We start from the raw sequence: 66,127 nt of genomic DNA, 5'->3' as shown, positions 1-66,127 counted from the left end.
TTGCTGAAGATTAAAACTAGTCAGTTTATAGAAAATACCAGAAAAATCAGTGGCTGATTCCGTAAATGGTAAAAGTGAAAATTATAAATTATTAAGGTGGATTTTACCAATTTACAACCAAAAGGCACAAGAATAATCGTCAATAAAGTGACTAAAGGTGCTATGACATAGTGATGGTAATTCTCCAGGGCAAGTATTGGCCAACACTATCATGCCAGGTTTTATATTTTGTAGGAGCAATGACTGAGCAACCGGGAACAATGTGATCAATTCTCTCAAGTTTGTCATTGCAGAGTCTACACCTTTTGTCTACCTCATTGTGTGTATTATTATTATCATCATTGTTATGCAGCGAGTTGGTAGAGTCGCCTGCACGCTGGACGAAATGCTTAGCAGTATTTCACCCGTCGCTACGATAATTATTAACTGGTAACTGAACGGTAAATGTGTAAAATAAGATCTTAGTGTTATCACATTAGAATTAAAAGTGATAGAATAAAAACGAAACTATTATACCACATTACAATATAGATGTTATTGTTTCACTTTTGACACGTAGTGCCGAACCAGTGTTTAAAAGGTTGGCCGAGTCCGCATTACGCAAGAAGTTGAAAATTATTTTGGCCCATGACACTCAATGGAAACTAAGTAATGCATGTGTAAAATTTGAATTAAATCGGTTGGATAGTTCTCGAGTTTTACTGATAGTGATTCACACATACAGACAGACAGACACACATTCTCAGTTTAATATACTTGGTGGCCCAAAAGAAGGCTTACAGTTATTCAACTATCGCTTTCGCATTCATATATTAACAGTTTAGATCTTAATTATAAAAAAATATGAAACCATTATTCTATGCTAATTTAGTTAACTTTGTCAAGCTCACTCTTTTAGTTGGAACTTTTTTTAAAGATACTTTAAAGTGTGAGCCATAGCAAGCAATTTATATCAAGAGCAAAGAAAGTGGATACTAAAGCAGTATTGGAATTTGAAAATGCCGAGCAGGTGCGTACAGCATAGCAAGAAGCCTTTCATAATCCTCCACCTTCACACCAAACAATTTATCGGATAATAAATAAATTTAATACCACAGGTTCAGTGAGAAATGCACCAAAGTTTGGACGCCCTAAGATTTCTGTGACTGTAAAATATGAGATGCTTGTGGCTATGACATTTGTGAACTGTCCAACGAAGTCCACACGATGTGCTTCTCTAGAACTATCCATACCATGAACATCATTGCAGCACCTAATGCATAAGCTGGAATTAAAACCTTTCCGTCCACGACTGGTACAAGGTTTTGGTGGGGACGACCCAGATCGCCGGCTGGAATTCTGCGAAATAATGCGTGACCAAATTGCTAATGAGCAACCATACTATCTGAATAAAATCATCAGGTCAGATGAGGCTTGCTTCAAATTATCCGATCATGTAAATAGGCATAATTGCGTGTGCTGGGCTGATGGCAATCCCATTTGACCATAGACTCTCAACCTAACCAGTTTAACATTACAGCTTGGGGTGCACTTTCAACAGAAGGTATTATGGACCCGTTTTCTTTGATAGAACTAAATGGAGAGAACTACATGTAAATGCTTCGTGACGTTGTAGTACCACAACTCAGAACAAAGCTAACTTTCAGCAAGATGGAGCACCTCCACATTATGCGTTGACATTAAGCCTTTCCACAGCGCTGGTTTTGAAGACGGGGCAGCATCGAATGGCCACCACGTTCACATGACCTGATATTAATGGATTTCTTTTTTTTTTTGAGATGTTATAAAGAGCAAGATTTATGAGAAGAATCCCAAAACAGTAAATGAATTAAAGGATTACATTTCTGCCGAATTCACTGAAATTGATGGAGATCGGTATTTGTGCCGCATTGTGTGTCAGAGTGTTCTGAAGAGGTTTGAAGAATGTTGCAATATTGAAGGAGGACATTTTGAACATCTGAGAGGTTAAACATTGTCTGTTTAAGATGTGTATGAACAATATGATTGTAAGATATAAATTTAAATGTAATAAAATGTTTTAAATGAAATTGAATGTAACTGCGTGATAACTGTAAACCTACTTTTGAGCCACTCTGTATATAGATTATTCAGCAGCAAATTTCTATCACTGACTTTCTACGCTAATATACGACTAACCAATCGCCCTTTTCATCTACTATTACCTGGAAGTTAAGATTGTCACTCCTTTAAAAATTATGACAAAATTGTTATCTTATATCGACATTTAACGATGGAGGATGACAAGGTTGAGCGATTTTATGTGGTATTTAAAAAATTCAAGGTTTTCTTTTCCTACAATTATCTTTTATAATTGAGAAGTTAATAATCTGCTTTGGTAAGAAACATTTAAACAAAGGAAATGAGATGTCTTTTCTAGTCTATAAATTTTTGACATTTTAAAAAAATATAAATTTATTTACGAATGATATATGTATACACTAAAGTTTTTAAAACAAGCAGATAATTTTCCATATTACCTCCGTAACTTATTGAAGCTATTTAACCAAATGTGAAGAACCCACTTTATTACATAGAAAAGAAAAGGAAATTGTATTTAATATGTATTATTTTTACTTGCTGTGTCTACAGGAACGGGCAGTTTCTATGGTATTCACATTGTGTTTATATCATTTATGCCATTAATGTTCCTCATGAACCTATACACGATAAACACTTGCAGAAAAGATATAAACAGAGAGAAAATTCCAGAGAACCGATGTTATGAGAAGCAAAGACTGGACATGATAATTAGTGAAATGTCTAGGAAGTTAGATTCAACAAAAGTAACGAGAACAAGAGAGATGACTAAGTAGGGAATGCCTCCTGAGTGGCAGTGGTATGACCCCAGTTAGATCTAAAGATCAAAGTCTATTTGTGTAGCGATAAAAAAAAAACAGAGAAATGAAACTGAACGCCTGTGATACAGAGGCTGGAGCACGTCTGTGAACGACTTTACGCGAATCAATTGTGTGACTCTTTTCTGAATACGGTCTCGGCCGTCTTTGTTTTATATAAATATATTTTCATTGTGCTTATATCATTTTCTTACTTATTTTTTAATGTTTCTTGTTTTCACATCATGTCTCAAATATATCTTCAATATAATTAGATACTTATAAGAGTAGCATGTAAACAAATAGTATCACGTATTCTTAACTTGTCATAAAATATCATTTTACACGAGACCTAATATATATGAGACATCGAATAGCATCAATTACATTACTTGCTCACAAGATAAAGGACTATACCAACTCTTGGAATTCTAAATTAGATACCCTGATACCGAACACGATATCGCCAACTCATTATTCTTAAAATCTTGATTTAGAAATTAGCGCCACTCGAAGTATATACATATTGTATTCAGTCCAAGCATTAAAGTAAACTGCATTTGTAAGCAATACTGGAAATAATTTTTCTATAAGTACGTTGAAGCACACACATCTTATTCGGAAGAAAGAAGGCATCATCCAGTATTTGTATTGGCTCTCGCAAATCGGTGACATCGATGTGGTTACTTTTCTGTCTGAAAGAGTGTAGGACATTCGTGGAGAAATTGAGTGGGGAAGGAATTCAAGAATGCTGCATGCTCTGGGAAATTATTTGTGGAAACTGTTTAGTGAGGACTCTTGTACTTTTGTAAGGAAGAAAAGAAGAGCGACGTATACATTAGGTTAGTTGGAGAAAAGTATATCCAGATTGATAGTTTAGAAGAGTAGAGGCTATGCTAGTATCGGTAGAAACGGCAGAAATGAGCAATACTCCAGCAAATAGTTATAGCTTCTCTAAGTATTTGTTGAGTCACAATAAGTAGCATCAGTAAGTATTTACTAATTAGTCGTACGTTTCCTCTTAGAGGTCGTATGGGTTGTCTGGATGTATAGCACGCGTAGTAAGACACACTGAATAAAGTTAAACAATCTGGAAATGGTTTTGTTGAATATAGTTTGTATAGAAATGACTAAGAGAAGAGCAGCAAATACAATTACTTTAACTGCAGGAGTTTTATAATCCACCTTCATTGAAGCGTACTGGATATAAAGATTCTACAAGCGGAGTTGAGATTCTCTTGCCAGAAGGTTTAACATGAATTTTCCAGTTGATTTCAGAAGTGATACTTTCCGTTCCTGATCATCGTCTTACAGCTGTTGAAGTAAAGTAAGGGCTAATGATTTTCTTTTCATGACAGGGTCTTTTTAGTGGTTTTGCTTATGTCAAAACAACGGAGGATAGCATATTCAGGAGAATTTTATGAGCTATCTTACTAATTTGTACAAGATGATGTGTTCGTGGGGGCTCTGGAACAAGAGTTGTTGAACGATAAGAAAGTGTGATGTAGGTTGGTTTTCTTAGGTAGTGAAGAGATGATTGGGTAGCGAAAGACGAAAATTCTGAGTAACAATATTCAGAGGGTCTGTATGTTGGCTAAGTATAATGGTATAGGAGAATGCTAACTGATATTGACACTTTAAAATGGTTAATCATTTGCTTTCTTCTGCACCATCAGTTTCACTTCAGTATAAAATAGAAGAAAAGTCGTGAACATTAAATGTATCGAGAATAAAGACTTCGGAGTGATGTGAGTTAAGACAGATATACAATGCAATATTGCATTATATCAAATAAGAAACGAAAATGAAATTGTTAAACTTCAGTACATCGAGGATATCATACCTCAATATCTTACATATGTTTGATGAACCGACTTCAAGAAAATCAGCTAGGAAAAATTGTAGTAACTTGAGTTATGGGGCCATATCTACAGTTATGCATCAACTGCATTTTATTAGTAATAGCTGTAGACAATTATTTTATCCTCGGGTCATGCTTGATCGAATAGATTTTATTTTTTATCATTTAGCCTGAAGAAATCAGTGCCCATGACGCTTTGTAGGGGTACTGCGACTAGTAGAAAGAAATTATCTTCAAACGCCAGACGAAATGCTTAGCGGTATTTCGTCTGCTGCTAGTTCTGAGTTCAAATTCCGCCGAGGTTGACTTTGCCTTTCATCCTTTCGAGGTCGATTAAATAAGTACCAGTTACGCACTGGGGTCGATGTAATCGACTTAATCCCTTTGTCTGTCCTTGTTTGTCCCCTCTGTGTTTAGCCCATTGTGGGTAGTAAAGAAATAGGTATTTCGTCTGTCTTTACATTCTGAGTTCAAATTTGTCTGTCCTTGTTTGTCCCCTCTATGTTTAGCCCCTTGTGGGTAATAAAGAAATAAGAAATTATCTTCAAATTAGAGACAAACCCGACTTCTCTAAAGATACCTAACGGCCACAGGCTAACTGTAAACTGAGCGACGGATGTAAGCCATGTCTAAATTTGAACTCAGAACTTAGAGGCATATCCTACGATGTTTTAACCTCTTTGTCGGTCAACTACCCCAGACAGGTGCTTTGTTTATCAACCCCAAAAGAGGAAAGGCAAAGCTGACATCGATAGGATTCGAATACAGAGCGCAAAGCACTGGAATAACTATCATAAGGCATGTTGTCCGATGCTGTAACGACGCTGCCAAATTTGTCACCACTTCGAAGTTCGCTACTTCTTGAGTTATGATCTCTGATCAAAGGCATTACAACTTTGACCATTTCATGCTTTGTGTATCTTTGAAAAAAATATCCAACATGTCCTCCCTTTTTACTGTTTTAGTATGTTATTTGAGAGAAGTTTTGACTATTATTTCTAACAGGTCGAGCGACTACATAGAAGTTTCTTTGTTGGTTTGCAGTGTAGCAGCAGTATATGTATTAATAACAACAGGAATAGAGAATATGGCAGCAGAGCAACAAAATATAGCAGTAGTAGTTGTAATCGCGATACAAATGTGTCAGCAGCAGTTACAGAAGATGCAGCAGATTTTGTGACAGCGAAATTTGTAGCAGAATTAGCAGTAGTCGCAGCTGTCGAAACATTAACATTTCTAGTAGTAGCAACAGGCTTTTGTTGTTTTAATTCTCATCAAGTAGACATGCGACCAAAGGCATTCCTGCCGTGACCTTCCTTTCTTCCATAGCTATGTACGACTGCATAAACTAATGTGACTTCGTTTAATAAAGCTTGTGATTGAGCGAGAAGTGGCTACTGTTTTTAACAGGACAAGTTACGACATAAAATCGTTCTTTTTTGACTCATAATATTTCATGTTGATGGTTATAGTTATCAGTGATATTTAGCGCTAAGGCAGCCCTTAACAAGCAGATCTATGAATAAAGGGACTCCAGCCATGGTCATGCATCCTATTTGTAGATATAATGTATATAGGATAATTTGATTAAATATATTCCTTTGTAAGACAGTAGGGTATGAGTTGACGGAGATTTGGCTGTTATTTCTAACCACTCGAGTGTGACTACATTGGGGCTCTCTCATTGGCTGAAACTATAATGGCTGTTGTTTAGCCATAGGTTAGCTGGGATCTAGTAGGCCTATGGTCAATTACATTTCAGCTATGAGTATCTCGTCTTTATTATAACTAAAACTAAATTGCCCATCATAATTTTTCTAGCAGTTCAAAGCCGCTTGGAGGCTTCTTTGTTATTTCACAGTACTGGTTATTGTTTTAGTTGCTGATGTTTGCATCAGGTAAACTCTAACCGAGTAGACATATACCGTTTTCTCTGAAGTAACTAGCGCTGCACTATCTAATGAGTCTTTTCCTTTCTTAAAGAACATACGTTGAGAGTTATGAGAGAAATGTGGTTGCTATTTTTAGGAAGTAAAGAAGCCACGTTGAAATTCGTGCATTGATGTAGTTGCAGGAGGAGAACCAATTGCAACAAATCACATGGTAGCAGTAGCAGTGGAGCGTAAAATAGAACACATTAATAAAATCAATAACAAAATATTGCTTTAACGCCCATCATTTATTTCTTAAAATACTCATGGAAAGTTCGATCTCTGTTCCTTACATTAACGATATTTCCATTAATTTCGATTTAGTTTGATACTATAGAATCATTTCATATTTTCGTATCCCTTTTTTTTTATATGTTTTCCCTTCCGTTAAGTACGTGTAGCTTGTATTCTGTAACTCTTTCATTAAGACACGCTAGTTATTATTCTAATCAGACCTCCTGATCTCTTCTCGGCCACAGTTCTCCTTTAGCTGTCAAGGCTGAGTAGTCACGGTACCAAACTCTTCATTAAGGCGGCGAGCTGGCAGAAACGTTAGCACGCCGGGCGAAATGCGTAGCCGTATTTCGTCTGTCGTTACGTTGTGAGTTCAAATTCCGCCGAGGTCGACTTTGCCTTTCATCCTTTCGGGGTCGATAAATTAACTACCAGATACGCACTAGGGTTGATGTAATCGACTTAATACCTATGTCTGTCCTTGTTTGTCGCCTCTAGGTTTAGCCCCTTGTGGGTAATAAAGAAATAGGTACCAAACGCTTCATTCAGCAAGGGCTTGCAATGTTATACAAACATTTCCTCCATTGAATTGCCCCGTTAAAATTTAAAAAAAAACAGAAAAGAGGTAATCCCATAATTAAAATGGCTTTCAAATTTTCGCACAAGACCAGCTATTTTGGGAATGGGGTAAGTCAATTACATCGACCCCGTGACTCAACTGGCACTTATTTTATCCCGAAAGGATGAAAGGCAGTTAACTGTGGTGGAATTTGAACTCAGAACGTAAAGACAGCCGAAATGACGCTATGTATTTTGTCTGGTATGCTAACGATTCTGCCAGCTTGCCGCCTGACTCCATAGGTAAAATGAAAATGTGTAAATCTTTTACTGCTAAAGTAACATGCTAAAAACTTCGATCATCTTGTAACTCATGAAATTCTTATACAAGATTAGGAAGATCCGGATAAGAAATGTTAACACACACACACACATATACGTGTATGTGTGTTTGAGTGAGAGAGTATATGCTTGCATGAGTGCGTGGGAGTAGATTAGTTTGAGGCCAATACCGACTGTGAAACTCTAAGCAGTAAGTTATTTAGCTTGTGCCTAAATCTGATGCTGATATGCCGGTATGCGTGCGTATACGTGAGCAGTTCTATGTGTGAACATTCATAGATACAAAAGAATATAGCGATAGGCAATTTAAAAAGTCAGCTAAATATTAAAATGATATAACAAATAAATACATATATTATCGGAGAAGTTTTATTATAATATGGATATTGATTAAAAAATGTGTTCGATCAAAGCTGAGAGGTCTCTAGTGTTAACACGTGTTTCGAAAGTTATATAGAATGTCTCAAGTGTTGTATTGGGTATATTAACGATAAAATTCAGAAAAATTATATAAAACATATTGACATCAATAGGTTCAAAGAGAAATAAAATATTACAGAAATAAAAAAAAAACATCGTATAACTGATCTGATTAAACTGAACAGAGAAACCAACTTGAATATGTGTGTGTGTATATATATATATATTATATATATATATATATATATATATATAATATATATATATATATATATATATATGTATATATATATATATATGTATTTATGTATGTAAGTATGTATGTATGTATGTATGTATGTATGTATGTATGTGTGTATGTATGTATATATATGTTTGTATGTGTGCGTGAATGTGTGCGTGTGCGCGTGCATGCGTTGTATGCTTGGGTGTATGTCTATCTAGCAATCTATGTATTACATGCATACTTGCATACACACACGCATGCACACACACGCACATATGTATAATGAACTATCGATTTAACTGTCTAATAAGGTGGGAGGTGTAACCGTTAATGTTCAAGGTTTGTAAAATTCGAAGTTCATCTACTGACCGTTTTACTGTTTTTATAGTAAAAAAAAAAGACTTTAATACAATAAATATTAAAGCACCATATCTACCATATTTCGTTCTAAATACAACCTACAATATTACAGAACTGGACGGAAGATTGCATAAAATATCAAATGGATACGGCTAGAATGTGTTCGATCATACTTCTGCTTCATCGGAACTAACACGTGAGTAAATAGAGGCATGAACAACTCTGTATAATTTCTTCGTGTGCTCTTTCAGTTCCACGAGATCTCGATATTTTTACGTACTTTTCATTATCCTTCTTCCTTTGATTTACAGTCTCTTGCCATCTCACGTATTTTCATTCAGGAACATACAGGAAGTCTCAGAAAGATTTACCCATTGATATTTCTTAATTACTCAAACTAAAATTAAGGTAGGATAATGAAATTTGGCAAACACGTTTTAATGTAAACTGTAAATCTATTGCAGTAGTTACATTTGAAAACGGCCAACTTTCGCCTTGATCATAGCCTGAAAATGAGCGGTCAGTGAGTTGCATCATCGCCGTATCACCTCTTCATTCAACTTGACCCATGAAGACAGAAGGGCTTCCTTCAGATCTGGCACATTTGAATAGGAGCGAGCAGAAACAATATTCTCTAAGATGGACCAGATAGCAAAGTCCATGGGACTGATGTCTGGACTTAAGTGAGGTCATATCGTTTTGTCCCAAAAACCGCTAAAGTGCACTATGCACCACCTCTGTGTATGAGCGGGAGCCCCGTCTTGAGTGAAGATGCAACGGTAACCAAAAGTTTCTATAACCCAAGGTAACATTTTCTCATCCCACTTTTCCAAATAAACTTCACTGTTGATTTTCACGCCAGCATCGATGAAGATCAAGCTAGACTTAGACCAATCAGATGCAATTACCGCCTGCACAATAAGTGAAGCTGGCTTCTGACAGTGTAAATGACTCCTGCTACCTTCGGACAAGTCTCCTACATTACGTATATAAAGCTTGTCATTCTGGCTGTTGGGCTGTTGTAACTGCCTCCATGATGCAGATCTTCTCCTCGGACCAGATCAACACTTTGTTAGCGACGCGTTTCATCCCAGCTAACCCCTGCCGAACCGTTTCTTCCTGGAAGCTGCTGAAATTAGCTGCCGGGATTGTTTTTTACATGCAGGTAGCTTTAAATCCTCCTTAAAAATAATGTGCATTGATGATTTCGAAATATCAAGAGTTTTTACACTTTTTCTTGCACTCCTGCGGGGATTTCGACTCATTCGCTTCTTCACAGCTTAAACAGTTTGTTTGGTACGAATTTATCGTTTCTACCAGGAATTGACTTGCTAGAGAATATAGCAGGCTCCATATATCGATTCTATGTATAGAACACTGTTTCACAGCGCACGCATACACACACACACACCACACACACACACAACTGTTTTGTTTTGTTCTTATTGCTCACACCAACTGTTTTCAAAGCGACAATCTGGTCAGGTTTTGCTTTCGACGCCATGTTTGTTTGAAAACTTGTTATAGACGAACAAAACAGTAGATACATGAACAAAAGACATACGTAAATCATTATGTAAAATGTAGATATATTACCTGAGTGAACCCTTTTGGGACATCCTGTAAAGGATTTTCTTTTATCTTATTGATAACTCTTTATCTTATTTGCCAACCACTACAAAATCACTTATCGTTTTCTTAATATATCTTTGTTGCTGTTACAGTCGCACATGCCCTCCAATAACACAGAATATTTTTAGCAGGCCGAGCCACACTTCAATGGGGTGAAAATCATTGTCTTTGTCTTACAGGAAATTTCTTAAGCTAGATACGGTATCTCTTAACAGGATATATCTAATTGTTACGATGGGTAGCTATACCACCTGGAAACTTTTCAAAGTTACCTAGACAACTGACTGTCACAACCCATAAATCAACTTAAGCAAAAAAAAAAAAAAGAAAATAGAAAGAAAGAAAAGAAAAGAAAAGATTCATCTAATCTCAATCAGCCTCGATGAGTAATCGCCCTTGAAGGCGACAAACCTGAGCTGCTGCTTTGGCTCTTAGTGAAAAGAAACACCATTGTCTAAATTACTAAATCTGATCAAAATTGAAAGGGAGAGAATCATACAATTTTCATTAAGATTAAATAAGATTAAGATTAAATGCAATTGGGAGTAAATCTTATCACTAAAGGTGTAATTATAATTCATCAGTATCCTTGGGTCCTCTTTACCATATTTTCTTAAATCATCAATAGTTCACGAATACAGTTAATTGTTTTATCAAACATCAAAAGGCAAAAGGCAAAGTTGCTTTCGATGTTATTTCTATTCAGGACACTAAAGAACATAATTATCTCCGCCGCACACACAGGCGCGCAACGAATTTAGTATTGCAATTTTTAGTTATTGCTACAGTCTCTGATTTGTATATCAACACTGTTTTCAAACGCTGACATAAGGTTACGCATCTTGTGGAAGGGATTAAATCGAGAAACGATATTCGATTGGTACTTAATTTATCTGATGCTTGGCAGAATTTGAAGATACAACATAAGGAGCTATGATTAAATACTTTAAAGTGTCAACAGTCCAGAGGCTGATAAAACCGGGGCTTATCTCGGTTCCTATGGGGTATAAGTGACTAAGAGTATAAGACTCCTTTCATTGAAATAAATTCCAATGACCTCAGTCGTAACCCCCAGATGTTACTGAGGCTACTCATTTGTAGCTAAGTAGATTGGAGTGACGCAAAGTGAAATATTTTGCTCAGGGACACAACGAACCACCATGTTTCAGAATTCCAGCACACGACTTTACGATTGTCAGCTCAATACCCTAGCCACTACATCACACTCCTTCACCCATAATTAAGTACTGCAAAACATTTCGCCCGACTCTTTACTGATTTTAAAAATCTAAAGTTTTTTTTTCTGATATTTTTCAAAAGTGGAATTCGAATCCATATTCACGTCCAAAATCGTGGGTGAGAAGGTTGTACGTTCTTTGTATGTTACACCCTGCAGCTGAAACCGTAAACCGCTCAACCGGTCTGACAACTGAATCAAGTGTGTATTAGTAGCGACTTCTAATATTGGGTTCAAAGCCACACTTTATGGTGTTCAGCACAGTCGGTTAACCCGAAGTCAAATACACTGAACCGTAACAGAAACGCGATTTTTTCAAATGTCATTTTTATGTGATAACTTCTGAAAATTTTTTTCGGGGATGTAAGTGTAACCATTCCAAGACACGCAGGTTTATGACAGAGACCCAAATTGCAGGTGACCTTTCAACTTTCCCTGAAACGAGACGCCAAATTGCAGCTGCTGTTTTGAATGCCGTGGGAGGCAGTCGCAAACAATCGTCATGAAAACCGAAATGCACGTGCATCTCGTGGAGGTTATGGGTATAAAAATCAACTTGAACCGCGTTCCAGGAATTTGCAATATAACTTTGTATTGGTAATTAACGGTCAGTATCGCTTATTGCCTGTTTATCTGTTATATCACGTTGTTAATATTGCCGAATATATTGTTATGCGTATTTTCTGACCACTCTTGTTAACTGCTTTGAGGCGGACTTATCGTTATCCTCTTTAGTTGAAGGGAGAAACGTTGTTATTTTGACATGTATTATGAAAATATACGTTCGTCTGACGTGGAGACATCGGAGGGAGAGTTGATGAAATAAGTGAACAGCATGGAGGAGGAGCTGGCGAAAAGTGGAGGATTGGATTTGAAAAAATGTCAAAAGTTTTGCGGCGGTAACCGGGATTGAGAAAGAAAAAAAGTGTTATAAAGTGTAGGACTTAAAAAAAAAAGTACAAGGACTTTATGATGAAGAATGGGGTACGAGGTTATACTACCCCCCCCCCACCACCAGTGAAGTCGCGCAAGAAATTGGAAAAGAAGACGGTAACCTTTAAATAATTTATTAAGAAAGATAAAGGTAGAAATAAAAGATAAGGAGATCGAGAAGTGCTTGGAACTCAACTGGCCGGAAATAACATACCTGGCCAGGGGTGCCAAATATACTACTGTGGAAGTGCGGTTCTCCCCAGAGGAAAAGGCCAGGCAACATTCTGTGGCTTCCTTGTCTTCGGATAATATAATCCTCCCACCATCTTACTTTGGATGACGTGCTTCCAGAATGAGGGTGGAGGAGATACCACCTGAGGCTAAAGCATCTTTGGCTCTAGCTGGATGGTGAAAGGGTGTGGTCTCCGTTCGTCAAACTGATGCTTCCTCGATACACTAGTTTTAGTGAATTGGAACTGTGGATCCAGCTTAGACCTAAGTTGGGAGCGTGACAGGTTGAATGTCGGCAGGTATTCGCTCTTCTCTGCCGGACGGGTAATGCTGGCATTAGATTTTTATAGATTTTTAACTGCTCATTTTAATGTTTTATCATTCGATCCCCAACCCCACTTCATTTTGTACCGTCACCTCTGTATTTAGCCTTTATGGATGGAATAAAATCATTTCGTTATTTGGAGGCATCAGTTATAATTCTATTGTCAGTAGCACACAGAGAACAAGCTATCTGTTGATTGTAAGCAGGGCAGCATGCCCTGGTTGTTGCGAAAGCTTAAAATGTCCATGTCAGCACCATCAATCGCCTGCAACAGCGAAACAACACCAACAGCACTGCAGATCGTGCCCGCAGAGGGCACTCACGGGTGATGACACCAGGCAGGAGCACTTCATCCAGCTGCAACACCACCGTGATCGCTTCAGACCGACCAGCGTGACAGCTCGCGAGACCACTAGTACTGGACAGCGACCCATCAGCGAAGACACGGTACGACGTCGACTGGCCACCAACAACCTGCGTTGCCGTCGTTCTGCTTGCGGGCTTGTCCTCACCGCCTGCCACCGTCAGGCACGACTACAGTGGGCTATAAAGCATCGACATTGGCGGCATCAACAATGAAGGTCAATAGTCTTCTTTGACAAGAACTGATACTGCGTTTCGGCCTCGGATGGCAGAGTGAGAGTGTGACGTAGGAGGGGTTAACGCTACAGAGACACGTGTCACGGAGAGAGACACGTTGGGTGACCAAAGCATCATGGTTTGAGGTGCTATAGGCCTGAATCAGAGAAATGCGCCCCGTGTGCCCCAAAATGTTGGTGCAGGCAGAAGGAAAGGCATCACGGCGCAGCGTTATGTTGATCAGATCCTAAGACTTCACATCGTGCCTTTCTTTGCGCGTCACCATGGCCACGTGTTCCAGGAGGACAACGCCCTCTCCCACACAGCCAAGGTCACCATGGACTTCCTGCATCAGCACAACATCAGAACCACGCCGTTGCCGGCTCTCAGCCCGGATTTGAACCCAATTGAACACCAGTAGGATGAAATCAAGAGACGGCTGAACCAGGTAGTCCCAAAGCTGACAACCCGTATGGATCTGGAAGCAGCTTTCCTCAGGTAGTGGGCGCAGGTGCTAATGGCTTTTGTGAACCGCTTCATGCAATCCATCCTTGTACCGACGGTGTATGGCTGTTTTGAACACCTAGGGAGGGCATACACGGTATTGAACACGTCACGCCTGACAATCTCGATGTGTTGGATCCACTCACTACCAGAATACATGACAGCAACCCACAGACTGTGGTCAAAGTGCATCCAAGAAATTGACTTTATCAGATTTATCAACATTTGCCTGTGACAAAATGAAATTATGTCACACATCTCGCGCTTGTTTTGCAGTTCAGTGTATAACAAATATTTTATTAAATCTCCCACTGAATGTATAAAAGACAAAGTCAACATTGGTAAGTTTCGAATTCAGAACGAAATTATCAGTAAAGAAGTTTCGCAATACATTTTCCAATGTCTCACCGTTTGTAATGAACTACTACTCAATAATAATACAAGAAATAAAAAAGAAAACAATTAGTTGGAATATACTCATTTCTATCAATTATTCTCATAACACATTTTATACAGCATGTCAGACAATCAGACTAAATATTCAAAATTCGAAGGGTGTATTGTAGTTTAAATATAGGGCGCGTAAAATAGATAGACGCACGGTAAAAATATTTACTAAGTAGCGATTACTTGGCTAACACAACTTCAGAAAAACACGTAAGAATTGAGAGATAAATGGAGTAATCGACTGCTTAGCGTGTTTACAATAAATATCTGTAAGTTAGGCGGTGAATTGATGTTTGCTTTCATTTTATTTCTTGCATTTAGCAGCCCAGTGAATATATTATACAAGAGGTATGTATGTATGTATGTATGTATGTATTTATGTATGTGTGAGTGTTTACACGCATATAAATACGTGTGCAAATACCATGCACACATACATAGGTCTATATATATATATATATATATATATATGTATATGTATATGTATATATATATACATATATATATATACATATATATATATATATATATATATATATATATGAGTATAACTGTAGATATATGACGCTAAGTCATGTGCAGACATAAATGAACTAACACATATACATGCGCGCGCATATATTCATATTTGTATGCGTGTTTGCTATGTTCACCTAAATGTCTAAGTGTGAGTTAGTACTATTCTCAACGCTTATTTACACCGTATGTAAATATCAATGAACTCTTACCTTTGAAGGATATCAACTATCGCCAGTTGGGATGAATTTCCTTTCTTGTTATCGATTTTACATTAAACGTTAGTTCTGTCTCTTCAAAGCGGTTCTGTGTCTACTTGTTGGCGTGCTAATTTCTGTCATATTATACTTCCTATTAAGATTGCACGATAAGACTTTCCTAATCCACGTTTTCTTTTCTTTTACGTCTTATTTTTCTTTCTTATTTACCATTTATTTATTCAGCATAACACCTGACTTGATTCAACTATGGAATCTTTATCGTTTTATTTGTTGTTGTTTTTCGTGATGGGTGGGGGGGTACTATGCAATTATCTCTAACTTTTTCTTTTTAAATTCATAATTAAATCTTCCTTTAATAGTGTGTCGTTTCTTGAAACATCCTTGAATATCACTTTGAGGATGAGAGGAGATAAGCTAAGATTGTATCATATGTCTGGGGAAAAAAGAATTTCATTTACTTTCTTTAATGTTCTTTTGTCTTCCTTTCCATTTCTTTTCTTTTCTTTTCTTTCCAAACATCAATAGTCTTTCTACTTGGCAGGAATGAGAAACAACAATTCAGATAGTAAACTTCTTGAAATGTTTGAGCATTGTTAAATGGATTTCAAAATTAATAAGCTTTCAACCCATTTATAAAAATATCTTTGCGCATTAGAAATAATACAATATATATATATTACATGGTATTCTATCTTATAGACAGAATATATGGTCACGATCGACAGCAAAAATATATATTTTAAATTGAATAGTTTTGAAATGATATTTTATATAGCTTCAACTTTTCATGTATGGAAAATTTTAAATGTTATGTTGACTTTCAAAGAAGGATGATGTATATCTCGTCTAGGGCATAGACGAAGACTACTGCTTTTAGGAGGCTAGTCAGTTTATAACGAATTATTATCATTTTTCAAAGTAAACGGTAATATATCACCTTCAGTTTATCTTTATAACTCTCTTAGACACTGAATATTTCAAATTACAATTGTATAAAATTAATAAAGCCGAATGTATACATTTCCACATGCACATACATATATCTGTTTCTTTATTGCACACAAGGGGCTAAACATAGAGGGGATAAAGAAGAACAGACAAACGGATTAAGTCGATTACATCGACCCCAGTGCGTAACTGGTACTTAATTTACCGACCCCGAAATGATGAAAGGCAAAGTCGACCTCGGCGGAATTTGAACTCAGAACGTAACGGCAGACGAAATACCTATTTCTTTACTACCCACAAGGGGCTAAACATAGAGGGGATAAAGAAGAACAGACAAACGGATTAAGTCGATTACATCGACCCCAGTGCGTAACTGGTACTTAATTTATCGACCCCGAAATGATGAAAGGCAAAGTCGACCTCGGCGGAATTTGAACTCAGAACGTAACGGCAGACGAAATACCTATTTCTTTACTACCCACAAGGGGCTAAACACAGAGAGGACAAACAAGGACATACAAACGGATTAAGTCGATTATATTGACCGCAGTGCGTAACTGGTATTTATTTAATCGACCTCGAAAGGATGAAAGGCAAAATCGACCTCGGCGGAATTTGAACTCAGAACGTAACGGCAGACGAAATACAGCTACGCATTTCGCCCGGCATGCTAACGTTTCTGTCAGCTCGCCGCCTTGCATATACATATATCACCTTAACATAAGTGTATGATATGTTCCCAATTTTGTCTGACGGTGCACGAGAAATTCATGGGCAATATGGCGTTGAAAACAATCTGTCAAATGTACCTTGTAATCAAGGACACAATTAACCAAGACTCTTGAGTAATCAGGAGCTAACTTAGATATTGGAACAAAGGCACAGTAGGGAAATGCATCATGTATATATACGATACATATGTCTCAGCTTTGGCTTCGAAGATACATGTACTGTATATATGTATGGATGTGTATGTGAGTGGTGTGTGTGTGTGCTTGCAACCGTGTGTCTGTATAATTATTCTTTGTGTTTAATTTCTTGAGAGTTCCCGGTGTTTGTAAATACGCGGCTCTTTGACTTCGAACATATATATATATATCGTGAAGTATATTTGCCACTTAAATGTGGCTGACCCTTAAGGGTGGATGCTACTGTAGCTTGTAGCCCCAGAAGGCACCTCCTCCAGCTGGCTATTGACACACTTTCTGAAATTCGGGTCCGTGTGTATTACGTCAGGTTGGAGATGGGAAGGATGGCTACCCTTTGCAAATACTGATTGGGCACAGAAACTCTGTCAATAGCCAGCTGGAGGAGGTGTCTTCCAGGGTCTACAAGCTACAGTAGCATCCACCCTTAAGGGTTAGCCACATTTAAGTGCCGTGTATACTTCACGATCTCGTGCAGCTACTGTTTATACCTCACTCAGAGATTTATTATTGCTTATATATATATGTGTGTGTGTGTGTGCGTGTGTGTGTGTATGTGCGCGCGAGCGTGTGTGCGATTTTTCTTTGTGTTTTAAGTTCTTCTTGAAAGAGTTCCCAGTGTTTGTAAATTGGTTAACTGCAGTTGCATACACTCAAGTGTGTGCATCTCTTCACTTAAGAATCTCAGATGGAGAATTTGGGGGATCTCTTACACATCTTCACTGCTAAGGATAGCATTATTAATAGTCTTTGCACCTCAACTATATCATGCCTCAGGAGCAGATAGTATCTCGTATGTATCTGTCGCAGTGGAAAAAAAGAATGAAGGATGGTACTTCTGAATAACAATGTACTTTTTTTCTCTCATATTAAAATATTCCTATTTCTCTTTCCATCAGAAATGCAGTGAGAGTTACCACTGAGAGTTATGAACATACGAGTTGTAATGAAATATGTGGAAAGCTTACATACATACTTGCTCAATATAAGTATGTATGTGAAGATGTATGAGCATAGATCTTTCCCTCTTTTTATCTTTTGGTATGTGTATTTACACACACACATATGCACACACACATATCCATATCTCTGCTCCTATCTACGTCTATTTCTTTATCTCTCTGCATATTTATATATATATATATATATATAATATATATATACATGCATACAAACACACATACTATACACATACACAGACACACAGACACACTGACACAAACACACACACATACACTCACACATAACAACAGATGGGTTCACTACAGCTGTTTCAGACGAGGTTTTATTGCTGAATAGAAGTGTAACATCATGCAAGAAAAATTGTTTTCATCAGGTGAATACAGGTAAGAATTAACAATTAGAATTTCTCAAGAGTAACTATATATATTTACTCAAGAGTAAATATATATATATATATATATATATATGCTTATATTTCTGTGTGTCTATGTATGTGTGTGCATGTATGATTGTGGACGTGCTTAAATGTTATGTGTGTGTTTATGGAATGATAAATTACGTTTATATATATATATATATATATATATCTATATACCCTTCTCAAGCCGTTCCTCAAACACATTAAAAGCTACATAAGGGACGATCTAGATATGCTCAACCACCTCCCCAATACACTTCTTGCTGAACAAACCCTGCTAGTAACATTCGATGTAGTCAATCTTTACTCCAACATCCCCCACAACCTAGGAATAGAAGCTATCCAATTCTGGCTGGATAATTACTCCAACGAACTCCCACACCGCATCAAAAAGGAATTTATTTTAGAAGGACTCAAATTCATCTTAGAGAATAATTTCTTCACCTTCAACAACAAATTCTACAGACAGAAATCAGGGACGGCAATGGGAACGAAAACAGCTCCCACTTACGCCAACTTAGTCATGGGATACCTGGAAATCACCCTCTATAATAACGTTCTTAACCAATTTGGCACCACTCTCCACACACACATAGAGAAGAACTGGAAGAGATATCTTGATGACTGCTTCATCCTTTGGCCCGAAACCGTCGAGAAGCTTAACGAATTTCACACTCTTATAAATGGGCTCAACACAAACATTATTTTCACAATGGAATACAGCCCTCAACAAATTCCCTTCCTCGACATCCTCATTAAAATTCACAACAAAAAAATAGAAACAGACATATACTACAAGCCCACAGACTCCAAGCAATACCTCCCTTTCAATTCATGCCACCCTAGACACGTTAAAATTAACATTCCCTACAACTTAGCCAAGAGAATTTGCACTATAGTCTCCAATAAAAACACCCGTCTCTTACGTCTACAAGAACTCAAGGGCACATTAACAAGCAGGGATTACCCCACGTCACTAATTGACAATGGGATCCAACGCGCCCTAAAACTCAGCACGCAGGAACTTAGACGCCCTAAACCTGTTACATCGAAACCCCATACTCTACCATACATCTCTACACACAACCCCCTCAACAATGAAGCTTTTGACACCATCCTCCAGAACATCCTGTATTACAAAAAGACCATAGAATGAACCAAATCCTCCTAACACACGAAATCATAAAGAGCAAAAGGCAACCCAAATCATTGAAAACCATCCTAACAAATGCCAAAGTACTGCCAACCACAACAACTAAACCCACAGTAAACAAATGCAATAGACCCAACTGTGGTATATGCATCAACCTAATAGAAGGTCCGGAATTCCTTTTTAAACAAGGACAACGTTTCACAGTAAAACACAACTTCACATGCGCATCAGAAAACCTAGTATATGTCTTAACTTGCTCGGGCTGTAATGAACACTACATAGGCCAAACAAAAAATAGCCTCCGCCAACGCATGACTGTCCACAGATCCCAAATAAAAATACAGGAATATAGAAAAATAGCATTTAGTGCACATATTGATACCTGTGCCGCACAACTCCATCCCAATTTTAGAATCTTTCCCCTCTACAAATTTAAAGACAATGCCACTCATACCCAGCGAATAACCATGGAATCCCACCTTATTAATAAATACAGACCACTTCTAAACACATGCCCCTAACACGAACCCACAACAAACACACTTACACCTGCACACACCCTACACACACCTTTACCCAGATATTAACACCATGACACACACAAATATATGGTTCCACACATACACATAATTGAATACGGGTGCAAAACATCCAACACTATTTTTTGGAAATGGCTGTAAATATTGACTTCACACAAATACGTTGCTTTCCGATACAGGCACAAGGCCAGCAGAACTATAAATATTGAAAATTGTACCCACACACATACACATATATACACGCGCGCGCGCCCCAACATACATATAAACACACACACGCGCGCGCGCGCACACACATACATACATACGGCTCTCCCTGTTCTAAACGAACTTACTTATCCAGTCAAGCGGAAAATACACTCCCTAACTACGCGCTAAAAAGCTATTTAAAATATCCACATGACGTCTACTGACCAGCCTGAACAATAAGAATTTTCAACAACACTATTTTCGAAAATTCTAAACATTCACGTGACCTCTTTATTATGGCCAATAAGAAATTTTAGGCGGGACACTAGCCAAATTTTAACTTCTCTGGAGCCTTTTTTCTTACCCCAACACCAACTTCCATTCAAACATTCACGTGACCCCTTCATAATGACCAATCAAAATTTTAGGCGCGAAACCAAGCAAATCCAAAACAACTCTGGAGCCTCTTTTTTCACATATAAGAGACAGACTCTAATCTCTCTTTTATATTTTGATAAGCATAACAATGCGCAACCGGTAAAAAGAACTTTCACCTAATTAAATTACTTAAATTACTTCAATTATTTGTCAGCATTTTCTTCATTTCCTTTTTTATATATATATATATATATATATATATATATATTAACCACTACACACATTTTTTTTCTCTCCTTGTTTTTTCTGTGTCCCTTTCTGTAGCAGAGCGTAGGCTCGAAACGTAAAATACTTTTTCTATTCTTGCGCGTTATACTAATACATCTGTTTGTTTTGTACACCACCTGTCTTCGACTTTTGTTTTTTCATAAACTCTCCATATATATATATATATATAATATATATATATATATATATATCAAAACTGAGTTTTATTTCACAAAATATAACGTATCTGCATATAACTATATCGTCCGTGTGTTCACTTTCAGTATCAATATATAGCATATTTGTACATACATATATAGGTACATCAGTGAATATATGCACACATATGAATGCGTATAACACCTAAATTCATTCTACATATATACATGAGTTAGTGTGAGTATGTGTGTCCATATATTACGCACATATGAATGCAATATATACATATACATATATATGCTGTGTATGTGTATGTATGTACGTAAGTATACATGTATACATTTATCTGCACGTATGTGTGCGCGTCAGGTGCGTGTCTACATTTGTGTGTGTATACACGCAACAGAAAAGCTTGATAGAAAAGCTGAGTTTAATACAAGATTACAAAGCAACATATCAATATTTCAGTCTAATACGACGATGATTACAGCTTATATCAATATTAAAAAATAAATGTTCCTGATTTTTTTCTTAATCCCAAAGATTGCATTTTTATATTTAACATTGTAATCCGCAGATATACAAGGTCATGTGTGTTTCTCAGGATATATATGTTTCTTTTTTTTCTGTAGATTATGCTTATTATACTCTTAAGCGTATTTAATATAAGACAGATTATCATTCTCCTTATTCGTTTGTTATGTGTCTCTACCATATTTCTCATTCTTTCTATTGTTGTTATAGACATACTCTATCATTCAATGTGTCGTTCCTTTTCTAGTTAGTACAGTGTAATATGAGGCAAATTTGACTATTATTCCTAGCACTTCAAACGACTTCAGAGAGGCTTCCTCGTTGGCTTGGTATGCCACTTATTTTTGTCTCCTCCATTTCTCTTTCTCTTCATAATTCCCTCTTAAAATAATTTAGACTCTATTCAGCAATCGAATCACATAATTTTTTTAATAACGAGTTAATCTAAACACATTGCCTTCAGAAAGTATGTATTTTGCTGAAAATGGTCATATCATCTCTCTATCAAGCACATACGATTACACTCTCTTAATCTCTCATTCCTTTTAAACAGTTGCATAAGTTGTTTTTTTTATTTTCTGTGTTATCCTCTATGTTTATGTTGGACAGATATTTGGAAGCAAAATAGGCATCAGCACTAATTACCATTTCTTAAGTATTGCTGAAAGCGTACCATGATTGATACTACGATTCCCCATTGGAATGTTGATTTTTTTGTATTTGTATTTTGAGTAATGGTTTATTAAAACCATAGAAAACGGTTTCATCGAGGTTTCAAATGAGCATAGTAATGAATATTACGCTATTAATATCAATGTTGTTGAAAAGTGGCGTTACTGTTAAGGATATCCCTGTGTAATGCCCATTCAGAAAGTACATGTGCTATTTGACGTTCTAAGTTAATTTTGTGGCAATGTGGTTTCAGATTCTCTCCTTTGACGACACTTTGGGCAAGCGCCTTCTAGTAGAGCTCGGGGTTGATCAATACCTTGTAAGTGAATTTGTTAAATTCAAACTGTGTGGAAGCCCGTTGTACATGGGTAAGTTTATTATGGAGCATTAGGTCTTGCATTGAATTTTTGGATAAATTTAGGGATGTAAAGCTAATTAAGACGATGTATGCATTTGATTCTTGTACTCTACTCATTTAGGTTTAAGAATGATAGAAGGGAAATGTTTAAATGAATAGATTCGGTGTATAGCGGCAAATAGGAATATATTTCGATGAAGAATGGAGAAGGTTTTATATCTGATACATGGTACTCTGAATTTACTTGTATTAAAAAATAAATTTAAAGAGTTAAGCTTTAGATAATGCATACGTTTTATTTGCGAGTAAAGTACTTAGGACACGTTAGAAACATTCCCGTGGGGGTAATCGTTATCCTTTGTTAGCTGAGTTATACTTAACGTTTTGTCAATTAAACTTTCTTAGGGAGTTACGAAAAAGAAAGAAAGTGGGTCTAGCTTGACAGCTTCGTAGCTGTTATAGATATATAGAAGATATTTTCATTCCAAGTCTTTGTTTCTTTCGAATTATATTATTTGGAATTTACTTTTGAGATTTAGAGGCTATCGGGTGTGATAATAATGTTAATAAGATTTATTCAATTAAGATTTGTAACAAATCTATTAGTTGTTAATTTGTACAGTAAGGCTTGTGAGTTTAAATTCCAAGTGGTAGTGACTCCTTACGCCGAAAGTTGCCCGCTTAGTAGGCTACGTTATAACGTGTTTAGAGCACAAGTAATAAGGTTGAAGAAAATAACTAATGGTTAGGAATTACAATTTGAGGCTACTAATAATCTTTTTAGGCGTATAATTAAACAAGGTTTGAAAGCTAAAAAATTAATTAGGCAATTTAATTGTACTTCAGCTTTACAGTGATATTTTGAGTAATTCGGTTAATTTCAAACTTGAAGCTTATTTTGACATTTTATTGCTCGTGCATTAATCTTAAGAAGATGGATTTATTGATTAGATTGTTTGCTTGGGTTACTTAGGAAGCATTATCCAAATAGTGTTTTTGTCTTTCCTTTTCTCATTGGATAATAATCTTCACGTCTGTTTTGCGCCTTCATTTGCCTCTGCGATTTCCTGTCAAGGGTAGGATTCTTTTCACACCAAAGCCCTGGAAGAAAGAAGGCTAAAATAATGGTTTCTGATGATGGTGATATCAATGACTGTATGCTGATGGTTTAGCCTCATTGTACGTCATTCTTCGAATCGAGTTACGTTTTTTTTTTATTGTTATATTTATTAATAAGCAGTTTATTCCTAATATATACTTATGTGTGGGCGTGTGTTTGTATGTATTAGCTAGTTATTAGATTTTATTTGTATATTTTAATTTCCGTCGTATATGTTGATATGAATGTTCCTAATTCGCGGTCCAGGTATAAACTTTTGGTTTGTATTTTCTCTAACAACGTTTGATTGTTTTCCCCGGCTGCTGATGATGTTCGTTAAACACTGATGCGGGAAATTTCCCGGTTGTTCTAAGTAGTATTTCGTACAGTTGCTATGACTCTCCCGGCCGCTGTTGTCCATTGATTTGGTTTGGTATTCTTTGTTTTTCTTTTGTTTTTGTGTTTTACGGTGATTAGAAAGAATTAATTCTAGAGTTAACTATAATTTTTGTCATACAATTTGTAGATAATTATACTTAAAAAAAAACAATAAACGTCACCCTTTTCAAGCCTAGCCAGGATCATGGGCCCGGTTTCCCGGTTTCTGTGGCGTATGTGTTCCCCCCAGCTGGACGGGACGCCATTCCATCGCAGCGTTACTCAAGAAACAGGAAGAGAGAGCGAGTGAAAGTTGTGGCGAAAGAGTACAACAGGGGTGCCCCCCTCCTTGCCGGAGCCTCATGGAACTTTTAGGTGTTTTCGCTCAATAAACACACACACACACACACAACACTCGGTCTGGGAATCGAAACCGCGATCTTCCGGCCGCGAGTCCGCTTCCCTAACCACTGGGCCATTGCGCCTCCACAAATAATTATACTTAGCATGGTCATATTGCCATTATAAGGCGAATATGAAACATATATATGAGAGGTAGATACCTTTATTATATTTGTGTCTCCACCTCTTAACAGCCAATGCGGTGCCCAAGCATGGCTGCCGTCCAGTGATTAAAACAAGCAAAAGGATTTGTTTAACAGCTTATGAACCTGATAGAGGTAGTTTTGAATATATAGATTTCATAATGTAGTATTTGATTTATAATTATCATCATACTGTTGAATACTGATATGATGCAACAGCGTCGCATTGACGAAGTAGTATAAAATGTATTTTATAGTATATTTCCGGAGTGTTTTCGGCCCTTCTGGCACTCAAAATTATTCATTCTGCTTTCCGATTATGCATTATCAGAAACTCTTTAATAATATATATTCTTTGTCAGAATATATTTGTATGGAAATGTGAAATTTCTTTTACAGCTCAAATTTAAGTTACTTTTAGAATAATTCATGACTTTTTTCATTGCTCTAGGCAAGCCAGGTTTCTGTTAAGTAAAATTCAAATATTGAAAGCCTAAATACATTTCACTGCAAATGTTACACTTTATTGCCAGGAGTCGGGGAAAATAACGCATATTTGTGAAAATAAATAAAAGATTCAACAAGATTTAAAATAAAATCCATTACAATAAGATCCATTTCATGATCATTTATATTTCCGCCTCACTCTCTGCAATCATGGACAGCACTACGATTAATTAAAACGTAATGGTTAGTCGTGTAAATAAATGCTATAATTTTAATGATGGCGGTAACATTACTGCTATTAATATCAGTATAAGCAAGAAGTGACATAGATACTATTAATATCACTATGCAATAGACATTAAGATAATACATATGCTGGTTGGCGTGTGAATGTCAGCGAAGAGAGAATCATAGTTAAAAAAAATAGTGGGAAAATACAGAAGCGAAATCTACGAGTGAAATCATTGTAGTTAGAAAGAAGCTGTGACTAACAAATATAAGACCTAGACACGTATAAGCGAAGTATTATTTGGTCCCTTTTTAATCTTCGGCGAGAAAGGGTTGCATGAATGCGGGTGCCAAATGGGCAAAGCAGTTCTCTGACTGAGCCTCCAGCAGAGAGAAAAACAGGCAGTCTTGTGACAACCACCGAGGAATTTCTCTCCTTGTCATCACAGCCATCACAGACAAGATACTCCATAACTACCTCACTCAGCACATAGAAGACAGATATCTGCAAGAGACAGCATGGCTTCGAAGAGGGCCGTTGGGCATGATTTTTCCTGCACGCCAACTTCAGGAAAAGTGACAGGAACGGAACAGGGATCTATACACGACGGTTGTAGACTTAACCAAGGCCTTTGAAACCGTCAGTCGTGAGTTGGAAGATCATGGGAAATTTCGGCTACCCGGAAAAAATTCTTCAGTACGGTGCGTCAGTTTCACGACAGCATGCTCACTCAAGTGCTGGCCAGTGGAGAATCTTCTGACGCATTTCCAGTCACTAACACAGTCAAGCAGGACTGTGTGCTCGCACCTGTGTTGTTCAGCATGATGTTCTCGGCCATACTTTCGGACGCATTCCACAACGACGACGAAAGCAGCATCAAGATCAGATTCAGGACTGATAGCAGACTCTTCAGTTTGTGGAAGCCACAAATCAAGACCAAGGTGGAAGAAGACTTAGCGTGCAACTTCCTGTTCGCAGACGACGGCGCACTCAACACCATCACGGAGGTCCAGATGTAGCAGATCATGAACTGCTTTTCCACCGCCTGCAACAAATTTGGCCTCACAATCAGTACCCAAAAGTCAGAGGTTATGCACCAGCCTGCCTTGCAGAAGCCGTATGTGGGCCCGATTATCTGTCAACAGCAAAACTCTGAAAGTTGTTGATAAATTCACATACCTCGATAGCACGCTCTCTAGATGTGTGAACATTGATATCGACATGCTCATTGTCAAGGGAAGTTCAGCATTCGAAAGGCTATGTGAATCAGTGTGGGAGAGGAGACGCCTACACTACTGTACGCCTGCGTGATTTAGACGGTTTACGAACGTCACATCAAAAAGATAAACGGATTCCTCATGATCTGCCAAAGAAAGCTGGTGGAAATAATCTTTGAAGACAAGGTCCCATACACGGAGGTCCTCCCTCGAGTTGATCTGTCAAGCATCGACACACTGCTAAGGAGAGCGCGAGTTAGGTGGGCAGGCCACCTTGTTCAAATGCCTGGTACGCGACTCCCCAAGAGACTGTTTTACAGCGACTTGGCGGAAGGCAAACTCACGTAAGATAGATTGAAGAAGCGCTTCAAAAATACACACAAAGCCTCACTGCAGAGCTTTGAGGTCGACCTCGACTCTTGGGAAATGTAAGCACTAGACCGTCCTGCCCGGCGAAACTGCTCCATCAAAGGTGCTACTTCCTACGAACAGAAAATGGTTGCAGAGGGCATAAAGAAAACGTGGACTTAGCAAATCTAGAACAAATTTCTTGCTTTCAGTCCCAGTATACCACTAGTGCCCGACCTTTGGCATAGCCTCTCGAGCACGCAGAAGACTGATCGGCCACAGCTGGGATGATCGTCGGAAACGACGGGCGAACTAGTGTAAAATGTACACGTATATACATATATATAACATGTATACCTACATAATCATACACACACACACACACACACACACAACATACATACACACAAACACACACACATGTATACACATATATGTATGATTATGTACATATAAATATATGACACCCGCTGTCCAAGGCTTGCAATGCTTAATAAATGGTCAAAGTATAAATCCATGTATTTCTCACAATCTCTTATTACAGAACCTGTAACTCTATTAATGACCTAGTCAGGTAATCACCTCAAGTATTTAACGAAAATCTACATTAGCTTACCACACACACACACACACCACACACACACACACACACACACACACCACACACACACACACAACATACACTAGCACACATACATAAACACACTAAGAAACATTTAGAAATTAAAACTACTGAATTTTGTTTTATGTATTTTACGCACACACATACACACAGAAAAAGAAATGTCAGAAAATTTGCTTTCGCCCTATTAAGCACAGTAACCCGTTTGTTGCAAAGAGAGTTGGATAAACTTTATGGAACATTAAAATATAATTTTATAGAGACTTGCTTTTCTGCCTTTAAAATTCATTTATTACAATATTTTTACGTTCACATATTTTTCCCAATAAAACTCTTTAATAATACTCTGTTCAACAGGGACCTTCTGTAACCGCTTCTCATACGAAATTTAAATTGCCTTACAAACTTAAATGGAAAGCAGCTACTTTTATGCTAAAGCATAATAGCCCTGTCAAAAGACATAACTGATACAAACGAAGTTGGGAACAAATTAACAAGCAAAGAGCAGACAATTGCATAAGCATGGGTTTTCTTTCATTATAATCACGCCGTTATAATTACCGTACTTTATGTTTAGTATTGTGCTGTCTATACAATAAAGAGTTGAAAGCAGCCTCATACAGAGAATTGAAGAGAATTCATTCATTCAATATTCATGATTTAACAAACCTTAATCCTGGATTTGATATTTTAAAATAAAATGCTGACATTAAACAATATTTTAAAACATGCATAATAATGTATGGCATAGTGAGTATTCAGACACAGTGAAACTTTCATTTCACACGATAAACGTGTGCCAGTCATAAAATTCCTAATAATTACGGACAATAAGCGCTCTAGGTGTAGTTTACTTTCATTTTTGTGTAAATTGAAAATCTTATCAAAGATCATACGAAGTGGAAGTTTAGAACCCTTGCATTACATTTTTCAGCTTGACCATTGGTTCTCAGCCGGAGTCAACATGACACTTGGAAGCCTATATAAGATTCTGTCGTTAAAATTTACGTGCAGTAAATTGGTCATACTTCTACAACGCAAAATATTTTAACAATTCTTCTTATACAATTCTTAATATTTTGTTATAGAAACATTGAATGACTATTGGAAACCAGTAGAGTAAAATAGGAATCAAAACGATTTACAGTAATCTCTCGCCATATCGCGGTTCACCTTTTGCGGTTTATTATTTAAGCTTACGTCGATTCCTCCGTGGTGTTGTTTTGCATTTATAATAAATAAGTATATACAACTTATCAAAATAATAATAATAATAATAATAATAATAATAATAATAATAATAATAATAATAATAATAATAATAATAATAATGATGATAATAATAATAATAATAATAATAATAATAATAATAATAATAATAATAATAATAATAATAATAAAAATATACAATACAGTAATGTTTCTGCTTCGAAGGGTTTTTTAGAAGGTGACACCTGCGATAGTTGAGGGATTATTGTATACGTAAAAAATGGTTGAGAAATACTGATAAAGGCTATGCGGTCTGTGGAAATTCAAAATTGAATTCTGTCCTGGTAAATGGAGGATAAATGCTGAGTAGTTTGGGATCGATTCTGGGCATCGACACTAACTATCTGTGTAGCCCTTGCAGAGAACTTAAAAATTATAGACAATTTTAAAAGATGATTTGTCTGGAAACACTACTGTGGGTTATTACCTGTTTAGGATAAACTCTGTAGCTATAGCATTTCTTTATTCTGCCTTTTAACTGCTCCCCAAATCTTGGGATTTTGAGATCGATAAAAGAAATCATCACATCTTCATCTATTGTTGTGGTTGCTATTTAGCACATCGCAGCTGAGTCAACTGTGATATGCTAAAATTTGACTCGGCACTCCTGCATGACCGCAGTCGAATGGATGAAATGAGTAAAAGAGTAAAAAGAGCAATACATCTTGATGTTTTACAAGTGCAAATAAAAGAAGTAATTTTCATTTTCATTATATTTCTATTAAGGCCCTTTATTGAGAATTCTGGAAGGTGTACGACTTACTAAGACTAGACAAGAAGATCATTTTTTTTTAATATTTCAGTTTCAGTTCTACTCTCTACCTAAAGTAAATAGTATCTGCTTCATTTCTACAAAGAAATCGTAAAGGACAAAAGCGTCAAAAAGAACATATCACGGGAGTTAGTCAGTTGTAAGGTACCACCAAGCAAAAGTCATAGGTAACAAATAAGACTCTACCATTCTCATTGCCACGAATCGAGAGACCCCTCTCTCTGTTACAGCAGGCTTAAAACAAGGATCATCACAAGGAGTAACGACAACACCAAGAACCGTAGAAAGCAGAATTGTCCACTCAAAATACTATCATTTCAAACATTTATAAGGATCTGCGAGATGCGGGTAGATAGCAATAAAAAGATTTCTCTAGAAATAACTAACGATTTTCTAGTGACCAGTGAAGATTCATATGAGTACCATATAATTCTTATTTGAAACAGCTGAATTGGGTGCTTCAGGTTTTTATTTACAAATTTCGAGCGTAGTTATTGTATCTCGAAGTTCATTTTGTCTGAAATATTGGAGGATATCTTAATACGATCTGGTATGTTTTGTGAAAGTACTGCACATTGGTAACATTTGTTATTCGTATTTTAGAAGTTGGGGCTATTTCAATAAATATTAAGGCTATTTTATGCTCTTGTGTTTCGAATATTGCTACTTCTTGGCCATATTTAGGACGGATTTGTTGTTATAGGCCAAGGTTAGTTTGCAAATATATATATGGGGCAACCACCTTAAAGAAATATTCGCCATGCAAAGCCTTTCAGAGTTGTTCACCACGTCTCATTCATGTGTCGTCAGCATGCTCGTTTTTTGATATCGCTTTAGGTTTTCGAAGTCTAAATCAATTTTTAGTGAAAAATGTATGTCAATGGACGTACTTGATTTCCTACCATTCTAAAGATCATGTTCAACATAAACACGTAGAAGACCTTCTTGCGAGTTAGAATGGTTTATATCAGAGCTCTTATGCTGTTACCTGATATTCGAAGGTACTCTACCAGCCTTTCTACATGTCTAGTCAATTCATGTCGAACTTAATGACTTGCTGAGAAATAAAGAAACATATGTTGCAATTGACGAACGTAAGAGTAGTGACTACATACGTATATATATATATATATATATATATATATATATATATATATATAAGTCTTTACGTTTCGAGCCTACGCTCTTGAATTTATATATATACGTGTATATATGTATATATATATATATATAATATATATATATATATATATATATATATATATATATAATTGTGTGTGTATATATATATATATTTATATGCATATAAGTGTTTATATATGTATGTATATATATACACACATACATCATGTATGTGTGCTTTGTATAATTTCTACAAATAAAGCAATGTTTGTAAACTAATACTATTTTAGGAAACATAAGACACATTTCTTCTATGTATTTTGTGTGTAGTATTTAACCTAATTTAGTTGTAGAGAGATATTTTCTATTTTGGGTGGAATCTTAAGTGGAAATACGATAGGAACATGAGTCACATATACTTTCTTCATAGCAGACTAAATCAGTAATATATTTTATGGTCATTTAACAGAAATAGCATAAACGCCAAAAAGGATATAGCTGACGGTGTTTTAATTTAATATAAAAATGTACCTGACAGCACATAAATTACAATAAGTGTGAAAGGAAATTATTATTGTTTTGGTGTGGGGTGATTACGAAGAAGGAAGTGGTAAAAAGAAATAAAGTATAGATAAGTAGATTTATTGTTAGCCAAGCAAGATCAAAATCTAAAGTGAGATATAGATAAAGAAAAGGCTTCCGTCTAATTTAGACGTTTTTTTTAATATATATTTTCCGAGTGTACTATGAACGTGGAATAGAAATATAACTGTCACTTGAACTATATCAGTAAAAGTACGGAAAACAGAGAAACGTTCACATTTACATGAAATCGATATTCAAACAAATACCATGGGTTTCACTTGAGTAGAATATTTGCCCATTTGTAAAATTCTGAAGAAGGAATTTGGCAAATAAGTCATTGTCGTGTTTCCCTTAAAATTGTCATAATCAGTTGTATTTCATTGCAGATAAACATGTTCTCTCTTCTCTTTCAGTCGCTCAATACATCACAATACTTCAATAGTTGGTGACGAAAACTTGGAAGAAAATAAATGCCGACAGTTTAAAGAATCCTCACGACACGGTGTGTGTGTATGTGTTTACTAAATTGGTATCACCTACTGCCTCACTTTTCCGCCACTTCTGGTGGGATAAGCGCAGTCACGTTCACACATACTCACACACATATATGCACATACAATCACACAACACACACGCTTATGTATAAGAAGTAAGTCACAGTTATAGCAAAAATCTGTTTCCCATGTATATAAATAGGAAACAAACTTTTGCTTAATCATGCAATATTAGGAATTCCCCAATGCGAAAGTGTCTCTTTTATTTAGAAAATTTCTTGCTTTCTTACTAGTCCAGTATGTTGAGTTGGAAACGGTAAAACTCCTAAAATTTATCGACGTTTCTAGAACTTCACTTTATCTTTAGAATGAGGTATTTATTGCAGGCGGTTAGTTTAGTCGTTATATAGTAGGTGAGAAACCTAGAAATGACATATTCTCTGCTTTTACTTTGGAGACTGCTGCAGCTACAACTACTACTACGACAATTATGGTTTAACTCAAAAGTTCTCTTAGTAATAAGAAATTAGTATTAGTTCAGTTCTTACTAAGATACATACAGCCTGTGTATACATTTTGGTTTCATATTGTACTGTTAATATAGCTTTCATGACTCATGAAGTTTTCGGGGAAATTCTATGTATAATGGTTGTATTATCAACTAATGTTTTGTATCCAGTTTTTCTTTGGGCAATATAATGTGTGTCGCAGATATATGGCAAATCAACGAGAAACTATTTGACTGTATGTCTAATGAGACATTAAGAGTCATGAAGTTTACAACTTTCATGTTTGCATATATATTTTTAAGTAACAACAGCCATCTAAAAATTCCTGTTTGTGTTATAGGCTTGTGGATTTTCAATTGCATGAACTAAAGGTCGGAGAGGACAGGATAATCTACCTGCATAAACTTGCTATAAAAGCAGTTAGTAATTTTACTTTGCCTTATTCTTAGTGCAAGTTTTGAAGAGTGCAGTTCGATTTTAATAGTTATTTTTTCAAAGCTATAATGAAAGTGGCAAAGAAGCTTATTCGGCATATTTTGCTTTATGAGTTCAATACAGGCATCAATGCAACGGAAAATGCGAGGAATATTAATGCAGTATATGAGGATCGTATATTAAGCGTAAGTGTCAACGGTGGTTCCAGCCTAGAAGACGAGCCTCGTTCTGGAAGATCTGTAGAGCTTGACGAGGAAACGTCCTGCAAACCCTGGTGCAACAAAATCCCATCGTAACTATTGAGGAACTAGCAAAGAAGCTTGGATTTGGTCATTCAACTAGTCCTTCAAGTCAGCGCTAGAAGAAAAAGGACCATCTTTGGTTTCAAGAAAAAAAGGTGTTCTTCCGTCAGGATAATGCTCGGCAACACACAGCGAAGATGGCATTCCAAAGGCCGAAGTAGTTTGAATGGGAAACAATGCCCCACCCACAATATTCGCCGGACATTACCCCCTCTGATTATCGTCTATAACGCAGTCTTCAAAATCATTTGGACGTAAAAAATATGAATTCTGTAGACGAGGTCAGAACAGTAGTGGAGGATTAATTTTCGTCACGGACAAGTGAATTTTGTAAGAGGGGGGGGGCTTGCAAATTTACCAGATAGATGGAAGAGCATTGAAGAAAACGAAGGAGAGTATATTTAGATAAAAAAAAACTTTATCTTAATTTTGAAAAATAAAAGAAGTACAAAGAAACCGCATTATTTATGGGATGACCCAATATAAAGTCTACCAAATAAACTATATTTTTTAGCACAACAAATTTTTACTACTAAAATAATCTCGGATACGAGGTCGAGTCGCACAATTTTGTGGTTATTTTCGTGTAATATTTCGATTTGCTTCTAATATTTTACCTTCGTCCGATGTTTCACGCATGCGTAGAATTCTACTTAGACAAACATTTATGAAAATGTGCACATAAATATTATATCAAAATAAGCCACAACCAAAAAAAATTCATTAAAAGACATCAATTTCTCTATATGATATGAGGAAATGCAGTCACTCATTCTCTCTTTCTCACATGCACACGCACACATACATACAAAAATAGATGCTTGCATATGTATTTATGTACGTGTATATGAAAGATAATGTGTATGCAAAACAATACATACATGACATCACACACCTTCACTCACTTTCTTTCTGTCTGTCGCTCTCTCTCTCTCTCTCTCACGCACACGCATTCATTTTATATACGCGTACATACATCTTTCCTTATCTGCTCTCACTTCAAAGCAAATATCACCATTTCACTTTTCCTCGTTTTCAATTTCTGCTCTCTTCAAAGCATAAAGAATTTTTTAAAAATTACGGAAATTAACGAACAATGGTATGATCGCATATGATCGATGTGATAACTTTCTTGCTTCAGACGGAAGAATGCCATAAAATAACTTCCATTGACACACACACACACACACACACACTCTCTCTCTCTCTCTCTCTCTCTCTCTCACGGTAAAACTTCTGCATGAATTATGTTATTTCTTGTAGTGTGCACGCGCAAAATTACAGCTCAAATCCGATTGAAATAACCTTTTTCTAGTCTGCAATTTGAGTTTGTGATGAGCGTATTTAAAAACCTGATTTTCGATATACACTTACAAGAATGTTTTCCTAGAAATCCTGTCCTTTACCTGTTGTTTCTAGTATGTCCAAGGGGACATTTGCCCCCCCCACCCCGCTTTTTTTTTCTTAAATTTCTTCCGATTCCTATGTTTTCAATACAGGAGACTACGATTTCGCCTCAAAGAACCACGTTTTCAATATCTTAATTTCCCCCCTTTTTTCTACCCCAATATCTTCATTTTTACTTTTATCCAAATACTTTTCTTGGTAACTCATGGAGAAGAAATCAGGGTGTACGAATCTTTAAGAACTTTCTTCTTCCTTATTTCCTTAAAGAAACACTTAAATCTCCTTCCCAAACATCGACCCATCATCTCGCCACTTTCAAAAAGCTACAAACTCGCAGTGTTTCACTTTTAGCTTTTTGGAAGGCGGGGAAGTTTCTTCAGAAATAATGTCGTTTACCTGTCGTTTCTAACATGTCGGGTTTTCTAGTGGTAGTCTGATATTTCAATATAATTCTACACATGCGTGAAATATAAGACGAAGTGAAACATTGGGAGGTTTTAGCTTTTTGGAAGCGGGTAGATGATGGGGATAGTTGGGGAAAAGAGCATTGAGTGTTTCTTTAAAAAAAAACAACTTCAATATATATATATATATATGTGTGTGTGTGTGTGTGTGTGTGTATTTCCCAGAGTCGTAATCTCTATTTTTCTATGAGTATTAAAAAAAACTTCATAACAAAGTTACAAATTAAGAAATTGCGATGGGAACAGGGGGGAAATAAAAATTTGGAAACGTGATTTCTGGGTAAAATCGTATTAACCCCCTTTTTTACAATGAAACAATACTACCCTCCCCCACTTCACTTTCAAGCCAAAAATAATTTCCATTAAGCCAGTAATCCTGTTCACTATATATCAGCTGTGCCGATTCTGCCCATAAGAAAGGAACAAATGATACAATATGGCTGTCGATCATAACACCCGGGAAACGCTGGGATGCATTGCTAGTAAAATATAAAATATAAAATATGATAGAAATCGATAAAACTTAAAAACAAAACTGAGCACACTCGCTGTTTTAATAATATTTACTCATACATACTCATATGGGATGTGTGTGTCCGCAGTTGTGTATGCGTATGCATCTATGTGTATGTATGTATGTGAGTGTGTGTGCTTGTGAATTAAAACAGACCTGTAGTTAACGTAAAATATACCTATGATTCCAAGTCAAAGTTAGACTACTTCATACGTCAGCAACTTTTTCTATAACTATCTCACAAAAGGCTTTTGTGAAATTCTATTTTGAATAAAGCATTTTGCTTAAAACTAGAAATTCAAAATTTCCTCACAGAAATTATTACTCAAGTTACTTTGAATTAACTTCGTTTCGCTGACATTTTTCGTTTCCCGTACTTACTAAAAACCTGTTTTATTCCAAAATTACTTTATTCGTTCCGACTTCCGACAACAAAGGCAATTTTCTCGACAAGCATTAATTTCTAGTTGCATTCATTTCCTTTTATTTAGATCAGTAATATACTTGAGAAAGTCATGAATATCACTTAATCTCATTTATATTACTATAAAAAAAAGAGAGAGACAACTGCCTCTTTAAGGAATTAATATTACTCTTAAATTCAGAATTATAACTTAACCAGCCCATTTCACCTATATAACATGATACTTGTGTGTGTGTGTGTGTGAACATACGCTCAACCACTCTGACATACTCGCTGTTACACATATACAAACATATAGGCTTATAGGTACTCAACTATTTTGTATCCCTGTTTCAATTGATCTTTAAGAAAGTATTTGTTATTCATGTATCTATCCATCATCATATATCTTATCTCGTTTTACCTCTAGCTAGTTGTTTTCTTGGTGAAAAGCCAATAGCCTCCACGTCGCATCTTTAAATAAGGAAATGCTGTTCCTGAAATACAAAAAGAAAGAAATAGTATATGATTGCAACTACTGCCGAGATAGGCACAGCTTGATTATGGTTGTCTATTTATCATATATCACTTGATTTTCTTTCAAGTGAACATACAAAGACCCTAGATCACACTAGTGGTGATAGCCGCAAACCACGCACGTCTTTGATTTTATAAGAAACTTATCAATAAAATTCCTCAACAATCCATTTGCATTGACAACGTTGTAGTATCAATCGTATTGACAACAACTTCAAACACGTTTAATACTCATCTCTGATGCCACACTCTCACATTGTATCCTCATGTATAAAAGCATTACTTATAGAATTACCAGGAATAATTTCACATTGAATTTTTTTTTCTGTATGCCACAGTTTAGCTATAAATTTAATTAATTTCAATTGTCACATGGCTTGTTCGTGAGTTGCGTTAAATACTAATCTTGTGAAGTACATTTTACGTGCTCTTTGTCACGCAGCTTCAATTATCTGAAATTTGGTGATATAGAGCAGAATATAAATGTTTTATATAATAATGTTTCAGAATAGGTGAGTCTCGTAACACATCGGGTCATAGGAAATCATTGATGGCTTCGGCAGAGGCTTTTCCTGCCTACGTTGGTTCCATTAATGTAGTTGAGTTCAGCGCTGCAAATTAACGAAAGATTAACACGTTGCACTACTCAAAAAAAAACTGTAAATAGTTATAAAGGGCAAGAGGCATTAGGTGTTAATATGTTAGTCGTTGCATATCGCAGTAGAGTTGACTTGGCACGAAATATCATGGACACTTTGACTCATAGCATATCGTCTCAGCTATCTGTGGCTCTTGATATTTATAAGTATATTACATATAATACTGTTTTAATTTTTACCTGTATTTTTTTTTTATAAAATCCTGAATGGAATGATGGACGGTATTTTTTGCTATCGGAAAATCATTGATCTAGTAATTGATCCATAATTACGTTCTAAACTGAAAGTAAATTAGTTGGTTAAAATAACTTTAGTACTAAGTGTAGCTGAGTTGAGAAACATCGAAGGGATCAAAATCCCATTTAGACTTAGTAAAATTTAACTCAGAAAAGTAAAACTGATACCTGAATTCTCTATAACTTGTCTAAATCATTCTTTTTTTATTTTTTGTTACACCTCACTTTTGAAAGCTACCTTCAATATTACTAAGCGGGGGTAAGGCAGCGAGATGGTAGAACCATCAGCACACTGGGCAAAATAGCGGCATTTCGTCTGTCTTTATATTCTGGATTCAAATTCCGCTTTCATCCTTTCAGTGTCGATGAAATAATTACCAGTTGTGTACTGTGGTCGATGTAATCGCGTCACCCTCATTCGAAGTTGCTAACCTTGTGCCAAAATTCGAAACCAATATTATTCAATAGTCGTAATATAATTTCCCAAAATTTAATAACTAAATACTCATTTGAATTGTGGTAAAATAAAATAGATGAACTTTTAACAGACAGCATAAGAATTCTGATAGCAATATATTCTATTTGCCATGGGCTAATCGATTTCTATTAGACACTCACTACATTCTTATAAACCATAAACAACTTTGGAAACAATGATTTTTTCGCAAATATCTCCATATAATGCAAAAATATTTTAACACGCAACTGCTTTAAGAGCATACTGAAACTAATATTCTTTGGAATGTTCAGTATTTGGTCATTTCCGCTGCACTATGAGTTCAAATCGCTCTGGGATCAACGTTGCTTTTCATCTCTTGATGGTAAAACATGTATTACGTGGGTTAACACTCCTTCCTCAAAGCACCCAATTTTGTATTAATAACGTAGGAAATTAATATTTCTTTGGTATAATTTACACACAGGAAAAACAAATCCATATACAAACATAAATACATCATCGCTATACTCTCTTATCTCGATTTATGTACTAACCTAGATTCATAGGATATCCAAGATGGATTACACATTAATTTACAGCACTACGTCAAAACCAAGCATCAAACAGTGTACCAGATAAATTTCTACCTTATCTAAACGTAATATATTCGGTATACCAGGTCAATGAATCGCATATAAACTGATGGCAGGCTATAATTGTATCAAGGCTGCTCAAGCCAAAGCAACTACCTTCTCTTCGAACTTTAACAACATCATTACAAGCTGAATTACTCCGCAAAACAAACTATAAAACACACGTACAATATAAAGCTACCATAATTGTGTGCTTAAATACAGTGCTTACAATTATATGTCAAGCCTTTGCATGCACTTGAGCAAGATAACAATATACGATAACTATACAACATTTTTTATGTGAAATTTGTTATATTAGGCTGGAATTTGTCAAATAATATTGAAGTGTCTAGTTTAAAATATGGAAGCTACGATGAGACAAATTATGTTGTATTAAAGGTGTTTGCTACTGCTTAATAAACAATTATGCTACTGTAATCGCACAAATAATAACCTAAAATGAGCAAAACCTGTTCGACCTGCTAGAAATATTAATAAAATTTTCTTCATGTCACGTATTACCGTCTTTAACAAAGAACGGTATATGGGATAATGTAGCTCTACTTACTTTTGAATGAGACGATGAGATCTTAAATACATTTCATCATAGATCAGGAGTTAAACAACAGCAATAACAATAAAAAACTTCAATTCTAGATACTCTATCGGAAAATCCGGTGGATCAGTTTCTTAAGACATAACAAAGTGATGATCAAAAGATAAATTGTGATTTGCAAAATATGAAAATATAACGCAAAATAATGCGTACGTACATACATGCATGCATACATATATATACACATACATACATACATATCTATGTGTGTATATATATGTATGTGTGTGTATAGTGTATACAGATAGATATCAATTATACATATAAAGTATACATAAAGAAATATTAAAAAACAAGCAAGCATATATTTCCTGCAGTTATTAGTATGTTTGCTTATGTTAAGATATCTTGTCTGAATCAATAAGTAATTTTTGCAAGCAAATGTATTCAACATAAATTATGTGTTAATCTACCATACAGTTTGGAAGCTGAAAGTGAGAAAAAAATATTTAAAAAATACCTTGAGGATAATCCAGAAAGAATTTATATTCTAGATGTTCGTTCTATTTCTACTATTGTATTTATGTTATTTATTATTCTGTCTAACTATAACTGCTTTTCCTATATAAAATGAATTCTATTTGAAGTTAGACTAAGCTGGTCCTTTCTCCTCCCAACAACAGCAAACACTATAATTATACGAAGACGAACATCGAATGCACACCTTGTTATTTCTCTCAACAGTTACAGTGACGTTCGTATTCACATTTTATCGGAAGGGCATAAAATTCCTTTCCTCCTCATAAATATTTCCTGTATTTTAACAGATTTATTTTTATACATCTTCCCTCCTTCATGTTTATGATGGTATAGGTTTTTGGTGGTGCAACTACTACAGCTTATGTTGCTGCTATTGCTGCTGCTGCCACGGCCACCGCCGCCGCTACTGTTGCAGATGCAGCAGCTGCTACTACTAAGTATTTCTAATTTGGGCTATGCCCACATTGTGATACTCTGCTCATTGTTTGAAAGTCGAGCAACGGAACTTGGATAGAAAAACTAGGAAGCCGCTCACAATGCACAACGCACTCCACCCTAAAAGCAATACCGACCAAGAAAGGTAGGAGGCAGAGGATTACCAAATGCAGAAGACACTATTAATATTGCGATACTGGATCTAAAACATGTTGTGCATAGTGAAGAGTATTATGGACAGCCAGGAATATCCAAAAAGAGACCGAAAAGTAGGAGAACATGAAGAGAAAAGGAAGAGCAACAGAAGAAACAAATGGAAAATAAAATTTGCATGACCAGCTCATGCAAGAAACCAAGAATGTTGGAAGTAAAGACAGCTGGCTTTGATTGACGGACAGGACTTAAAACGGGTGACAGGAACACTAATTATAGCTTTCCGGAGTAAGCTAGAACAAGTCTGCTAAAGGCAAAGATCAGCAAACCCCAGTCAAACACCAAATGTAGAATCTACAGGAAAAGAGATGAAAGTATCAATCACTCTTTTGAGTGATTGCTATATACTAGCACAGAAGGAGTATAAGCACAGGCATGACTGTATAGGCAAAAGAGTGAAGTAGGATGTTAGCCGAGCGTGTGGCTTCAAAACAACAGTAAAGTGGTATGAAGACCAACCAGAAGCTGTGCTAGAAAATGAGAATTACAAGATTCTTGTGGGACACCGCCCTAAAGACTGGCCATACTATTTAGGTAAGAATACCAGACATGGTTAAAGAGACAAAATAAATAGACAGTACAAGATCATAGATTTTGCAAGAGTTGATACCAAAGAAATGGAAAATATTGAGAAATACCAGGACAAAAGAAAACTACTTTGCTTGCCCTGTTAAAGGAGAGCGGCAAGGATATCTTCGCTATGGATGTGGCCGATAGACGGATCTTGGTGTAGGTGTCCTCAATTGATCTATATGTGTTAGTGTAAATGTGATGTTAACCACAGAGGTCGTTTAGTTTGCCTTAGCTGGTGGCAGAAAGCCTTTTGGATGGGTGGTAATTCCATTGGCATATTTTGCCTTTGTCCCCTCTATCACCACTTTTGTGTACTCTGGTCTTCCATGTAAACGATATTGGAGATATTGTTAAAGTTTTCTACTGTGAGCAGTATTTCCACCTCCATCCTGATCATTGACCAGTTTTCCTTCGGGTGGATTTCATGATGAATATATCCCCATATTCATCCAGTGTCATTCCGAAATACTGGATGTTAAGTCATGCTGTCATATTCGTAAACGTATTCCCTCGTCTTCCATATAGGATGGAATTAAAGTATGTTCTGAAGAGCATGTAGGTAAAGCCATCTTTTTCTAGTTTCTTCGCTATGGCATATTGCTACTGGAAATCCAAACTCCAGACATCTTTCAGGCATTTTTCAGGTATTTTTCAGCTTGTGCTGGGGTCAGAGTTTTAATTCTTTTAGCCTTCATGTTAAGCAATAAATAAGCCACAATTTTTTTGTGTGATGTGACCTTTTTCACCAGGTGCTAGAGTAAGGAGATTAGGTTTCACCAAGCATTTTCTGAAATCTTTCCCAAAATCATCGTCGAAAAAGTGTTCTACCCGTCTCTTGAATAATTTTGGCGAAAATTTGTTGTTGGTTTTCTTCTTGTTGTTGGCAGTTGTGTTAAAAATGTTCATATTTTGTTGTCTTGAAATATGTTGTTTTTGTAGTTGTTGCGGATGTAGCTGTTAGTGGTGGGGCTTTGATGTTTCCTTTGAGAAACGTTTTCCTTTTTAATTCGTCTTCAAATTTGCGGTTATTGTCTTTGATGTTGCTCTTATTGTTGTCGCTAGTGATGTCAGTATTTTCATTGTTAAAATTTTCCATTTTCTCTTTATCTTCGAAATTGTTGATGACATTTACGCTTTCTGTTCTCAAAGCGGTGACATAACTCTCCCGCTTACGTACTCTTTCACTGCGTTCTGATAACGTTCCTCACTCTTTCTCGCCTTTCTCTCTTAAACAAGCTTCAGTGTGTCGTCTTCTCCATGGAGGGAAAGAACAAAATTTTCCATTAGAGAAACAAAGTGAAATAGAGATGTCTCACTAAATAGAGGTTAATGTACGAAAACAAACTCACCAGTCAACTCCAAACAATTCGTTTTCCACAATAGTATAAATTTCAAAACTAAATGTAACAGTTTTTCATGAGCTATACTCGATTAATGAGCTCATTATTAGCTATAAAGACTCGAAAACACAATAATGTACAGAAAAACATTATACATTTAGAACTGGACAAAGGATAGAGCTCAGCAAAGATGAGGACGAATTAAATCTTTAATAAGATATGAAATATATAAATATCATAATCTCTTAATAACTAAATCAAGAGAGACGAATTTAGAAAACATGTAAAACGCAGTACCCACTCACACACGGAAAAGAAACTAGCAATATTAGTTGGAGAATTCCATTACTCAGCCTTGCGTAATTCCTCGTACAAAAATTGGAGCACCCAAAAGCAACCGCGAAAGGTATGGGAATATTAAGTGTTCGGGAATTATTCCAATGGGGTTGCGTTCTCTTTCTTTCATGAACTCTTCCTTCCGATGAAAATATTTCATGTTTTTTAGCTTGAAGATAGTCCCCGCGTCACTTTTTATGCAAGTTGAACATATTATTAGTTTGCTTATTTGCTGTGCATTATTGCCTCCTGTACATCTGCTTGCATGATATACATTATAACATCAATGCCACGTCGAATCTTTGAAACAGCTGTAAAGGTATCTTTCATCTTGTAATGTGAATATGCATACTATCTAACTATCTTTTGTCCGCTTATTACACGCTGGAGCTATGTATTTCTTATAACCGACCCTTGTTCTGCTGGACTACACTGGTTAGAAGGTCTGACCACTAATTCGTTGTGTATTCATCTATTCTATGCTTGTTCGAAAGAGAGAGAGAGAGAGAGAGAGAGAGGAGGAGAAAGAAGAGAGAGAGAGAAGGGAGAGTTTTGTATTGACAAGGGGAAGACTTTAATGTCTGAAAACAACACAGCAAGAGCATAAACAATGAATTTACGTGAAATATGCCAGAGTAAATATGCTAGCAAACTCGTATCATCGATGCACAAATACAAGAAAAACTATAATAAACCATATGCTGTATATGTAGTGAAGGTTAATTTGAGTGGTAAATGTAACTATGAGATGTAGTGGTTACGCGTTTGAATGTAACAAAATGGTATAAAGAGAATATATAATTAGACATAACTATGTAAAATGAGGGAGTCACACTTTAGGGTGAAAAACTGTTTAGTACTGACTTTTTTTATGGCGTTGCGATAGACAGAACCAGATGAAATTCGAACTGCTATATTATATCAACTTATAAACAATTTCAGAAAGAAACCACTGATTGTTCTCCTTAACAAGAAAAATCGATATGGTGCATTGATCACATTTTACATTTATTCTTATTAAACAAGACTTAATTACATCAAAATCACACCTGTGTTATATCTGTTCAAATACAGAGTTCGTGTTAACTCACGAATTTTGAAAATATTAACATTTCATATTATTTGTATTTTAATTTCTTTTTACTAATTTGAATTTACCATTTCTAAAGTATCTTGCCATTAAAGGTAGAATTAATCTCTACTGTACTAATTGGTTATAACGAAAACGTGGTAAGAGATGAATTAAAGATCTGTGTGTATGAGAATGTGTGTATAGTAGAGCGGGAATGAGTATTGTGTTTGTGCGCATGTTAGGAAGTAGTTACGATGCTGTCAGAGACTACCGTTTACTGTTTGACAGCCGTAGATATGTCTCGTATTTTTATATTTCATTAAAAGCATACCTTGGCACAATTACACATTATTTCAGTGTATCTAATAACACGTTGAGAATTATATAATTGCAGGAATGCAACGGAAAATGATAGCTGCCAAGGCATATTTGGATCACAAATAATAAAAGAAACCAAAAGTTAATACAAGCTATGCGATAGGATAGGGAAATCATGAGATGATATGTTGACAAAGCATGAACAGAATGGAATATAAAGAACATACAAATTAACAGAGAAGGAAAGGATGAATTAGAAAGTCGTAAAGGAAGTAGAAATAGAGAGATACAGAGAGACTGGACTCCTGGACTCTTGAAAACAGACGAGAAACGAAATATACAACATATGAATGTAGACGGAAAGCAAAATGGGGGAATGGGAGGGGGCAGTTTAAAAAAATCTGATAACAACACACTGAAAGAGAAGCTATTATGTAGACCAATCAGTGCTATAAACGAAAAATGTTTTCGAAAAAAAAATGGAAGTTCTCATAATGCAACAGTTTTCAATAATAATGAAAGGTAGTATCATATGAAGCAGAGGAAAATTGCACTGAGAAAAGACAAGCTATCAAAATAAGGGAGTCAAAGAAATAACATTAGAAACTGCACAAAAGATATTAATTGAAAAGCTAATGGGCATATAGATGGACCACAGATAGGTTATTAATTTTAAGTACACGATAGATATTACTTAATAATAGCAAACTAACTAAAGTGAATATTCTAATCGCTACATAGAAACGTTACTATAATTATTGTGAAAAGATTTTGATACTTTCTCAGTGAATCTGAAGAGAAATACTTTTCACAGAGGCTTCCTTAAAGTATGTCTTCGAAAGAATTCCATTTAGCTAATAACAAATTCATAAGGCATTGTCCTAATAATGTTTCACAACTATAAAATCAGGCTTTTAATTTGACGACTAATTAGTAAAAGTGCCATTTCATATTGATTGCACTGTCTCCATATGTGCATGTTTTTTAAATAAAATGTATGGAGCTTCTATTGAGAGTAAAATATTTGATTATATCTAAATGACAGGTAAAGGAATATTATTGCACCATTATATTGTTCTTCAAACTTTGGGCCTCCCAGAGGAGATGACATGCGACAGAGACTTCTGGCGATTTGCTGTGCTTGAGAAGACATGTCTAGCCAAGTAAAATCATGGTCATCTATACATACAGGCAAGTCTCTCTGTCAGCTAAGAGATTCTTGTCATGTGGGCTGTTAGGTGCTGGCGCCACATAAAAAGCACCCGTGCCGGTGCCACGTATAAAGCACCTACTATACTCTGTAAAATGGTTGGCGTTAAGAATGGCATCCAGCCATAGAAATCATGTCAAAACAGGCAACGTAAACTTAGCTCCCCGGCTGACCAGCTCCTATTAAACCGTCCAACCCATGCCTGCATAGAAAATGGCCGTTAAATGATGATGATTATTATTATACATACACATAAATAATATACAGGTAGTTTTATATTTATATGTATATATATATATATATATATATATATATATATATATATATATATATATATATAGATAGATAGATAGATAGATAGATAGATAGATAGATAGATAGATAGATAGATAGATAGATAGAAAGTGTATATTCATTCTTATGTTCCTGCTTACTCGAACATGAAAGTGGCTCATCGCTGTAGACTAGCGTATCGGATGACAACTTACGACGTGAGTAAACAACATACCTTCTCCAGAGGACTTCAGTCAACTACCGTGGACAGCGTTTCGGCATACTTTTCACCTCCTCAGTAATAGACAACACCCAAACCTTTGAAAATATTAGAAGCTGCTAATTTTATCTATAGAAATCAGCATGAAAAACATTTGCTAATGTGTACAATGGTGTGCAAACCCGGCTAAATCATTACAGGCACGGAAAACAGCGTAAATCAAATTATTGATAGATGCTTTCATTCTTATCACACTCCTGTAAACAGGAAGGTGAAAATAGATCATTCCTATAGGGTATCCTTTCGACGAACGACTTCTCCTGATAAACGATTTGTACTAGCAACACACTTGCTCCAAGGAACATAAACGGGCTGCTAGATACAATGCGATACCCATCAGCGTAAAGCTATTTTCACGTTTGAGTGTGCATAAACGTAGAAGAATGGATGCGCACACCAATAGTTTGATTCTTGTACTAACAGTACATACACACACATACACAAACATATAAATACATATATATATATAAATTTTGTACGATTCATTTCGTTCTTTCCACTCTTTCTTTCGCTCCCCCTCTCTCACATTTCTTGGCACTCCCTTCATTCTCACCTTCCATCCTCTTTCACTTCACTCTGTCCCTTTTCTTTTTCTTTCTTTCTCGTCCCTCCCTAATTCTTCTATCCCTCTGCCTCCACCTCTATTCTCTCCTTCCACGTGACCAGTGTTCTACCAAGCCTGACCTTTCTTTCTTGGTTCGACTACTATCCGTGCAACATCTATATTCTTTCCCATGCCTGTAATCTCTTATGTCCCTGTCGTGAGGCTTCACTTCCACACACGCCAGCTTAATTTAATTCGTCCTGAGTGGAAAGACACATGTTGCTTGCATTTGTATTTGTGTATCATTTCTCCGTTAAAATTAATATAAACAGCAGGTTGCAATATTTCACCAAATAACCTGCAGTTTATATTAATTTTGTGAATACACATTAGCAAATTGCTAAATCATTCACTAGTGTGGATGACGAATACATATATACTACTAAAGAAACAGGTCTGGAAAAAGCCGAACACTGACCTGGCTTAACTGATGACAGCAACGGAAACTGCCGAATCTGACGTCAGTTTTAAGAATCCCCGGACGGCATTTTTCGGACCATTATGGTCCCTGTTAGTGTATATGCTTTCATTCACGTGCGTTCACTACAGCACTAGAGGATTTTAGTTCTTATTTCTAGCAATGTAGGCGTCATTTAACAACCTAATCATATTCAGTGGCAATTAAAATCCTCTCGCTTAAGTGACGTATATATATTTATATATTTATGTGTGTGTATATATATATATATATATATATAATATATATATATATATATATATTATATATATATATATATATATATATATATATATATATACGTATACATATACATATATGCATACACACATATATATGTATGTATGTATATATGTATACATATATGTATATTTATATGTGTGTATGTACATATGACTCACACACAATGATATAATTATGACTGATATTTGCAACTAGTTCTTTCAAACAAAAATTACTCCACCCTATATGGAAAAGATAGGTATGCTTTTGGTTATATTGAAACCCATTATATTGCTAGTGGATAAGTTAATATTATACGAAACGTTAGATTTGATCGACAAATTAACTCTAGTTCAGGTATTTTTACTTTCGAATTAGTTTACGCTTTAGCATAAGGAGCAATCACCCCTTCTAATATAGTAGTCTATATAATACCAAACTAACCAGACAGGCTACTCTTACTTCATATAGAACACCAAATCCCAATGTAAATAGCGTGGTTCAAATCCAATTTCGGAATAATGACGAAAGATTGTCGAAGATAAAATGTTCTGCGTCCGAAAAATTCGATAAAATGCAAAATGCTCTTGTATATATTACACAGTGAACAACAAATATACGATAAATGCGGCAACGCATCATTTACTGCAAACAAAACCTGATTAATATTTTCCCAAGAGAAATATCAAAGGTTTTAGTTTATACGGGTTTTTTTTCTTTTTTTCTTTCTTTTTTTTGGGGGGGACAATTATTTGTTATTTAGATATCTTTGAAAATGACCTCGGAGAATTACTGATATATGTCAAATCTGGGTGACAATGAAAACCGTTGAAATGCTAAGCTAATAATAGCTAGTGATTAATAGAGGCAAAAATGTTTAGGCAAAAAAACGATAGATGAAACTATAAAGGAAATATATTTAGTATGAAACTTTTCATAAAATATATCAAAACGATTCTTGACAATAAAAATCTTTCTCAACATAAACAAATAAATAAATGCCAAAGCAGTCTATACAAATCTTTATTTATAGAACCAAGCCACTATCGTTGTTTGAATGAATAGCATTTTTGATTATTTTTGTAGTGATCAAATAAACGAAAATTGGTATGTAATAACTTTTTGCTAATACTTTCATTAAAATATAACCCTACTCAAAATGTAAATTTATAAACAATTTATACGCAACTACACAGAAATGAAATTTTGCATCGAGCAACATATAAAAGCTAATACCTTAGCTTGTTGAATGCTATACTTTTCTATCTCATAAAGCTGCGACAGTGGAATATAATACGTTTCTTTCATAATACATAATTCCTTTGAACTTCAGTCATCTACATATAATATTGCAAAAACTTCTGTATAAATTGAAAATCTATGAGGTTGATCTGATAAAATCAATGGAAACCCGGATGTAGGCCAGATATCTTAAAAGGTGAAATATTTTGCCTGATTGATTACCCAGAGCATCAGCAGCAGTTAATGTATATCTTTTTGCAAATATGGCACTGGAATTCGTCTTAAAAGTCGTGATTTAAGACAGATTAATGCAGATCTTGAAATCGATACAAGCCGATTATTATTAGAAATTCACTTTTCTGACGCTTCCTGCTATTAATTTTTTTCCTCGAGAAAACAAATCGAAGCTGCTTTCCTAAAATATTCTAAAAGCATTGTAATCAGAGATACTGGTGAAAATATCTATCAAGGCATTTTTTTTTCAGCTTTAATTTCAATCTTCTTTGAAAATGGAAGGCGGTGAATTCGCAGAAACGGAAGAACGTAAGAATAAATGCGTGACGATATGCAATTTTGTTATATATTCTGAATTAAAACGCTTCTAGTGTCGAATTTGCCTTTCAATAATTTCGATTTAGATTTATAGCATAAGTACCAGTCATACCCAGGAAGAATTTATCAACAAAGCTACAATATATGTATTATATATATATATATACACGTATATATATCATAGGCGCAGGAGTGGCTGTGTGGTAGGTTTCTTGCTTACGAACCACATAGTTCCGGGTTCAGTCCTACTCGGGCAAGTGTCTCCTGTTATAGCCTCGGGCCTACCAATGCCCTGTGAGTGGATTTGGTTGACGGAAACTGAAAGAAGCTCGTCGTATATATATATATCTATATATCTATATCTATATCTATCTATATATATATATATATATAGCACGTTAGCAGATCTTTAAATTCTTTAACAATTATATTACCCTACCGAATTATTTTGGTAGTCACTGTAATGAAAGTGTAGGGGATTTTTAGAATGGTGTAACTCCGAACGCTTGCAATTTTTCTTTAACTAGACTGCTATTGCCTATGGAAAGTCTATGAATAGTACACATCCTTAAGTTTTGAATTTAGAATTCTTGTGCTTGGAATACTACCAGTTTATTTAAATATTCCATTGTTGGATAATGTTTTAAATCTCTGAATTCTAACCCCAATATTTATCGGATTTGCAGAAGTCATTCTGTATGTTTATCAGAGAAATAAGTTATTTTATCTAACAAATACCTTTCCTATGAGATTTCCTCACGTTGTTTAAAATTTGAAATAAGCGAAAGCATTAATTCAAACAATTCTTCTGCAAATTTCTTCAGAGGCAAGTTCTTTACTTTTATCTATTTCTATGATGGTAATATGTGAATTATTGGAAATTTATTAATGATTCGCTGCAGAAAATATGAATTTAACGAACACTTTCTGTGAAAATATTTATAAAAAAACCACGTTTTTATTTGTAAGAATATTTGTAATCTTATCTAAAACTTCAACATCCATTAATAGCAAAAAAAAAATGGTTCGACTATTTGAATATTTAACGCTTGCTTCCATTCTGGTGTTGCGAATGTCATACCAGTAACGTGCACAAGTATAATCCATCATAAAATTTAACAACCCTACCTGACTTTGAGATAAGCATCCTAAAATATTCACACATAATATACCCGCACACAATAGCGTCACACACACACACTTTGTGCATACACAAACATATGACTGACTGCCTCTTACATACACACACACATACACGCACACAAACACACGCTCATGCCTACCAAATACACACGAACACACAAACACAAACACACGCTCATGCCTAACAAATACACACGAACACACGCACACACGCACACACACGCTACTTGCACACTGCATACACGCACACATTAGCTACTACACACACGCGTCTGCACACACACACACACACACACAGGCGAACCTGCACACACACATGCACCTGCACACACACATGCGCCTGCACATACACACGCACTTGCACACAAACACATGTGCCTGCTCACACACAGGCATGCGGTCGTTCACACGCACACAAATACACAAGCACACATTATCATCATACACCTACACACATGCTCGTGCACTTAAACTTTAGTCAGGTCTCTGTTTTATCCTTTGCCATCAACGCCGGCAATCACTTCGTCCCGGTTAGTTCAAAATGTAGCACCGTTTATTCAGAAACGTTGTGTTTTTCCAATTTTTCTTTTTGTATACTTTTTTTTCTTTTTTCATTTCTTTCCGTAGAAGAGCGTAGGCTCGAAACATCAAATACTTCTCACACCTCTCCTGAGTGTCAAACTAATACACTGTGTTTTTTTCTTTCACCTGCCTTTATTTTTGTATATATTTTCAACCATATATATGTGTGCGTGTTTATGTATGCGCGCGCGTGTGTGTGTGTGTCTGTACGTATATATATATATATATATATATATATATACACACATATATATATATCTACATATACACACACGCATACATACATAAATGCACACACACACACATATATGGTTGAAAATATATACAATGCATATATATATATAGTTAGTTAGTTAGATAGATAGATAGATAGATAGATAGATAGATAGATAGATAGATAGATAGATAGATAGATAGATAGATAGATATGTATGTATGTCTTCTATATTTAATTATTTAAATTCATGTTCTGAAGATGGAACTGGGTTTTGACAAAGATGCAAACCTTCATCTTGGAATGTAGATAACGAAAACAATGTCACATTTGAAACCCGAGATAAGTCTTACATAGTATTACTTTTCTGCTTATATATAGCATTCGTAATGTTCGAATCAGTTGATTTTTTTTTTTTTTACCTGAAAATCCAAGCTTGTCCAGACTGACAGTTATGTATTTGCTTACAAAACCAAGTGTTCCAGTTATTACTGGTATAAAAGTAAGACTGTGAACTGGCAGAATCGTTACCACGCTCGACGAAATGCTTAGCGGTATTTCGCCTGTCGGTATGTTCTGAGTTCAAATTCCGCTGAGGTCGACTTTGCCTTTCATCCTTTCGGGGTCGATAAATTAAGTACCAGTGATACACTGGGGTCGATGTAATCGGCAAGTCCTCTCACCCAAATTTCAGGCTTTGTGCCTATAGTAGAAAGGATTATTGGTATAAATGTAAATTTGAAATTCCGGTATAGAAACTGGAGGTTTCGAAGCAGTTGTCCATAATTACCTTCTTTCTCTTTGATTTTCAAAGAGATATTCACATCTGTCCGAAACAGCGATATCCAGCCTTTAGGCTAACACTTGACTAATATTTTAATGTTTTGAAGGGAATGTTCTACCAGTATTACTTGTGTTGGTATTTGTATACGTATTCAGTAACAGGGGGAATTCTCTAGAATTATTCCGAGTCAATTTTTTTCCGAATAACATTGAATACTGTTATTGCGGCAACTTCTTGTGGCATAGGGAGGAGACATTTTTAGGCAGCTGGTAATCGCACGTGACGTCTTCCACAGAAATGTGACATAATTTACATTTTCGGTTGCATCTCGGAACTCCAAGGGCTTTAGTGTCTCTTGTTGATTAGGTATTTAGTAGCAATCTTCTCTTCTTAGATTGCAAATCCATAGCCTTCGAAGTGTGAGGCGATGAAGCGGTCACGAATCCAAGAGAGGCTTCGCTTCGTGTCAATGTTACTATCTTTCTCAAGTCTATGAGAGACATACTCCCGCATGGTCTTTTTTGGTATGCTGAGCGTTTTACCACCAGGTCTTCTTTGAGACATGCTAGTCCAGCTGATTAGGGGTTGTATGGGAGGTCATCAAGAAGAGAGTACTTTATGAGGCACTCACTTCCAAAACGTAGTATATTGTTTTCCCTTTTCAGCACTTAGTTAATATATTCATTTTTGCTGTCGATGTTTAGCAAGTGCTGTCTGAGAGAGACTATGCAACATTCAAAGGCCGTCTGCACTGATCTCAAGCCCCTACCTCTTTTATCTCTCCTTAGGTAGAGCCTGTCAATATCACTATTTTTGTAAGGCGGCGAGCTGGCAGAAACATTAGCAAACCGGGAGAAATGCTTAGCGATACTTCGTCTGCCGTTACGTTCTGAGTTCAAATTCCGCCGAGGTCAACTTTGCATTTCGGGGTCGATTAAATAAGTACCAGTTACGCACTGGGGTCGATATAATCGACTTAATCCGTTTGTCTGTCCTTGTTTGTCCTCTCTGTGTTTAGCCCCTTATGGGTAGTAAAGAAATAGGTATTTCGTCTGCCGCTACGTTCTGAGTTCAAATTCCGCCGAGGTTGACTTTGCCTTTCATCCTTTCAGGGTTGATAAATTAAGTACCAGTTACGCACAGAGGTCGATGTAATCGACTTAGCCCATTTGCCTGTCCTTGTTTGTCCCCTCTATGTTTAGCCCCCTGTGGGCAATAAAGAAATAAATATCACTGTTTTGGTGAAAATTTCCAGTTGATGTTAGAATCTTGTGAGTTTTAATCCCTATAGAGTGGATTTCTTCTACAGACCAGTCAAGTATCCGGAATGTTGGAATCGGCACTGGTACTTCAAATGCGTATGTATGTGTGTATGTGTGTGTATGCATGTATATGTATGTATGTATGTATGTATGTATGTATGTATGTATGTATGTATGTATGTGTGTATCAATATATTTTATAGAGATTGCACAGAGTATAGTTTCCATAAATTGCGCTTTTTTTCTCACCACTCTAGTTTCATACCACTGCGATTTTCAGTCGACAAATTATGTTTCTTTTGTTCGTGCTCATTTATTTTACATTAGATTGGTGGGTGTTTATCGTTGTCATTTGTTGTTTTCTAATATCATTTGTGTTGTTATTATGGTATGGGGTAGTTATTGTCAGTGGTTCTCGTTTTTGTTTGGTTGGCTTCCGATATTTAGTCATTTGCTTTTAATATGGTTTTCCTCGTTTATTTGCTATTGGCTGTTTAAAGTATTTTATTGGTCAGCTTTGTTTTTCGTTATCAATGGATTGTTTTATTGTTTTTGTTCTTTTTTGGCTTTCAGAATGAGAATGTTTGTTCGATTTCTGATATCCTGTTTTCTGTTTCATTTTGTTTGTTTTATATACTGTGTACTTGTTTTATTGCTGCTTTAAATTAAAGTTATTATTCTGAGATTGATTCGAGTTCTTTTTAGCCATGGTTTGTTGCTTTTTGGTGATGGTGTTTTTAATTACCCACTTACCTAGTTTAATTCAGGTGTTCCTACATATACGCATATGTATATATACATGTACAAACTCAAAAGTAAATACAAAAGCACACAGTTCTGAATTCCAACATCGAGTTCGAAGTATGTCAGTCAGTAATCTTTGTACTATACATACAGGATGTTCAGGTTAGATGGGAAGACTTCTTATGCTTCCTTTTTGTCAGGAATAGCTTGATGTATTGCTGAACACACAACAGCTTTGGAGAGCATAAAGATTACAGATGTAGTTGAGAAAAAGGTAGGTAACAATGTAGATTGGAAGTATCTAAGTACTGGAATTAATTCACGCCGGATGTCAGAACGCCGACATCATGATTGCTGCTCAATGCTCTGTGAACACTATAACAGGCAGTAAGACGCATGGATAGCTTCAGCGGAAACTATGAAGATGTGACCAGCAGGAAAGGACACTGCAAGCGCTCTGACTGCTTCCGCACAACGAGGTTCTATAGACAGCTGCAGGACAAGATGATGGAAGATTCGAGCAAGAGATTCTGGACTTTGACAAGTGAAACTAGTGTTGGAGTCGCCACCATGAAGCTGGACCTGAAAGAGGACTTTTCGTACAAGAGGCGCAAGGGATAAATCCAGACGGCCGAGGCCATGGAGAACCGCCTAACGATGGCAAAGAAGCTCCTGAACAAGCTGGTCGAGCCGGGACGATCTGGTTCGTCTCAGATGCAAGAAGCTTCTTCCAGGACCAGTTGCAAGAAGCAAGAAGATTCTTCCAGGCAAGTCACCAGATGTTTGGGGTGTTGTGGTTTCCATTCCTGGACCGGGTGACGCGTTGTGTACTTGAGCAAAACACTTCATTTCACGTTGCTCCAGTCCACTCAGCTGGCAAAAATGAGTAACGCTGCGATGGACTGGCGTCTCGCCCAGCTGGGGAACACATACGCCATTGAAACCGAGGAACCGGGCCCATGAGCCTGGCTAGGCTTTAAAAGGGCGCATTTATTTTATATATTATACAAACGAAACACACGTACATACACACACTCACGAACAAATAATTTCCCAACTACACAAAAAAACAAAGGAAATCGCGAATAACAGGATGTGTTACTTTTGAATTGTGACTATGAACTATGTTTCACTTATACGAAACGGAAACAACTTCAGTAAAACAATTTCCAAAGACCTGGAGAGAATACAAAACAACTAAACTTGCGTAAGATAAACTGGATGTGGGAAACACACTGATTGTCTCAAAACCACAAGAAAGCAAAATAACAGTTCATAAGTATATCTGCATACGTACATGTATGTGTATGTGTGTGTGCGTGTCTGTCCTTGTGTGTGTGTGTGTGTGCGTGTGTGTGTGTATGTGTGTGTATGTGTGTGCACGCGTGTAAATACCGAATATGGCGCTGTGATGACCATAGCTGAAAGGAGGATTCAAAATCCGTATTACATAGGTTATTTATGTTTATTAGTAGTAAATGTTTCTAGCGAGCTCATTCGTTACACAGGTCTTGTTGATTGAATGACAACTCAAATCTTCAAGGGTCGATGTGTATGCGTACGCATAAGACTTTTAATTGGGCTCGTTCTCTGTCTGTCTCTCTAGCTATCTCTCTCTCTCTCTATCTCTCTTTCTCTCTCCCTCTCTCTCTCTCTCTACATAAACACACACACACATATATTATATACTGTAGGTAGTTAAGGTAAACCCCAGCTGTTTCCTCTTGAAGAGTATCTGTTTATTTATTCCATTGTTACACTCAATACGTATACATTGTTACTGTTATATGTAAATCAAAGCACATATTCAAATTGAGGAATATTCTTTTATTCTTTTACTCTTTTACTTGTTTCGGTCATTTGACTGAGGCCATACTGGAGCACCGCCTTTAGTGGAGCAAATCGACCCCAGGACTTATTCTTTGTAAGTCTAGTACTTATTCTATCGGTCACTCTTGCCGAACTGCTAAGTTACGGGGACGTAAACACACCAGCATCGGTTGTCAACCGATGTTGGGGGGACAAACACAGACACACAAACACACACACACATATATATATATACATATATACGACGGGCTTCTTTTCAGTTTCCGTCTATCAAATCCACTCACAATGCTTTGGTCGGCCCGAGGCTATAGTAGAAGACACTTGCCCAAGGTGCCACGCTGTGGGATGAACCCGGAACCATGTGGTTGGTAAACAAGCTACTTACCACACCGCCACTCCTGCGCTTGGAAATATGGAAATTTGCAGAGTGGTTGAATAAACGAAACAGAAAAATAGAAACTTTTTGGTCGTTTATTCGCCATGACTCTTGTTTCATTTTCTTATAGGAAATTTTAAAAATTTACATGTTATGTGGACATGTAAGGAATTTTCCATTAGAGAAATCTCCAGACAAAAGTTTTTATTATACAAAAAGTAAAATAATTTTTTTTTTATAATACAACAATTAAAGATTTTTCTGACTGATGATTTTTGTAACAGAAAATCCTTACTTGACCATATAACATCTAAATTGTAGCAACACTTAGAAAATAAAACACGTATAATGGAGAATAAATTTCCATTTTCATGTTTTGTTTATGTGCATATATATATATATATATATATATATATATATATATATATATATATAGATATATATATATATATATATGTACATATAATATATATATATGTATATATATATGTGTATATATATATATATATATATATATATATAGATATATATATATATATATATATATGCTTATATGTGTATATGTATGATGTATGTATGTATAAAAGCATACGCACACACACTCATATATATATAGTGCTTTGTGTCAGTTAAAGTCTACTGCTTATGTGTGGAAGTACAAACACAAATTTACATACACATTCACCCATATATATATATATATATATATATATGTATGTATATGTATATATGTATGTATGTGTATATATATATATATTATTATATATATATATATATATATATATATAGAGAGAGAGAGAGAGAGAGAGAGAGATAAAGAGAGAGAGAGAGAAATTCACTCTTTTGCAGTCGCATGAAGTCAAATACTTAAGCATACTCACACGCGTGCGCGCGTGTATATGTATATATTGAGATAGAAATACTGCGACATTCTATGGACTTCGTTTACAAATCTCAGATTAGATTAGAAGATAGCAGAAACTTATAACTGATTCATTTAGATAAATTATTTACAAATATACACCCACACGCTCACATACACCAAGTTATCGGTTTTCCCATGTATATATATGTATATCATTAAAACTAGGTTTTGTTAGCAATCTAAAGGTAGGATATCCAATTTTCTTTTCCATTTCATAAAGGATATACACCTAAGAAGTCTCTATTCCATTTGTTTTATCAGAAAATTACTTTAACTGAAGGACTTCGTGAATTAGAAATATTTCGTCCCCAAATAAACAGGGAATTATTATTTGCATTTCTGGATAATTGATATATATTCACAGAGTGTTGGATGCCATTGAGGTTCACCAAAAGAATCGAATTCCTTCTAACCTTAGTCAGGATTTCTTTCCAAATATTTGTTCTCGTGCCTCTTTTGCAGCTAATCTCACTTTATCATCTGCATTACCAATCGAGTTGCTTTCTTTACTTAGAATTGTAGGTAATGAAAATCAAATACGTTGTTCATTACAGGACTCAAACAGTTGATGCAACTTGAGAACTATATAATACATATAATATATATATGTATATATATATGTATGTATATATATATGTATATATATATATATATATTTATGTATACATATATACATATATGTGTGTGTGTGTTGTGTGTGTATGTATGTATGTATGTATGTATGTATGTATGCATGTGTGTATGTATATGTAGTTATTCACACACACATGCACACCATGGAATAAATGATTGAGATTTTGAATGCGGTTTCTTTTAGCGATGTTCGATTGGAAATCAATATGGAGTGGCCGGTGTAAAGAGAAAGATTTCCCGAAACTACATTGCGTTAGATGATTTCACGCTGGTTCTAGAATTTACCATCTATGATTTTTCAATGGAAAATTACTGGTCAAAATTCATGAACATGACTATGAAGGTATCGTATTATTTGGAGGACTATGCATAACATTGATCACTTGATAACATATTAATTTATAATTAATTTATCATATTCCAAATCATATGCTACGACGTATTACTATTTCTCCTATTATTTTTATAAAATAGGCATTTTTTTCTGTTACGGAAACGCTACATCGCTGAAAATTTAGTTTCAACATGGAATTCTGTAATGTAAAACCTATTTCCGTTGACTTGCATGTTACATGGAAATCAATGCGCATGGAATGCAATGAAAATTACGTTTCGCATTACAGAACAAAACGCTACAGGAAGATTTTCAGGATCACTGTCTTTTGCGTAACGTGGAGCATATCTAAAATCTACAGATAGAATTTTCACTGCTTTATTCATAAAAAAAAATATTTCACTGTCTCCGTACCTCAAGGTATGAATATCATGAACAAATAGTTTTTTTTTAGATTCATAGATCCTTATATCAAACTACCATTCTCTTTTGTCTACTGATTTGCTACTAAACATATTAAGCTACCCAGCTCCGTCAAACTGAGGAAAATTTCAACGCTTAAATGATTCGATACATTATTCAAAGTTTAATCGTTTCAGACCTTACAATCTGTATGTAATCATTTTTTGTGGTCTTTCAATTGAAACATTTACGTTACAACATTAGACAATGTATGAGTAAATACCAATGAGCTCATAAGAGAACATTTCTTCAACAAACATTTCTTCCTATTTACAAAAATTTAAATAAAAACTTTTGGCATAAAGTCTTCTTCCAAATTATTTATTCAAATAAATCACTGGAGGAGAATATAAATTTCAAACTCATTTTTTTTAGAATAAAATTATCGAAAACTAGTTAAAGCTATTGAAAACATATAAAGCTTCTAACAATATGTGACAACTTGCAGAATGTCAACTTTAAATTCGAATGAAATCGATTAACTTAAGATTCGGAATATTTCTATCAAATAATAGTTTTTATTAGATTAATTTTCGGTTATCAAATAGTAAATAATAACGAATCGAAACAAGCGCCCTTTATAATTATTCAAGTATTTATGAAAGTGGGTTATCAAATCTGTTGGAAGGAGTTAGTTGATTTAACACTCCAAGTACTTTAACATTCCAAGTACTATATTCTATCGATCCCAGAAAGAAACAAAGCAAAAAATTAACGTAAGAATTTGAACTGTGAACGAATCGAATATATCGCACATAACTCAAGATGATAAATATTAACCGTCTGTTAATTTTTGAAGGTTTTCACTGAATCAAACTTGTGAACATCGCAAAATCAATATTTAAACTTAAGTGCGAGCGTTCCAGCTAAAAAAATTATGCTTCAGATTAAATTTTGCTCTCGGTTGAATTAATGGTTTTTGAAAAAAAGGAAGCATAACTATTACAAATGCTTTTTTATATCTCTTCTATTGTGTAGGACATTTTGGATTGACATATAAAGCCAATATTTAAAACTTATGGTCTGATGGTCATAAATTCTTTGAGTTTGCTCAAGCTACACTTTGAGTTGGACTTCCAACCACTAATATCTTTCATTGTAGCATAAATGCTGGACTGTCTTATTCGTATTTCTTTATAGATTTGAAGTATTATGCCTATATACAAAATCAATATGCATAGTAGAGTATAATAAATAAACTACCATTAGTCGAATCAATGAGATGGTTTCTAATCAAGTGTTTTCATTTCACCATTATTGCCTTTGGAAAATATATGAACGTCACCTCTTCCATTTTCTACATTTTGAAATATGGCTAAAAAGAATTTATGACTAGTTAAATGAAGCCAGAATATATTTTAGTAACTTCTTCTTAAGTGGTCTTTTCAATTAATTTGGTTGTTGTGGATTCTCATTTGTAGCGATACTTTTTTCATATCTAGTTTACACTATATTTAAAAGGTTCCTTTTTTTCTTTTTAATGTATAATAAATACTACTAATATTAAACAGCAGAACTATATAAAATAAACTCATAACTATTTTTTCCCACGGGCCCTGAAGATAAAGGGGAAAACGGTAACATTTTAAAGATCATTAATAAATAAGTTATTGACATTTGATTGAAGGGATATAGCGGTAAGCTGCAGATATTTGCGAAGTCAAATGAATGATTACAAAGGATTAAGTCGTGTTCATCGTTAAGCAAGTTTACTTTTGTAAAAAGAAAATAGAAAAACTTCATTGATTCGAAATTTTGTTGCAAAAAGTTGATGGGTGATTTCTATAAGCGATTCGTATAAAATCTAAATTACACACAATATTCACCTAGTGTATGAGATTCAGACTGATTTATCTGACACAAAGGTTATATACTTTGCTGAATCAGAATAATAAGAAAAATAAAATAAAAAGGAGCTGTAGGGATAAATTCATATCTTTTATATTTTACTTGCTTCAGTCATTCGATTGCAGTCATGCTAGGGCACCGTCATGAACGGTTTAGCAGAACAATTCAACCCCAGTACTTATGCTTTTAAAGTCTGGTACTCATTCGCTTCTTTTGTCGAACCGCTAATTTACGAGAACGTAACCAGACCAATACCGATTGTCAAACACAACGTAAGCACAAAGACACACAGATACATACATACGTACATACATACATAAATACATACATACATACATACATACATACATACATACATACATACATACATACATACATACATACATACATTACATACATACATGCATGCTTGTATGTGTGTATTTATTATGTATATAAATAACTAGTGGCAACAGAAGCAGTATCAATACCAAAAGGTAATCTTGATCTCTAACTTAACGTGGAGTTTGTGTTAGAACACAGAATTGTGCGTTATTTACCTGGAGAGGATCTCTCATAAGGCCTCCTGGTGCACATTTGCGAGACGGCAGCTTGAATAGACGCTGATATTCTGCATATCGTTGACAAGAGTTTCGGCTGTTATGCCACTGCTGGGCATCTGTCACTAAGGAACACATAGCAGAGTGAAATTACGTGATCTTGTGATTCTGGTGGCAGACACTTCTGCGTCTGTCTATGATATAATTACGAGTGCCTTTACGCACCACATACTTATATGTGTGCATGTGTGTGTATGTGTGTGTGTGTATGTTTGTGTGTGTGTAAATACATATACACACAAACTAGTATTCAAAATATAGATCCACATGTTTTTAAAGTTATTTAGAAATTTAGCTCTGTATTTAGATGGACTAAGGGACATACTATATTGTAAATGGGTATTTCATGAATACTTTGAATTGTAAATCTTGTATTTTTATTATCACATTACAACACCTGATTTTCCAATTTTCCCTAGCATATCAACACTTCAAAATTATAAAGCCACTAATACATTTTCATTTCTTCCCAGATTATTTTGGAAAATATTGAACTCTGTCTTAATCTCCGTGATCCAGATTACATTTCGAGTATGCCTAAAGCTACAAAGCTTTGTGAAATTGAGCAAGAGAAAATTCTTGCACTGAAAGCAGAAGGAATGAGTAACCAGAAGATTGCAGAGAAGATTCGGCGAAGCAGAATGCCAGTAGACAATTTTCTGAAAGATCCTAACAGCTACAACCGGGACGTTCCAAGGCTACGTCAGCGGGCCACTGTGAAGAAGTCACGATGCCCCTCTGTTTCCAAAAGTAAGGCATCAGCGGTAGTAGGAGCCTCAACATACAACGTAAGGAGAGTGATTTTGAACCATGGTTTCCACCTGAAGAAGCACCTAGGGCGTCCGTTATTGTCTCCTTCCCACAAAGCTGTTAAACTGGAGTAAACTTGGCAGCATCAGACGTGGGGTAGTAAATAGACTAGAGTTCCATTCTCTGACGAGGAAAAATGGAATTTGGACATCACCCAGCAGTTATAAATATTACTGGGCAGATAAACGTATACAAAATTCTACTTATTCCAAGTAGTAGAACAGCAGAGGAAATCTTATGATGTGAGAAGCAATATCTGCCAAAGCCGCACGATACATCAATATGTTGGACAGGTCTCTCATTAACGAGAGAGGAAGAAGGCTCCATGGCGAGAACTTTATATTTCAACTGGACAATGCTCCTATTCATGAAACAAAGGCAACTTTGGATTACCTCCGTGCAATTGGAATCGAATCCATGCTATGGCCAGCAAGAAGTTCCCACCTTTATCTTATGGAGAATGCCTGGGAATATCTCATGAATATTGTGTACAGCAAAGGCAAGCAGTTGATGAACTTGAAACGACAATAAAGAAGGCCTGGGAAGAGCTTCCACTTCATCTGCTGCAGTAGTTGATTGGGAGCATGAAATCGCGTGTCTTTCAAGTAATTCAGGAAGGTGGTGGTCAACCACACTATTGCTGATGTATTGTATGAAAATATCACTGAAATATATCATAATTTCCCTGTTTTGTACCATTTTTGCACCATTATTCAATCTGGCATTATAGTTTTGAACAGGGGGGTTTCTAGCTCTGTATGCTTTTTGGAATTTTTGGCTTTCAATAATTTTGGATGTTACAATGCTTTCTTCTATTCCATTTCCTATCTACAGGTGAGTTTCATGAATTTGTGTAGCATAGTTTGCCAGAAAAAAAAAAAACACAGACAGTGATCTGGCTTTATAGTTTTGAAGAGCAGTTTACATATATATATATATATATATATATATATATAATATATATATATATATATAATATATATATATATATATACAAATACGACAGTCTTCCCCAGCTTCCTTTCATCAAATCTAATCACTAGCCGTTGGAGCTATAGTAGAAGATATTTGACAAGGTGCCACATTGTGGGACTGAATTCAAAACTACAGACACCTGCGCTATTGTTAAGAATATTTAATTTCAAATAAAAATGATTAAACTGCAGACAACTTATTGAAATAGAATTTAAAACGTTCAAGGAACGTTGAGAATGAATTGAAAAGTGAATTTCTTGAAGAGTAATACATTTTCCCTTCAGTGAGGAAATAATTATTTTCATCTAAAGACAGATTTGTGAGCATTGTTTCGAAGTGTTCTATAAATCTATTCAAATAAATGGAAGAATAACAAGTGAATCGATTTCTTATATAAGCCCAAAGCCTCATTTTAAGGAAAATTATAATCGACTTATGTCGAATACAGTACTTGACTAGTACTTCATTTTATTCTGCCTAGAAGGAAAAAAAGATAACGTTCAGATTGGCCTGATCTGAACTCAGAACGTAAAGAACAGTAACTAAATTGCTGCAATGCATTTTGGCCGAAGCTCTAGCAATTCTGCCAATCGTTTGTTCTTTGCCAACACTCTATGAAATAATATCAGATATAATTTTACTTAAATTGGATTTTATGTCTCATATACTTTCGTATTTTTGGAGCCGATTCAATAATGTTAGCACGGATCCTAAATATCTAAATAATGAATATTTTATAATGCGTCAAATAATACCACGAGGAAGTGAAATATTTTTGCCATGCTTTTCTAATTGAAGGATCGTATGATAAATCATATGATTTTTACATACACTGCTGAATAAATTCATTTATATATATTCTGATATTTGAATATTTAATGTTGTTTCCTCATATGAGATATCATGGTAGGTTTTAGATTGCTTCTTGTTTATTTTTAAAATAAATCTTTGGAGACAAAGCAGTTTGGATGCATTTCTGTATCTAATACAGCTTTTAACTGTGGTGAATTCAAATCCTGCCAGAATATATTTGCCTTCGTATGGCATCGAATAAATAAGTACCCATAAAATACTGGTATCGATTTAATCGTCTACTATAGTGCACAAAAGATTTAATCGTTTACTAAGTGCCAACCAAATAAATATTTACTTCTAAACGCTACGTTTTCTCGTCTCTTTATATGCTCAATTAATATTGATTTATTTTTACTCTGCTCAAAGCTAGATTTCCTCGGAAAGATGATATTAGTCTTTAGATTGCTTCCTATTTATTTTTAAAATAAATCTTTGGAAAGAGCCACAAAAGTTCGAGTGCATCTCTGTATTTTATACAGAAGCTAACTTCGTAAGGTATCGAATAAATGGAAATGATTCATTATATTACTGGGGCTGCTTTTATTAACCCAGATAAAGAAAAATACGGAGTAGGATTTCAATTGAAGATATAGTGATGAAATACCGTAAAGAATGCTGACCGATACTGCTATTTTTGACAACTCGCTGCCTTTATATTCCCTTCGTATTGACAAACTCAGATATACAAAACTAACACTATTTAATCTGAAACGAGGCTGTTAGGTATTTCTGAACGATAAAAAGGCATAAACTTGCATATGGTTTGGATTCCCCACGCATTCAATAGAATGCATATAATGCATTTGATTATCCTATATTAATTGTTATTCCCCAATTCTTCAGTAAATCTACAAAACGGGAAAATTTACACCTTCATGATAACGATAATCCGAAGGTGAAAAGAGAATTAAGTTTATATTGTTTACCTCTCTCTACTTCGGCAACAGCTCCGGCGTAAATATTTCTTCTGCTTTCCCCAACAATTCTCATTGGTGTTCTTTTCAAGTCATTCTCAGATTAACTTCAACAGCTAAAGTATCTGCTTGAATATCACTCTGTCAGATGAAATGTCCACAATTTGTGGATACTTGACTGAATAATGTATTATTCAGGTAGCAGAACATAATACATTATCTTCTTATTCTACATCAGTGAATTTATAGTATTAGCAGAACCCTTGTGATGCATTTAATCACAAAAGGAACATTGTGTACACACGAAACGATTGTCCTTTCTCTTTCGCAATAAATGACTCAACTGTCTTCCCAGATAATCCATGTTAAAATCGATTTGTTTTTCTTATATCGCAACTGGTAGTCAACCATTTTCCTTTGCAGTTTCAAAAGTTTTGGCAATAAAGAACGAGATACTTCTGCCTGTTGAACTCTTACATCCATAATCCTATTAACACATTCTTTTGCTCTCTGTAGCAGAGAAAAATCCTTTTAATAGTTTTATATTTTTAAGGTTAGCCTTTTCCTCAGTCATATCACTTTCTTCAAAGAGTCTGTTCCCTAACGCTATATTAAGTTTTAAAAATATAACAAATTTGTTACATTCTCTTAATCTTTACAGCGTGCTCCAGTTACTGGTAGTTTTTCCGTTATATATTCATCCACAATATTGTAGTATTTAGCAATATGTTTTCTCAAAAATACCTTCGGTATCTCCCACTCATCAACAAGTAAACTGATGCATTCTACTACATGGGAGTTACAAACCCCATCCCAAAGTAAATCTAATTAAAATCTTTCTGTGCTGAAATAGGATTCCTCACCCAGTTTAATTCCTTACTCAGATTTTCACAATTTTGTATTTAAACAGTTATTTTATTATATAAAGAAGCACAAAGTTGAAGAAATCTGAATTATCATAAAAGAGTGAAAGACTGCTATTGTAGACCTGTTAGATAACTTAGAGAAAACCCAACTAAAAATAAATTTATATCGATAATAATATCAAAGTATTGACAACAACAGTTTCTAAACTTCTCTAACTTCAGTTTCATACAATAAACGTTATGCATCAGTAATGGTATAGAAGGAATGTAGTTTAGTTAGTTTCTGACGCAATAACATACATCTGAAATTTATTAATTTTCGTGGATCAATGATAGTGATTGGTAGTTTCGTTCAGGAGAACTAGTTAGTGCCACTTAGTATTTTTAAGTAATATATTCCTCAGTTTTTCGTATGAGCACAATTGAGCTTACGACTTAATCCGTAAAGTTCATATGCCTTGTCGTAGAAAGATAGCCAGAAGAAAATGACTATAACTATTTTAAAATTATTTTATCTATTATATAATATCCGTTCTGTCTGTGTGTGCGTGTCTTCTAGGATCTCGGGTATCCTCCATCCGATTGCGCTCAAATTTGATATGTAGATACCGATGGTATCAGGGCGTGTATAAGTCTTGAAAAAATTACAAAAATCGATTCCAAGTGATACAGTCGTTTTTGTCCTGCTTTTCTTCAATCAACCTGTACATAACTGCACCTTTCATCTTTTGTTGTTTTGTACTGCTTAAAGGTACGTTTCTTTCCTGCCAAGCTTACTGTTTAAACCATGTTTGTGCTCTCCCAGTCAACAACCTTATCATTACTGGTACTTAAACTCTTCAGTTGCATATTTGAGTGAATAAAATCGTTTTTCTTTGGAATAGGAAAAAAGTCTATCTTTATTTCTTCTTTCGTTGATGTCTCAAATTTAGGTTAAATCAGTGTTTCTCAAAGGGGAGGCCTATGAGACGGTCGGACAAGTTGTTCTGAGAAAATTTGGTTTAAGTGTTTGACAACTCAGCATCGTCCATTGGACGGGGGGGGGGGGTTGCTCGTCAAAAATAATTGAAATATAAAAGACATGTAAAGAATCTATATATAAATTTTACGGTAATCGACAGAACTCTATATTTTTGCAACACAGTGCGAGAATTTCTGAGTCAAA

General features: G+C 35.5%; 1 long non-coding RNA gene across 1 annotated transcript; it reads right to left on the bottom strand.

The window, feature by feature from the left end:
- Nucleotides 1–23,803: 23,803 nt before the first annotated feature.
- LOC118767265 lies at nt 23,804–37,546 on the bottom strand. The gene is made up of 3 exons (XR_005003178.1): nt 37,453–37,546; nt 36,414–36,574; nt 23,804–24,017 (listed from the first exon to the last, which is right to left on the bottom strand). It is a non-coding gene; the product is annotated as an uncharacterized LOC118767265 (long non-coding RNA).
- Between the last annotated feature and the right edge of the window lie 28,581 nt (nt 37,547–66,127).

The sequence above is a fragment of the Octopus sinensis genome, linkage group LG1 (genome assembly GCF_006345805.1).
Source record: "Octopus sinensis linkage group LG1, ASM634580v1, whole genome shotgun sequence".
NCBI lineage: Eukaryota > Metazoa > Mollusca > Cephalopoda > Octopoda > Octopodidae > Octopus > Octopus sinensis.
The sequence above is the reverse complement of the archived record's forward strand: the minus strand, read 5'-3'. Positions and strand labels throughout refer to the sequence as shown.